This window comes from Hypanus sabinus, unplaced genomic scaffold (genome assembly GCF_030144855.1).
Source record: "Hypanus sabinus isolate sHypSab1 unplaced genomic scaffold, sHypSab1.hap1 scaffold_1702, whole genome shotgun sequence".
Taxonomy (NCBI): Eukaryota; Metazoa; Chordata; class Chondrichthyes; order Myliobatiformes; family Dasyatidae; genus Hypanus; species Hypanus sabinus.
In genome coordinates, this window is record NW_026779787.1 from 593 (window position 1) to 72,681 (window position 72,089).

Sequence of the window (72,089 nt, forward strand, 5' to 3'; positions counted from 1 at the left end):
AAGAACCCGGATAATCTGGGAAAACGTAAACCGGTAAGTCTCTCGTCCGTAGCACGGAGGATACTGAGGAGAATTCTGAGAGATAGGATTAATGATTATCTGAAAAACCATAGCCTAATTAGAGAGAGCCAGCATGGCCTTATGGGTAAATTGTGCCTTACTACATTGATTGATTTCGTGACGAGGATGATTGATGGAGACAGAGCTATGGTTGTCATTTCAACATGTTTCGGAAAGGCATTTCACAAGGTCCCCCATGTGAGTCTCATCCAGAAGATTAGGAGCAATGGTGAATTGGCCGCTTTGTATTCAGAACTGTCCCGCCCATTGCAGACAGAGGGTAGTGGGTGAAGGGACCAGTTGTAGCTGGAGCTCTGTGATTAGTGATGCTCCACCGGAATCAGTTCTGCGACCCCTGCCGTTTGTGATGTACATAACCGATCTGGCTGAAAATAAACATGGCTGTTAGCACCGGTGACTGGCGGAGAATACACAGGTCTCTGGAATATCGTTGTGGATCTTTTAAATTGTTTGGAGGAATATAAGTGCAGTGTATTTTATTGAAACACATGTCAGCTGTCACTGTGATTTCCATCACTCAAACCGCCCTCGCTAATATCCCGAAGAGACGCTCCCTTTTTGATCACAGGTCTCTGCAATATCGCTGTGGATCTTTCAAATTGTTTCTTGGAATATAAGCGCAGAGTTTTTTTTATTGTAACACATGTCAGATTTTCATCACTCACACCGCCCGGAATGACTGGAACGAACGGAAGAAAAGAATGAACAAATATCCCCCTTTAACAAAGAAGTGTTCTCCATTCCCCCTGCCAGAACAAACTCCTTCGCTCAATTTCAGAAGCGAATGTGCTCCGTCAAATGTTACAAAATAAATCGACTTCATTATGAACGCCTCCATAAACACTGATACAAAAATGTCCAGTTTAAATAGCTGAGGTCAGTTGCCATGGAACATAATTTGGCAAATTCACGTCATATTTTGTTTTAAAGTAAATAGATTACAATATCCCTTGAGGAGTCAAATTCAAGGCACGGTGACAGAGTGAGTAAAAATAGTTTAACGTAAGTGTTTGTGCAGTTAGTTGTCACTTATGTCCCTGACGTGACAGCCACCCTAATTGCCTCCGTGGAATTGCTCTCACCTCAATAAAAGACTGCATGGCCTTCTGTGGGGAAACTTGTATCTTACTACCTTGATTGATTTTATTGATAACGTGACGAGCATGATTAATGAAGGTTAGAGCTATGGTTCTCATTTCAACATGTTTCGGAAGGGGTTTTCACAAGGTCCCACATGGGATAGCACAGATAATGAGCAATCAATACAAAGAGACCTACTGTAAATCAAATGGGACAGACTTGGGTTGTTTACTCTGGAGAATGAGGGAAAAATATGATTGTTTTAAGATTAGGAGAGATATAGATAGAGTAGACAGACAGTATCTCTTCTGAGGAGTTAAAAGGTCTAAAACCAGATGGCATGCATTCAGTGTGAGAGGGGGTAAGTTCAAAGGAGAAAGGCGACCTCTGTGTGAAAGGCAAGTTCCTTTACGCAGATTTGCTGGTGCCTAGAATGAGCACCTGGGTTTTTGTAGAGACAGGTACATTACAGACTATTAAGAGACTTCCAAACAGGGACAGGAAAGTGAAGAAAATGGAAGGATATGGAAATTGTCGGTGAATAATGCATTAATATAGATGTCCATTGGATTACTAATTTTCTTGGCCATCTCCTTGGGGCTATGAAAATTGTGGGCCGTGGGGGCTGTTCCTGTGTTGTACTAATCTCACTTCTATATCAGCGTTACATTGAAACCTAGTGGATAAATCTCCTGGTCCTGACAGGATATTCCCTTGAGGGAAGTTAATACAGAAATAGCAGGGGCTCTGACGGAAATAATTCAAACGTCATTGGAGACGGGGGTGGTGCCGAAGGTTTGGCGTAGTGCTCATGGTGCTCCTTTGTTTAAAAAGCGTTCTAAGAATAGGGGAGATTCAAACAAGAGGACATGAGTTGAGAGTTAGGGGGCAAAAAGTTAGGGGTAACACGAGTGGGAACTTCTTTACTCAGAGAGTGGTAGCTCTGTGGAACGAGCTTCCAGTAGAAGTGGTAGAGGCAGGTTCAATTCTGTCATTTATAGAAAAATTGGATAGGTGTATAGACAGGAAAGGAATGGAGGGTTATGGGCTGAATGCAGCTAGGTGGGACTAGGTGAGAGCAAGCATTTGGCACGGACTATAAGGGCCAAGATGGCCTGCTTCCGTGCTGTAATTGTTATATGTTATATAGTGTTATGTACCCCTAGGGCTCATATTTTCTGTGGACAGTCACTTTAAAACGCCGGGATATTTGAGACAGCCTTTTGCACTATTGGACTTCTGCTGACTGCAGAATTGCTAAGCAGCGATTGTTTATACAAGTGGCAGCTTGTTTTGAGTAACCAAGGCCAGATGATTTTCTTACAGACACACAGTTAGAGTCAAGATGGATTCGGCCAATGAAAGACACCGGCGAGTCGGTATCTGATTTAAATATTTAGGAGCCCAGAAGGGGTGAGTTGAGATCGACCATGAGTATTGATAAATGACTCGCACAAGTTTTCTGCAACTAGAACAAGTGTGCAGGAAGGTAAGGGAGGAGAGGAAGGTTTGAAACAGAAGAAACCTAGTGACAAAGAGATCACTGTTTGTACTCTCTCTCTATGTAGCCCTTGAGGGTGAGTTTGTTTCCATTCGGCTACGGAAGTGTGATTAACACTTCGTTAATCTACAGGACTGGGTTCTCTGGTGAGGGGGAAAACCATTATGAATGCCACGTGTAGTTCACTGAAGAAAGGCACCCCTGTGGCAAATCACTGTTGGAGTTATTTCGTATGTCGTGTAACTGGATAAGTGGCTATCACGTTGTGTGATCGGGGTAACCTTGTGGAATCTACCGTGGTGTCGACCCTTACCTGGGTGGTGGTTCCGTTGAAGATGGTCCCCTTGTGATAAGCTACTGTTGGTGATAATCCCTACACGGATTCTGTTTGAGTATCCTGTGACCACCACTTTTGGATGTCCCGTAGCTGAATTCGGGTTGCTACCACTTGTGTTGAAAGGATATTCATTGAAGATCACTGTCGGTGATACTTCGTGTGTGGAGTGGAACAACTTTGGAGATTAAGCCTACTGCTATTGTTATTTTGTATTGCTGTCGTGGAAATTGTGGAATATCAGCGTAATTGCCTTGTCACAGCATACGCCTTTTGGATTACAAATCTCTCTCTCTTACCAACAGCAGCAACCTCGTTCATTGAACTGAAGTTTCTCACATGCCATCATAAGAGTGGATCATTTCACCTCCTAAGCTTGAAGAAGTTTGGGAATATTACTTACTCACCTATATATACGGATGTACTCCGCTAGCCTGTTTGATTTGTTTGGTTTTATATTACTTTATTTCGTAAATACGAATATAATAGTGTGTGTAACTGAAGATTCAGACTCCAGGTGTGTTCCATTTCTGCTGGTGCTTTTAACCCGTTACGGGGTACATAACACCTGGAAAAATAGAACGCCTAAAGCACAATACAGGCCCTTAAGCCCACAAAGCTGTACTGCACGTGTCCTTACTTTAGAATTTACCGAGGGTTACCCATAGCCCTGTATTCTTCAAAGTTCTATTTATCAATCCAGAAGTCCCATAAACGATTCTATCGTATCCGCCTCCACCACCGCGTTCAACGTACTCACCACTCTTTGCGTAAAAATACCCCTGACATCTCCTCCGTACCTACTTCCAAGCACCTTAAACCTGTGTTCTCTCGTGTTAGACATTTCAGCCCTGGGAAAGACTCTCTGACTACCCACAATATCAAAGCTTCTCATCATCAAATACACCTCTGTTATGTCACCTCTCATTCTTCGTCGCTCCAATGAGAAAAGGCCGAGTCCACTCAATCTATTCTCATAAGGCATGCCCACCCAAACCAGGTAACATCCTTGCAAATATTCTCGGCACCCTTTCTATAGCTTCCACACCCTTCCTGTAGTGAGGCAGCCAGAATTGAGCACAGTACTCCAAGTGGGGTCTGACCGGTGTCCTATATATCTGCAACGCTTTGAGCGTCCGATAGTCTCGGACCTCGAGAACCCTCTGATCCTCCACACAGCCAAGAGTCTTACCATTAATACTCTATTCTGCCATCATATTTGACTAACGAAAAATAAACCGCTTCACACGTATCTGAGTTGAACACCATCTGCCACTTCTCAGCCCTGTTTTGCATCCTATCAATATCCCGCTATAACCTCGGACAGCCCTCCACATTATCCGCAACACGTACAACATTTGTGTCATCAGAAAACTTACTTACCCATCCCTCCGCTTCCACTTTCTGGATCTTTGGGACCTCTCCTGGCGCAGGTGTGACATGTACCAAACGGACAGGTTGCACTTAAATCCGAAGGGAACCGATATCATGGCGGGAATGTTTGCTAAGGCTATTGGGGGGAGTTTAATCCAGAATTTCTGCGGCGTGGGAACCCAGCTGAAGTGACGGAGGAATGGGAGGTTGGCTGACAAATAGTGAAAGCTTGGAGACACTGCGAATGAGAGGATAGGCAGGTGATAGAGAAGGAACGCGCATATACCGATGGTTTGAGATGTGTCTATTTTAACGCGAGGAGTATTATGAATAAAGCGGATGAACTTAGAGCGTGGATCAGCACTTTGAGTTATTATGTTGCGGTCATTGCAGAGACTTGGGTGGTGCAGGTGCAGGGATGGCTACTTCAATTACCAGGTTTTAATTGTTTCAGAAAGAATAGGGAGGGAGGCATGAGGCGAGGGCGTAGCATTGCTGATCAGAGATAGTGTCATGGCTGCAGAAAGTGAGGAAGTCATGGAGTAGTTGTCTACGGCGTCTCTGTGAGTGGACGTTAGGAATAGAAAGAGGTCAATAACTCTATTGGATGTATTTATAGACCATCCAATAGTAATAGGGCCATCGAGGAGCAGTTAGGGAACAGATTCTGGAAAGGAGTAATAATAACAGGTTTGTTGTGGTGGGGGTTCTTAATTTCAAAAATATTGGTTGGCTTCCCCCTAGAGCGAGCGGTTTAGATGGGGTACAGTTTGTTAGGTGTGTTCTGAAAGTTTCATATCTCGATATGGACTTGATCTGATATTCGAAAACGAACCTGATCAGGTGTCAGGTCTCAGTGTGGGAGAGCATTGTGAAGATAGTGATCACAATTCTATCTCTTTTGCTATGGCATTGGAGAGGGTTAGGAACAAACAAGTTAGGGAAACTTTTAATTGAACGTAAGGGGATATATGAAGCTATCAGGCTGGAACTGGTAAGTATAAATTGCACACTGATGTTCTCAGGGAAACGTACGGAAGAAATGAAGCAAATGTTCAGGGGAAATTTGCGTGGGGTTCTGAGTAGGTACGTTCCAATGAGACATGGAAAGGATGGTAGTGTACAAGATCCGTGATGTACAAAAGCCGTTGTAAATCTAGTCAAGAAGAAAAGAAGAGCTTACGAAAGGTTCCAAAAACTGGATAATGATAGGAATCTAGAAAATTATAAGGAGAGCAGGAAGGAGCTTGAATGAAATTAGGAGAGCTAGAAGGAGCCACAAGAAGGCCTTGGCTGACACGATTAAGTAAAACCCCACGATGCTCTACAGGTATGTGAAGACACCGATGATAACACGTGAAAGAATAGGACCTACCAAGTGTGCAGTGGGAGAGTGTGTATGGAACTGGAGGAAATAGCGGAGGTATTTAATGAATTCTTTACTTCAGCATTCACTATGTAAAAGGATCCTGGCGACTGTAGGAACGACTTGCAGTGGACTGAAAAGGTTGAGCGTGTAGATATTAAGGAAAAGGAAGTGCTGGAGCTTTTCGACAGCATCAAGTTGTTGAAGTCACTGGGGCCGGACGGGATGTACCCAGCCTACTGTGGGAAGCTAGACAAGAGACTACTGAGCCTCTGGCAATGATCTTTGCATCATAAATGAGGATGGGAGAGGTTCTGGAGGCTTGGAAGTTTCCGGATGTTGTTCCCTTATTCAAGAAAGGGAGAGATAGTCCAGGAGACAATGGGCCAGTGAGTCTTACTTCAGTGCTTGGTGAGTTGGTGGAGATGATCCTGAGAGGCAGGTTTTATGAACATTTGGAGAGGCATAATATAATTGGGAATCGGCAGCATGGCTTTGTCAAAGACCATTTTTTGAGGATGTGACTAAACACATTGATGAAGGAAGGAAGAAGATGCAGTGAATATTGATTTTAGCAAGGCATTTGATCAGGTACCCCATGCAAGGCTTATTGAGAAAGTAAGGAGGCATGGGATCCAAGGGGACATTGCTTTGTTGATCCAGAACTGGTTTGCTCACCAAAGACAAAGAGTGGTTGTAGACGGATCGTATTCTACATAGAAGCCCAGTAGTGTTCGACTACTACCAGTGGTGTGCCTCAGGTATCTGTTCTAGGAACCCCTACGCTTTGTGATTTTTATAAATAACCTAGATGGGGAAGTGGAGGGATGGGTTAGCAAATCTGCTGATGACACAATGATTGGGTTGTTGTGGATAGTGTGAAGGACTATCAGAGGTTAAAACGGGACATCGATAGGATGCAAAACTGAGCTGAGAAGTGACACATGCAGTTCAACACAGATAAGTGTGAGGTGGCTCATTTTGGTTGATCAAATATGATGGCAGAAAATAGCATTAATGGTAAGACTCTTGGCAGTGTGGAGGATCAGAGGGATCTTGGGGTCTGAGTCCAAAGGACACTCAAAGCTGCTATGCAGGTTGTCTTTGTAGTTAAGAAGGCATACGGTGTATTGGACTTCGTCAGTCATGGGATTCAGTTTAAGAGCCGAGAGGTAATGTTGCAGCTATATAGGACCCTGGTCAGACGCCTCTTGGAGTACTGAGCTCAGTCCTGGTCGCCTCACTACAGGAAGGACTTGGAAACAATAGAAACGATGGAAAGGAGATTTGCAAGGATGTTGCCTGGATTGGGGAGCATGCCTTATGAGAATAGGTTGAATGAACTCAGCCTTTTCCCCCTGGAACGATAGAGGATGACAGGTGACCTGATAGAGGTGTACAAGATAATGAGACGAAATTAATCGTGTGGATAGTCAGGGGCTTTTTCCCAGGGCTGAAAAGGCTAAGGTGCTTGGAAGCAGGTACAGGGATAACTTTTTTACGCAGAGTGTGGTGAGTGAGTAGAATGGTCTGTCAGCGGCGGTGGTCTTTTAAGAGACTCCTGGATGTCTACATAGAGCTCAGAAAAATAGAGGCTATGGGTAAAGCCTTGGTAGTTTTCAGGTAGGGACATGTTCAGCATAGGTTTGTGGGCACACATTTTGCTGTAGGGTTTCTATATTCTAAGTTCTGTTATATGTTATTGCATCATGACCTTTCCCGGCAGTGTGTCAGGTCTTCGGAATGTATTGAAAATCAAGTTATCAATCTGCATTGCCACCTCCATTAATGTCTGATCTTCCATGTGTTTTCTACATTAGCACTCTCGAGATCCCTGTCACTCTTTATGAATATCCCAGCCCTGCTCATCCACGGAATGTAATCAGCAGGGAGTTTATTATTGACCCATGTCTGCCCTTCGCTGTCGATCTGTCAAACTGATCAATTTCATCCCATAACCAATAGCACATGTGCTTATTACTTCACCGAGTGTCTAGACACAGTGAAAACTCTTCTTGTGAGCTATTCAGTTCAGACCACACGTACATCGATGTAGCACGTCAGCGCAAAAAGTAAATAAAACAGATTATACAATGTTTTGATATATTTAAAGTGAAAATGAAGTTTAAAATGTCGAATATGTAAGTACAACGATCTATCTCTCTATTAACAACTCTACCAATTGTCTTTGCTGGTAAAAATGTGATGAATGCAGATGCCCTGTCGGTATGATTCGGGGGTCATGTGCACGTGATTGAATTACTTTGCTTCATACCGGTGCGCCACATGATGGGAGCCGGTTTACCATGTGATAGAGTGCGATCTGATGCACAGACAACATTCCGGAGGAACTCAGCAGGTCAGGCAGCATCTGTGGAAATGAATAAACAGTTAACGTTTCAGGCCGCACTGTAGAAAAGTGGGAGAGTCCCGATGGACGGGGGTTTGGGGAGACAAACTAGAAGGTTGTAGGTGAAGCTATATGATTGAGGTTGGGGCACGAAGTGTAGCTGGACGGTAATAGGTGGAAAAGACAAAGGCCTGGAGACGTAGGAACCTGATCGGAGTGGAGAGTGGATGGGCATCAGCGGGATGTGATCCGCCACAGAGGAGAAGGGTAAAAGGCCAGAGTGGAAAAATTAAGTGGACGGAAATACTGGAAGATGGAGATATCCAACTTCATGCTGTAAGATTGGACGTTACGCAAACGGAATATAAGGTGTCAGACCTCCAGCCTGAGAGGCCCTCATCGTGGCAGAAGAAGAAGAAGATGTGTTGTGACATGTCGCACCGGGAATGGGGATAAGTATTGAAATGGATGGCCACTGATACATTCGGCTTTCTGTTGACGGAGCTGCTGTACTCGACGGAGCGTTAATGAACTTGAAGGAGGGTCTCGGCCAGGACGTGAACTGTGATTTCATTTCCAGAGATGTTGCCTGATCTGTTGAGATCATCCAGCATTTTGTGTGTGTTGCAATTAATATGATTTAATGGTTTGCATGTGTTCATTATCTTTGTAGGCATCGATATTATATTAGTTTAAGAGTTTTCGCTATATTCCTGTATTGTACAATCAACATATACATATTATGCATTAAAACATATTCTTATTGGATGATCTATAAGAAAGACACTTCCCAGGGTCAAACAGAGCAGCCCAATGACAGTACGACATTGGTCTTTGATGGCAAAGTCTATAGAGGCTAGGAATGGACAAGATCAACAATACGAGCTTGAACCCCAGAGCTGAGCATGGGAGTGTTACACAATAACATGCACGGACTTCTCGCACCGTCAGTTCTTCATCTTTCAGATTTTGCAATTTCATGTCAAGTTATGCATTCCTCATCACGATTGGGATTTTACTTAAATTACATCATGTTTATTTTTACCCCAGCTGTTGGAAGACACGTCAGCCCTGTGTAGTATTGAACATTCAGTGTGCTGGAGCGAGTATAAATGAATGACCGTGGAGATTCATCACCTCAGAGTTTCTTCAGCGAGATCGCGGGCAGCTGGAAGAGAGGCTGAATCTCATAGAGCATGCTTGAAACATTTTACATCGTGCGAAAGATATGATACATGATCATTGCCGTTATCGGTGTTCCTGGTAAGAACAGAGGCGAACTAACATTTGCGGTTCTGTTTGCGTGGTCCTCGGACTCGTTCAGTTACCGATAGTGTTGTGATGCCGGTGTATCGGTGAATGTGGTGCAGACTTTGTGACAAAATTCTGTCCTCATTCAGAAGTTCCCTTGCAGTTTAATCCGCGGTCTCGTCCGAAACTAAATCGGCAGTTGAAACAGATGTAGAGTGAAAGACCAGGGAGATGGATTCATGTTGTAACGCTGCAATCAAAGTAAACTCCAGTCATTTACTGTGCTCGGCACATTTACGGGTTTGTTGGTGTTATTCGTTTCAATGAAGCAACATGTTTGAATTCAAATTTAAGGGTATCCCTCTCTGTGTTAGTGATTGTTGCAGGTTTGAAGGCGAACGCAGGAAGCGAAACCCTGATGAAATTTCGAGGAAAGCGCTAGATATAATTTCCGTTCTGACGAAGGGTCTCGGCCCGAAACGTCGACAGTGCTTTTGCTTATAGATTCTGCCTGGCCTACTGTGATCCACCATCATTTTGTGTTTGCTGTTTGAATTTCTAGCATCTACAGATTTCTTCTTGTCTGAGATATGATTTCTGATTTGAACTCCGAACTATCGTGAGTCTGGAAAGTTCAATTAAGGGTCTGTGTGGTTTGACAGTACCAGGGTTTGTTTCCACGCCCTATGAATCGTGTAGTGAAGAGGCAGTTAAGAGCTAACCCAGCAGTGCCCGTTACAGTTCAGACGGGGTAAGGTTCATGCGACACTCCGCCCAGGAAGAAAAAAAATACTTCGAAGTATTTAGAATAACGCTGCAGTAGTCTGGAGCAACCCCTGAAGGAGGCAGATGCTTTGAAGTATCCATATTGTTATTCGATTGGATGGTTTAAGCATTAACGTGCAAGCTATCTGAAAGTTCAGAAGTCAGGTAAAATCTTCCAAAGCGAAAATTTAAGCTTTCTGACATTGACAAAGTCTAAAGGAATTGCAGAATATTAAGCAAGCGAGACTGAGGTATGCAGACGGATGAAATAAAACTGCTTTCCGCATCGTGCCTTGGACATGGAGAGAGTCCGAGAGGCCGGGTGTCCACTGTATGGGGAGAGTGTCAGAACATGGGTGACGGGAACGGGACAGTCCTCCACAAGCACTGCTCCTCTTCCAGTACCGAGCACCGCACCCGTTCGCCCAGCACGCATCCGTGTGGGCATCTCCGGAAACCGCCTTACACCTTTTAAACCTCCAGAAATGAGTAGCACGAACAGTTTGATAGTTCTGTATTTCCGGATTGGCTGTGCCACGAGACCCACGGAATAGCGGGACACTAACTCACTCATTATTTTTGCTGCTTCCCCAGTGAATTTAGTGGCGATTGTGATCCTGTCCCGTGGCAAATGCGGCATTTCCACCTGCACAACTCGCTACCTGATGGCCATGGCAATGGCGGATCTACTAACCATCAGCTTTGAACTCATATTATGGCGGGTCAGTTATTACTACTTCCCCGGGACCTTACTGGATATCACCCCCGTGTGCAGTGTGATCTCTGCCTTGGGATTTGCAGCCATGGACTGTTCTGTCTGGTTCACCGTCATGTTTACATTTGATCGGTTTGTCGCCATCTGTTGTCAGAAACGGAAAGCAAAGTATTGCACGGGGAAAACTGCGGTTGTGGTTCTGACAACAACCGGCATTCTGTTCTGTTTTAAAAATTTGCCCGACTTCTTTAGATATCGTCCTATGAAAGTGGTTGGCAATATACCCTGGGATTGTATTCCAAAGCCAGGATACTATACGGATCCCGGGTGGGTGGGATATAACTGGTTTTCTACCGTTCTAACGCCATTACTTCCATTCATGTTGATACTACTGTTAAACGCTCTGACAGTCAGACACATTTTAGTGACCAGTCGCGTCCGTAAGGGGCTGAGGTGTCAGAGCAAGTCGGAGAACCGCAGTGACCCGGAGATGGAGAGCAGGAGGAGGTCTGTGATCTTACTTCTCTCCATCTCCGGAAGTTTCATCATCCTGTGGTTGGTGGATGTTACCGAATTCCTTTATTACATAATTGCTGGATTGGATCCAAATAATTACAACGATTCGCAAAACATATTTGAACAGTTCGGATACATGCTGATGATATTAAGTTGCTGCACAAACACATTTATTTATGGGGTAACTCAGTCCAAGTTCAAAGAGCAGTTCATCAGCGCAGCGAAATATCCACTCATGTCAGTTATTCAAATAATTAATAAACAAAATATCTAAGTGTTTCTCAGAAGCTGTGGCCATGTTTTCCATCTTAACACCACAGAAATGGCATGATCGGAGAACGTGGCAGCGGGGAGAATGAATCTGGTTTAGAGCCCGAGAGACACAGCATGGGATCAGACACCTAGGGCTCAGCAACCTGCGACCTCCAACTCGTACCAATGATTAAACTAATCCTTCCTTTTATTTTTATTTTTTTCAACTTATTCCCGGTATCCTCACCGCCACACCCCTTTCAATAATGATAGAGGGGGTTAGGATCTGAAGACATCGGCAGAAATGCATCTCACTCGATTGTCTGTCTTTTGCATAAGAAGGCAATGGGAAGAGAAGGTCAACAGTCCACACGAGCTTACAGAAAACCTTACACTTGTCCTTCGCATTAAATAAACCTGTCCCGGAGAAATCCTCTACACGACAGAACACATGAATTCTGTTCACAATGGAGGAAAATTCGGTACAAATTCTCAACGTCTACTCTGCTAAGTCATCTTACCGCCTGATGTCTGATAAATATCCACCCGAATAATCTGCATGCTGAATTCCCTCTGGATTCACTCCACTACAACCGCACGTCTATTAATATTTTTATTGTTTTCAGCTAAAACCAGTAAAACTTGAAATGCGGAGATGGGCAAGCACACTCGTTTCTCTATTGCTGAGAACTTTGCGACTATTCTCGTGGTGTTTAGTATTTGCATAAAGATAACCTTTTTGGCCGATCTGTTTAATATTGTTCTGTGCTGACTTTGGGATGAAACTAGTTATAGATATTACAATTGGGACAATGTATACATTGTTCTTGTGCCCGAGACTTTCTATTTCCTCTATGAAGTCAGTATATATTTGGTGTTTTTCACTAATTGATTTTTGTAAGTTAGAAACAGAGAATGCATGCAAAACCTATAGCAGAGCTGTAGGACAAAGCTGAGCCGAGCACGTCCTTACGTTAGAAATCACCTAGGGTTGCCTTAACCATCTATTATTCTCAGCTCCATGGACTGTTTAGGACTGTCTTAAAAGGCCCTATCATATTTGCTCCCACCATCGCAGTTGGCAGCCTATTCCACGCACTCACCACACTCTGCGTAAAATACTTACCCCGGACATCTCCTCTGTACCTTCTATCAAGCACATTAAAACTGTACTCTCGTGTTAGCCATTCCAGCCGATTCTCATAAGGCATGCTCCCCAATTCAGGCAACATCCTTGTAAATCTCCTGTGCACCCTTTCTATGGTTTCGACATCCTTCCTGCAGTGAGGCTATCAGAACTGAGTACAATACTCCAAGTGGGGTCTGGCCAGAGTCCAATATAGCTGAAACGTTACCTGTGGGCCCCTAAATTCAATTCCACGATTGATGGAGGCCAATTGCACCGCATGTTTTCTTAACCACAGAATCAACCTGCGCAGCAGCTTTGAGTGTCCTATTGAGTGACAAGTTTTTTTTTAATTGAATGTGTTGGGCGTTCATTCTGTACTTTTGATTTTTTTTGTTTGTGTAAGCCACCTGGTCCTGTGTCTCCAAAAGGAGCCAATCTATTTCTGAGAAGTGTTCTCCGACTTTAAGCCAGATGTTGGACACCAGGTCTGCTCCGATCGAGTGGATTCCTCATGTTCATCCACTGGTTAAAGTTTTCTTCAAAGATGATAACATCTTCGTATTCATGGGTTGAGCTTCCATTTCAGTTCAGTGGCGTGTACTTCCTACCGGAATATTCGCACGGAGTGTTGAATCCTGCTTTCCTTGATGAAAATATATCCTTAGAAGGTTTACTGCGAGTGGGAAAGAGGGAATTGAACACCCTGTCTGAGTGTGCGCAGCTCCCTCCAGATTTTGTACCCTGCCGCCCTCCCACAGTGAGCTCACCTTCTCCGTCTTCCCCTTTCTCCACACGCCTCGACATCCTCTCACTCCTCCCTCTGTTCGCTTCGTTTCTCCTCCCACCCTAATGCTCCCCCTCCTTCCTCATCTCCCTCTCTATCATCTCACCCCCGCATTCTCACACTCTATCACTTCCTTTCTCCCATTTCTGTCTACATGAACCACCACCACCCCGACCTTTACAGACTGACTCAGAAATTCTCCCCGCGTTCATTCCAGGATAGCATCTCGTCTATTTAAATGTGCGACGGTGAAAGAGGCACGATTGTCAATAAGATAAATAAATCAGAACTTGCAGGCTTTCAGAGCTAGATTGGGAAGACAGAGCGGCATTGAGAAAATCAGAGAGAAACGTGCTTACAGAGGACAGAGGGACCAGAGAGGCAGGCAGGGTGGTTGTTGGGTGGGTGGATGGGTGAGAGAGAAAAGGGTGAGAGACAGACAGAGAGACAGTGAGAGGTTGAGAGAGCCAGAGAGAGAGAGAGAGAGAGAGAGAGGAAGAGGGTGCATGTATAAGAGAGAGAGAGAGAGAGAGAGAGAGAGAGAGAGAGAGAGAGAGAGAGAGAGAGAGAGAGAGAGAGAGAGAGAGAGAGAGAGAGAGAGAGAGAGAGAGAGAGACAAGCGGAGATTGTGCAAAACATCGGGACCGAGAGACAGAATCGGAGGAAGAGAAGTTGGGGAGAGAAAGACGGATACCGGGGGAGAGGGATAAGGAAAGTAGGAGGGTTGAAGATATGGGAGCAAGAAACTGGGGTGGATAAAAGACTGAAGGAAAGAGAGAGACTGGAAAGAGAGCCGCAGAATGAACTGAGAGAGACTGGGAAGAAAGAGACCGTGGGAGAGAAAGATTGGGGAAGCCAGACTAAGGGGAAAAGTACTGGAGGAGAGAGACTGCGGGGAAAGAAAGCGCGGGGAGAGAGACGGCGGAGGTTGATACTGATGAGACAGAGTGGGCAACAGAGACAGGGGAGAGAGAAACTTGGGAAAGAGAGTCTCCTAGAGTGACTGGTAAAAGCGGGGCTGGGTTAATGACACTGGAGGAGAGTGACAGGTGGAGAGAGAGAGACTGTGGCGAGAGACTGGGGAGAAAGTGTGGAAGAGAGACTATGGGTACTATAGACTGACAGGAAAGAGACTGCGTGCAGAGAGACCAGATGGGAGAAGGAGGAGATAGGGACTGGAGGAGTGAGACTGGGAGGGAAATTGGGGAATGGGGGACATGGGGAATGAAAGATACAGAGTTGAGAGAGGAAGCGAGTGGTTGAGAGAGAGAGAGAGACAATTGAATGAGATAGAATGGCGTAACGAGGGACTGGGGCAGATAGAAACTTGAGAGCGAGGGAGAAAGACGAGGGTGAAAAAAGAAAGACAGGAAGGGACACCGGGGAGCATGAAAGGGGGAAGAAAAGATGGGGCGAGACAGATAAACTGCAGGGAGAGAACGAGAAGTAGGGTGAGAGAAAGTGACGGGTGTGTCTGATGTGTCTCATTTCTTACGACTAGGAACAAAAATTTCATCATAGGCGCATAAGTATGGGGGATGGTGTCACAGAGACGGGGAGGAAGGATCATAGTGAATTAAAGTGAAGGTGCTGTAATCGGTGAGAGAGGCTGAAAGAGTGTACGGGGCAGAGAGACATGGAGGGAATGAGAAAAGACAGAGAGAGCTGGAGGAAGAAGGGTGAAGGGTGGGAATCTGGGAGAGAGGGGGAAGGAGGAGGAGAGCGATGGGGACAGAGACCGATGTGGAATACAGAGGAGGAGACCAGGGGAAGGGAGTCGGGAAAATAGAGAAACCTGGTGTAAGGATAGAAATTTGGGATCAGGAGAGATATCGCAGAGAAGAAGGGATTGGTAGAGACCCGAAAGGAGAGAGACCGTGGTGTAGAGGGATAACAAGCTGGTAGCAATACGGGGAGAGGGAAGGATAACTGAGAAATACAGACTGTAGAGAGAGATACAGAGATCCTAGCGAGGGACTGGAGGGAGAGAAAGGACTGGGGGAGGGGGAGTCTCGAAGGAGAGTGTGACGGGGTTAAGGAGTGAGACTAATGGGAGGGTGACGAACCGGTGTTAGAAATTGAATGGGGGGGGGGGGGGCAGTAACTCGACGGAGAGATGTGGGATATAGAGAGCCGGGAGATTAAAAAAAAAGAACTAGGGGAGGGAAATAGACACTGGGGGTTGAGAGGGAGAGATTAGGGTGAGCTGGATAATTGTGAGTAAGAAAAAAAGACTGAGCACAAGTACAGTGAGGTGTTAGAGTTATTTCCTTTTCGCGGAGCTTTCTAGGAATGCTGCGCCTCCATCTGAAGTCCCTCTGAAACAACCAACCCTCCCCATCTCGCTGACCCCTCACAAACCCGACTGCTTGACGCCATCCTTCCCACAGCGTACACGCAATCTCCCTTTCCGCACCCGGTCTTCGCTACCTTCACCGTCACTTCAGCTCTCTATGATTCCTTCCTTCCTCCCCGTCTCTGTGACACCATCCCCCACCTCCTGTTACGTTTGCGCGTATAATGAAATTTCTGTACCTAGTCGTAAGAAATGAGACATATCAGGCAATTTACAGTGCGGGAGCTGCGGACTGAATCCACCCGCAAAACAGGGCCTTCGAGTACCCGCGCCGAGAGAGCGCCTCATGGCGCAAGATGTCCAATCGGTACTCCTCCCGCTATCAAAATGCTACATTGTCGCAATTGATCTGATGGAGACGTTCATATACTTCCCGTCCACTTCTTCCCAACTTCACGACTCCTTCCCGTTCTTCCCCCGAGCTGAAACACGCTCCGTCTCTCCACCGGAATCACCATCCTTGCAGCCGACCCTGCGCTTCTCGGACGGCATGGTCTCCTTGCCTGTCGGTGGGAGAGCGAATGGAAGGTTGGAGATTGATCTGAAAACTGTGTGACTGATCCATGGAGCCAGCCGCGGCCGGAAAACTGGAAGATGGGGAGGGTAGTCCCGGATTCCCTCCGTCGTGGAGTCGGCGGTGTTCCTGAGCTCACGCATTCCGTGGTCCTGATGTCCTGAGAGCGCGGTAATGCAGCGCTGGGTCACTAGGGGGAGCTCCACGACGGCGAGGAGTGAGTTCGCTGCATGGTCTTAAAATAGCTCGATCGATCACTTTAACTATTTATGGAATCACAAACAGAAGACTTGTGCAAAATATAATAATATTAATATTTTATTGTGATCCACTCTGTTCCAGCAGCCTCCTTTAATAAACAGGGAACGCATACTAATCCCGCTGCACTTTCTCAGTTCCCAACCTAATCCGACAGAACCGTATCATTTTGAAAATAATCTCACTGCACCATTGCCCCACAGACAGCTGTCAGTCTCCAAAGTAATACCACTGTCCTCTGATTGCCCACAGACCCGTTAGAGTCCTCAAATTAATCACACTATCCTGCTCCCACCATAACCTGTGTCAGTCCCCAAACATCACATATAACCATATAACAATTACAGCATGTGAACAGGCCATCTCGTCCCTTCTAGTCCGTATGGACGCTTACATTCACCTAGTCCCACCAACCCGCAGTCAACCCATAACCATCTATTCCATTCCTGTCCATATATCTATCCAATTTTACTTTAAATGACAATAACAAAATTGCCTCTACCACTTCTACTGGAAGCTCATTCCACTCAGCTACCACTCTATGAATAAAGAAATTCCCTCTCGTGTTACCCTTAAACTTTTGCCCCCTAACTCTCAAATCATGTCCTCTTGTTTGAATCACATTGTCCCACTCTCTCCCCACGGCCCGTGTCAGTTCACACAATAAATACAATGTCCGTTTCCGTCTCCACAGGCCGTGTCAATCTCCAAACTAAACACTCTGTCACACTCGCTCCTCAGAGTTCGCGTCAATCGCCGAACTAATCACACTGTCAGAGCCTTTCCCCACAGCCCGTGTCAGTTTCCGAACTAATCACGCTGTGCCACTCTCTTTCCACAGACCGTGTCAGTCCCTAAATTAAATATACCGTCCCACTCTCTCCCAACAGCCCGTGTAAATCCTTAAGTTAATCCCACGGCCCCGTTCTCTTCCCACAGGCCACTGTCAGTATCGAAACTGATTCCACTGCCCCTCTCTCGCCCCATAGTCCGCGTCAGTCTCCGAACTAATCACACTGTCCCCCTCTCTCCCCACTGCACGTGTCGGTCTCCGAACTAATCACGCTGTCCACTAACACACTACAGACTGTGTCATTTCTCGAATCATACGGTTGCACGATCTCCCCATTGCCCTGTTTCAGTTCAGAAAGTAATTCGTTGTAGGAATTGGAACTATGATGCGATGTGGCTGGAAATCTGGAACGGATGTGCTCTGGGAAATGCAGAACGGAAATGTGGAGGTATTTCCTACTGCACTTGCATGTGGTTCTGGATAGGTTTGTGGCTTTGAGGCAGGGAAAGGACAGAAGGGCGATGGAACAACGGTTGACAAGAGATGTGGATCATCTCGTCAAGAAGATGAAAGAGGCTAAACGTGTCGGAAGCAAGACTCCGATAGGACTGTAGAGAGTTGCGAGTTAGCCAGTGACGAACGAAGAATGGAATTATGAGAGCTAGAAAGGTCTTTAGAAGGATTTACAAAGGAGGAACAAGGAAAGCCCCAGGGCATTTTAGATCTATGCGAAGAGACGATGACTAGATTCAATGTAGGAACTGATCTGGGATAGAAGATGACACATGCGTTGGCATCGGGGAAGGTATGGCTGTTCCTGAAAGAACACTTTACTTCACTCTTCACTAATAAGGGGGATCTGGATGTTTCTGAGCGTGTTAAATGGGCTGATGTGCTGCAACATGTCGGGGTGAAGAGAAAGAATGTTCTGGAAATTTTGAAAAAAACATTAGGATAGATAAGTTATCTTGTGTGTTCAGGATATCACTCCTGTTTCTGTGCTGAGTGATCCACCACTCCGGACATGCAAGGCATTGACTTCAAAACTCCTCACCCCTCTGCATACGAAAATAAACCAGATGGTACCGTTTTGTTTCCACTGCAATTATCTGCTTTTATCAAGGTTACATACAGACTGGAGCAAGAAGGCTGCGAGTGAACGGCTGACGTTTCGGAGCGAAGGCACGCTTTACTAATCGGGGTAAAAAAGAGGCGAGGCTGCGGCGTGACGACAGGCAGTAGAGGGCGAAATGTTTAAAAAGAAGGCCACTATATCCAGCGGGCTGCGTTCGGAGCGGGCAGAAGAGTCATAGGGCTTTGGCTCAACGGGCTTAGGCGGGAATGGGACCAGGCGAGGTAGGTTTACCGGTGTAATCTGTGGAAAGGAGGAAGTATGTGCGTGAGGCTAGTTTTCTGTGCTCGCTGTCAGATGCAGGGCGTCCTGGCGTTTCCCAGCCTCACGGACACCATATCTGAACCAGGTGCGCCGAACTGCAGCTCCTAAGGGACCGCGTTAGGGAACTGGAGTTGCAGCTCGATGACCTTCGTCTGGTCAGGGAGAGCGAGGAGGTGACAGCGAGGAGTTACAGGCAGGTGGTCACACCGGGGCCACGGGTCACAGTCAAGAGGGGGAAAGAGAAGGGTAATATACTAGAGGATACTCCTGCGGCTGTACTTGACAATAACTACCCCCTGTTTGCGTACTGTTCGGGAGGAGTGGAAGCGACAGTGGCCGTGCCTCTGGCGCAGTGTCTAGCCCTGTGGCTCAGAAGGGTAGAGAAAGGAAGAGGAAGGCAGTAGTGATAGGATATTCTATAGTTAGGTGGTCACACGGGCGATTGTTTGGATGCAGGAAAGAAACACGGATGGTAGATTCCAACCCAGATGCCAGGGTTCGGGATGTTTCAGACCGCTTTCCAGATATCCTGCAGTGGAATGGAGAACCGCCAGAAGTCGTGGCACACATTGGTACCAATGACACAGGTCGCAAAAGGGAAGAAATCCAGAAGAAAAAAAACTACAGGGAGTAAGGAAGGAAGTTCAGAAGCAGGAACGCAAAGTTAGTAATCTCGGGATTACGGCCTGCGACAGTGAGAATAGGAATAGAATGAAGTGGAGGATAAATGCGCTGCTGAGGGATTGGAGCAGGGTGCAGGGATTCCTATTTCTGGATCATTGGGATCTCTTTTGGGGATGCAGTGACCTGTACAAATAAGACAGGATGTACTTGAATATCAGGGGGAAGAATATAATGTCGTGGAGTTTGCTAAGGCTACTGGGGAGAGATTAAACTCGATTTGTTAGGGGGTGGGAACTGGACTGAAGAGACTGGTGAAGAGAAGGTTGGCTCTCAAATACAGAAAGCTTGTAGACAGTGCGAGAGGGAGGATAGCCAGGTGATAGAGAAGGGACTTGCTCAGACCGAAGGCTTCAGATGCTTCTATTTTAACATAAGGAGTGTTGTGAACAAAGCGGATGAGCTTTAGAGCGTGGATCAGTATTTGGAGATATGATGTGGTAGCCATTCCAGAGAATTGGATGTCTCTAGCACAGGAATAGTTACTTCAAGTGTATGATTTTAGATGTTTCAGAAAGGAAAAGGAGGGAGCCAAAAGTGGTTGGGGCGTGGCACTGTTGATCAGAGATAGTGTCATGGCTGCAGAAAAGATGGACGCCATGGAGGGATTGTCTACCGAGTCTCTGTGGGTGGAGCTTAGTAACAGGAAAGCTATCAATAATTCTACTGGGTGTTTATTATAGGCCGCCCTCTAGTAACAGGGATATCGAGGGATCAGATAGGGAAACGGATCCTGGAAAGGTGTAATAATAGCAGAGTTGTCGTAATTGGAGATTTTAATTTCCCAACTATCGATTGGCATCTCCTCAGAGCAAGGGATTTAGATGGGGCGGAATTTGTGAGGTATGTTCAGGAAGGTTTATTGACACAATATGTAGATAGGCGTACAAGAAGAGAGACTTACTTGATTTGGTATTGGGAAGTGAACCTGGTCAGGTGTCAGATCTCTCAGTGGGAGAGCATTTTGGAGATAGTGTTCATAATCCTGTGTCCTTTACAATAGCATTGGAGAGAGATAGAATCGGACAAGTTAGAAAAGCGTTTAATTGGAGTGAGGGGAATAATGAGTTCATCAGGAACGAAGTTGGAAGCCTAAATTAGGAACAGATGTTCTCAGGGAAAAGAACGGAAGAAATGTGGCAAACGTTCAGGGGATATTTGTGTGGAGTTCTGCATAGAAACGTTCCAATTAGACAGGGAACTTATGGAAGTGTATAGCCGTGGTGTACAAAGGCTGTAATAAATCTAGTCAAGAAGAAAGGAAAAAGATTTCAAAAGTTTCAGAGACCTCGGTAATTTAGAGATCTAGAATATTAGAAGCGAACAGGAAGGAGGTTAAGAAGGAAGCCAAAAGGGGCCATCAGAAGGCCTTGGCGGGTAGGATTAAGGAGAACCCCTAGGCATTTTACAAGTATGTGACGAGCAAGAGGGTAAGATGTGAAAGTATAGAAACTATCAAGTATGACAGCGGGAGAGTGTGCATGGAACCGGAGGAAATAGCAGAGGCACTTAATGAATACGACTTCAGTATTCACTATCGAAAAGGACCTTGTTGATTTTAATGATGACCTGAAGAAGCTTAAAAAACTTGAACATGTGATACTAAGAAAGAAGATGTGCTGGAGCTTTTGGAAAGCATAAAGTTGGATAACTCACCGGGACCGGATGAGATGTACCCCAGACTGATGTGGGAGGCGAGGGAGGAGATTGCTGAGCCTTTGACAATGATCTTTGAATCATCAGTGGGGACAGAAGAGGTTCTGGAGGACTGCAGGGTTGCAGATGTTGTTACTTTATTCAAGAAAATGAGTAGAGATTGGCCAGGAAATTATAGACCAGCGAGTCTTAATTCAGTGATTGTTAAGTTGCTGGAGAAGATCCTGAGAGGCAGGATTTATGAACATTTAGGGAGATGTAATATGTTGGGTAATAGCCAGAATGGCTTTGTCAAGGGCAGGTCGTACCCTACGTGCCTGACTGGATTTTTTGAGGATGTGACTAAACAAATTGATGAAGAAGAGCAGTAGATATAGTGTCTATCTATTTCAGCAAGGCATTTGATGTGGCATCCCATCAAAGGCTTACTGAGAAAGTAAGGGACATGGAATTCAAGGGGACATTACCTTGTGGATCCAGAACTGACTTGCCCACAGAAGGCAAAGAGTAGTTGTACGCGGGTTATATTCTTCATGGAAGTTGGTGACCAGTGACATGCCTCAGGAATCTGTTCTGGGACACTTACTCTTCGTAATTTTTGTAAATTACCGGGATGAGGAAGTGGAGGGATGTGTTAGTAAGTTTGTTGATGACACAAAGGCTGGAGATGTTGTGGATAGTATGGAGGGGTGTCAGAGGTTACAACGAGACATTGATAGAATGCAAAACAGGGCTGAGAAGTGGCAGGTGGAGTTCTACGCAGGTAAGTGTGAAGTGGCTCATTTTGGTAGGTCAAATATGAAGGCAGAATATAGTATTAATGGTAAGACTCTTGGCAGCCTGGTGGATCAGAGGGATCTTTGGCGTCCGAGTTCATAGGACGTTCAAAGCAGCTGCGAATGTTGACTCTGTGGTTAAGAATACATATGGGGTATTGGCCTTCACTCATTGTGAAATAAATTTAGGAGTAGAAAGTTAACGTTGCAGCTATATTGAACCCTGGTCAGACCCCACTTGGAGTAGTGCACTCTGTTCTATTCACCGCACTACTGGAAGGATATGGAAGCCATAGAAAGGGTGCAAAGGAGATTTACAAGGATGTTGCCTGTTTTGGGGAGCATGCCGTATGAAAACAGGTTGAGTGAACACGACCTTTTTCTCCTTAGACAGAAGGAGGATGAGAGGTGACCTGATAGATGTGTAAAAGATGACGAGAGACATTGAACGTGTGGATAGTCAAAGGCTTTTTGCTGGCGCTGAAATGAGCAACAGAAGACGAGAGAGGATTATGGTGCTGGGCAGTATGTGCAGAGGAGATGTCAGGGGTAAGTATTTTTTAAGCAGAGAGTGAAGAGTACGTGGAATGGGTTGCCGGCAACGGTGGTGGAGGCATATACGATAGGGTCTTTCAAGAGACATTTGGGTCGGTACATGGGATTTAGAAAAATAAAGGGCTATGGTTAAGCCTGGTGATTTCAAAGGTAGGGACACGTTCAGCACAACTTCTGTGCCGAAAGGCCTGTATTGTACTGTAGGTTTAATAAAGAACCAAACAGTTCGCCTGCACCTCCACCCTCTTTCGTCAAACAGAACTGGGCTTCACAATCAATTTTTTTTTTCATTCCTCTCTTCCCACTTGCATCGGCCTCTGGGTCGCCACGGACGTCTGTATGGTTCCCAGCCCTGCTTGCCTCTTCGTTGGATAGGTCGAACAATCCATGTCCCATGCCTTCCCCGAAAATACTTCTCAACTCCTCCTCCGCCACTTTGACGACAGCACTGTTGGTTCATCATACACCCATGTAGAGCCCGTCAGTTTCAGTAATATTGCCTCTAACTTCAACCCTGTCTTTAAATTCACAGTCTATTTCTGACACCTCATCCCCTTTCTCGATCTCTTTGTCTCCATTTCCTGGACAGACTGTCGAACAACATCGTTGCCAAATCCATCCATTTTCATGCTATCATGGGGGTCCCAACGTGTCTCCTGTAAAAATGCTATTCCCTTTCCTCAGATCCAACGTCTCCTCTATATTTGTTCCCAAGATGTAGCCTTTCTGTCCAGTCATTCAGAGAATCCCTCCTTCATCAAAAAGCGGGTCTTCCCTTCCGCCACCATTGATGCTGCCCTATCACGTTTCTCCATCGTTTCCGAAACATCCCTGTTCACCATGTATTACCTCCTTATTAACAGTGATATAGTTCCTTTAGTCTTTACTTACCACCCAGTGCATCTCTGTATTAGTACGTCGTCTTCCACAACATCCAGCATCTCCAAATGGACCCTAAAACCAAAGATATACTTACTTCCTCTCTCCGCTTTCGGCATGGATCTCTCCCTCCGTGTTACCCTTGTCCATTTGTTCCTTCCCAGAAATCTCCATCCCGGAGCCTACTGCTGTAAGAGGACAAAATGTTACTCTGGCCATTCACCAGCTCCCTCAACTCCAGTCCGGGCCCTAAAGAGTCTATCTAGGTGATGTAAAGGTTCATCTGCGAATCTGCCGGTGTGTCTATTGTGTGCGCCATATGTACAAAGGGAATGCCAGGAGTAAGTTTATTACGCAGAGAACGGTGAGTGCTTCGAATGGATTGCCGGCGGCGGTGGTGGAGGCGGAAACGATAGGGTCTTTAAAGAGGTTTCTGGATGGCTACATGAAGCTTAGAAAAATAGAGAGCTATAGGTAAAGCGTGGGTAGCTCTAAGGTAGGGACATGTTCGGCACAGGGGCCTGTATTGTGGTATAGCTTTTCTATGTTTCTATGCTTCTATGACTCCGAAATCCCATTGCATCTCAGATTTTTGGGATTTCTCCCCGTTTAGAAAATAGTCTGCACATTTATGCCTACTAGCAAAGTGCATGACCATGCATTTCCCAACATTGTATTTTATTTTCCACTTGCTTGCCCATTCTGCTGATCTGTCTACGTCCTTCTGCATCCTACCTGTTTCCTGAACAATACCTGCCCCTCCACCTATCTTTGTATTATTTACAAACTTGTCAACAAAGCCATCAGTTTCGTCATCTGAATCATTTATATACAGTTTAAAAAGAACTGGTCCCAACAATGACCCCTGCGGAATACCACAAGGCACCGATAGCCAACCAGAAAAAGGATCCTGTTATGCACATAGGTGCCTCCTACCAATCACAAATGCTCTAACCATGTTAGTAATGTTCCTATAATATCATGGGCTTCTAATGTGATAAACAGTCTTCTGTGTGGCACCTTGGCAAAGGCCTTCTGAAAGCCTTAATATACAACAGCTACCACGCCCCCTTTATCTACCCTACTTGTAATCTCCACAAAGAATTTCAACAGGATCGTTAGGCAGGATTGTCCCTGAAGGAAACCATGCTACCTTTCTACTATCTTGTCCTGCGTCACAAAGTACTCCATCACCTCTAACTTAACAATTGAATTTAACATCTTCTATAATTTCTATAATCGTCTATAATTTCCTTTCTAAAGAGTAAACACGAGGAAATCTGCAGATGCTAGAAATTCAAACAACACACACAAAATGCTGGTGGAACACGGCAGGCCAGGCAGCATCTATAGGGAGAAGCGCTGTCGACGTTTCGGGCCGAGACCCTTCGTCAGGCCTGCCATGTTCCACCAGCATTTTGCATAATTACCTTTCTGCTGGTTTCCTCTTTTCTTAGAGTCGAGTGATATTTTACCAGGCACCATGCCAGAGTCCAATGATTTCTGAAAGATTATCTTTAATGCCACCACAATCTCTAGTACTACCTCTTTCAGAACTCTAGTGTGTAATTTATCTGCTCCTGGTGACTATTGCACCATTAGATCTTCTAGCCTTTTGAGCACCTTCTCTCCTGTAGTAGTAACTGCACCCACTTCTCTTCCTTCACACACTAGAATATCAGACCCACTGCTAGTGTCTCCCACGGTAAAGACTGATGCAACATACTCACTTAGTTCATCAGCTATCAGCTTGAGCCCGTTATTTTTCTCCTGCTTCATTTTCTAGCGCTGCCAAACCAACTCTTATTTATCTTTTATTTTAAACATCTTAGAAAAGAAGATTTACTATCCTCTTTGATATTATTTCCTAGCTTGCTTTCGTATTTCATCTTTTCCCTTCTAATGATTTTAGTTGTTCTCTGTAGGTTGAAAATAAACACTTCGCAATCCTTTACCTTCCCACTAATTTTTGCTTCGTTATATACCCTCTCTTTTGATTTTACAAAAGATTTGATTTCCCTTGTCAGCTGTGGTTATACTATTTTTCCATTTGAGGATTTCTTTTCCTTTGGAATACACGTGTCTTGCACCTCCTTCATTTTTCACAGAATCGCACGCCATTGCTGCTCTGGTGGCATCCCTGCCAGAAGCTCTTTCCAATTTATTTCCTCTCTCATACCACTGTAATTTCCCTCACTCCACTGAAATATTGCTACATCAGACTTTTCTTCCTCCCTATCAAATTTCTATCATGGTCCTGTCCGAAATCCGCATTCCTGTTCACGGTCCGGTCCGTTGACTCCAGACTCCAGGCCCTTCGACTGTCCCTCATTTCGGCTTTCACTCAAGCACCACCACCTGATGAGCATCTGGTTGACTGTGAATATAAATAGCTCGGGGATTGAGGGTAGCGGGGGATCAATGATGTCTTTACAAAGGTACCAATGAATATAGGTAGGTCTCTGTTTGTGGATGATGGGGCCTTGTGGAAAACAGGAAGGAACACGGAGCATATAATCAGGAAATTACAAGAGCAATTGATGAAGTGGTAGAGTGGGGTTATGATTGGGGATGTAGATCTTCAGTGGAAAAATCTCAAACTGTATTTTTCACTAGGAGAAGAATTGAAGTAGGGAAGAAGTTAAGGATGTATGGGATTGAATTAGAAAGGGTTAGATCATTTAAATTTCTGGGAGTTATATTTGAGTCACAATTAACGCGGGCAGACCATATCAGGAAAGTTGAGGAGAAAGGTAAAAAAGTAATAAACGTGATGAGATGTTTGACTGGTAGGGAATGGGGAGCAAGTTGTTCAGCATTAAAGAGAATATATGTGGCTTTAGTAAGATCTGTGATGGATTATGGAAGTGTAGCATATGGACCAGCAGCTCGGTCTCTTATAAGGAAATTGGATGTGATTCAGGCTCAGGTCTTGAGAGTGTGCAGTGGGACTTTTAAAACAGCACCAGTATCAGCCCTGCAGGTAGAAATGGGAATAATGCCTTTGGAATTAGCAAGGATGGAATTGATGGCAAACTACTCGGTTAATTTGCAGGGACAAAATGTTCCTCACCCTGCTAAAGGAGTGTTGCAGGAGTCCTGGGAAAATAGGAGGTTTCAGAGGGAAAAGTTTAGTCGGGTAGGGAGTAATATTGCTAGAACATGTGGAGTGTTTGATCTAAGGATAAGTCCTTCAGTAATGTATCAGGTTGTAGCTCCATGGAAGCTGGTATGGCCTGACGTAGACTGGCATGTGTTATAGTTAAAAAGGAAAGGAAAGTATAAAACTGATTTGGTAATTGCATTTAACTGCCATGTGATGAAAAAGTATAGTGATTATACTCAGGTCTATACAGATGGTGCCAAGGAACCTGAGACAGCAGTGACAGGGTGTGGGGTGGCTATACCAGCAAAAGCAATTGCAATCAGCAGAAGAACATCTGATAAGTTAGCGGTGTATACAGTGGAGATGTTGGCAGTGTTGGTTGTGTTGCGTTGGGTGGAGAAAACTAAACCAGTCAAAGCGTTGATATGCTCAGATTCATCTTCAGTACTAGCAAGTTTAAGGTCTTTTCACTCAAACAGCCAGCAAGATGTACTTCATGAAGTCCTTCAGTCAGTCACAAGAGTTGCAAATCAGGGAGGTCAGGTAAAATTTCTATGGGTTCCAGCTCATGTAGGGGTGAAGTGCAATGAAAGGGTGGATGAGTTGGCAAAGAGGGCAAGAAAGAAAGAAAATATAGAAATGCACATTATTATCAGTAAAGCAGAATTTAAGTGTATAATCTGTGAATAAATTAACCAAATGTGGCAAGAAAGATAGGACAGGGAGGGGAAAGGGAGGCATTTACATCAAATACAACAAAGTGTTGCAGGTACTAGGGTAGGAAGTAGATACAGAAGAGAGGAAATTGTGCGGAATTGTGCGGACCAGTTTAAGGTTGGGGCACTGTGCACTAAACCAAACATTGAAATTGATAGGGAAACACCAGACAGGACGGTGTGAGGAAAGTCAGGAAGTGGATTCAGTAGAGCATGTAGTTCTGAGTTGCAGGAAGTATGGGATACAGAGAGAGACGATGAGAATTAATCTGAATTTGGGGTGCAGGAATTCACAGGGTTTTGTTTTATAGGATATGATGGATAAACAGAAATAGGGTACTAGGATGGGGAGGATAAAGTGTAGGTTAGGGTATGTGTATGTGTGCGATTGGGTGAAGGGATTTAGAATGTGAGTCCATCGCATACTCTGGAGCAGAAGGAGGCGGGAATGCACCATTAAGCTGGGTGCCAACCGCCGTAATACGATAGAGAGAGAGAGAGAGAGAGAGAGAGAGAGAGAGAGAGAGAGAGAGAGAGAGAGAGAGAGAGAGAGAGAGAGAGAGAGAGAGAGAGAGAGAGAGAGAGAGAGAGAGAGAGAGAGAGAGAGAGAGAGAGAGAGAGAGAGCGAGCGCGTAGCGGGGGCTCGTCCCATCAGTCTCCGCTTGGAGTAACCCACCGGTGAAAGGCGAGTACACCCCGAGATTGTGTGATGGGATGGTGTGGAGGGAGGTTCAGTCTTTGTCTGATCCTGGGATTGTGTGATGAGACGGTGTGGAGGGAGCTGTACTCTGTTTGACTCCGGGAGGGTGTGATGGGACGGTCTGGATGGACCTTCAGTCTCTATATGAACCCGTGAGTATGCGGTCGGTCGCTGTTGAGCGATACTGACTCTGTGTCTGACCCTGAGATTGTATGACAGGCAGGTTTGGCGGGAGCCTCCCTTTGTGTCTGTCCCTGTGTGCGTGTGATGGGACGATGCGTGGGCAGCTTCAGTCTGTGTCAGATCCCAAGATTATCTGATGGGACTGTGTGTACGAAACGTCTTTCTGTGTCTGACCACGGGAGAGTGTCATGGGCGGTATGGAGAGAGCTTTACATTGTTTTGATCACGTGATTGTGCTGTGGCAAGAGGCAGAGAGAGTTTGACCCTGGGAGTGTGTGATGGGAAGGTGCGTTGGGAGCTTCACCGCTGCTCTATTGTCCATGCCTCTCCTGTTCGGGGCCTTTGTGGACGCAGGTCAGATTTAATACAATATATGGGCTTTTGTCGTTTTGTCTGCGAGAGCGAGAAGGGTGCGCGGATCTGGGCAGCGACCGAGTTCCTGGGCACCAGACTGTGAGACCGACCTACCTCAGCCTGCAGTTTGAGGCACTATGGACCACTGTTTCTTTGCACTGTTCCGCGGAGCAGCAGTAACCTCAGACCCGTTTCTCTCCTCGAATAAAACTCAAGACCGACACCAAGAAAGGAATTTACATCGGTTTAATGATTGCATCGTGGCAAATGTAAATTCAACAACGTCTGACCTCCATGAATATATGTTGCTCATTATTTTTTTAAACAAAACTATAAAAGTTTATTTGCGCAACGTATACAGAAGACAGGGAGTACACTCAGATTAAAATATGATTACTACCGTCCATTAAACAGTCAGATGCCTGCGGGCCACCGCTCCCGATGATCCCCCAATGTACCTATTGCGATCGGATACTCCCTGTCCAAAGACAGCCGGTCACGAACGTATCGTCGGAAGAGGGGCAAGCAGGCAGATCAGGTAGAATCCTCCATTTTCTGACTGCGAGATCGGTAAATGAGTATCACTGCCAGGCACAGGAGCAAGCGCACCAGGAGCTCCTCCTAGGGTCCCACCCCGTTGTGTACTGGGTGTCCGTATATGAGGAGCGCCGAGCTAAGATGCTGCCAGAACCTAAGCAGTAGTCCCATCAGATACTCAAAGAGGGGCTGCAACCTCCCTGTCAGTCACACATAATTGACTGACCGGCGACAACGAGTGACCGGTTGAATAATCAGTCCCGTTTCTCACCGTCATTCTGGTCGGGGGACCGATGAGTATAAAATCACACTTCACGGAGGTGTCCGAGATCGCTGCAGATCCAGGGTCACTGCCGAGGGATTTGTCAATTTAACATCATTATATCGGCTACACTGTGGAATGTACCGTTTTCAGCCCGAAGTGAGCATAAGGATTCTCTCCCTGGATAATCCATCCCAGGAACACTGAGGTCCCAGACTGTGTAAGTCCCTGGCGCTTCACTTGGAGGAGCTCCCGAAACCAGTCACCAGGAGATAGCAGCGCCGCTGGGCAGGACACGTAATTACGCCAGACCTCTTGTGACGTCACAGGACACTCGGCTGGAGCGTGGTCCGTTGGAAACATTGGTTATTAAATAGGGAAGGCAGCTCTTAAAAGGGAGTACGGGGAAATTCGGCAAAAAGTGTCCCAATTCCGTGGGCGCGAATGTTCACACGGATACTCTCAGACCGGGTCTGGTTTCATCCAAAGAACTCAGTTCCTTCCTCCCGGTCTCACTGAACTTATTCACAATCAGCCTGAAACAGATGGGTGGGAGAATAAAGATGAAATAAACAGATTACACAATAGTGTCAGTAACAGGGGACCGGGGTTAATGTTTCAACGACACGCACAGACAACTATCACCAGAATACCCGCGGATCCGCTAATATTTTATCAATTGAACATTCACACAAACACTCACTCGATCCGCTGCAGATTCGGGAGGGTCTGTATGAGGCGGCGAAGAGCAGTCACAGATTGGTCTGTGAGAAAATTGTAACTTAAGTACAGCCCCGTCAGTGATGGGTTTGTACTGAACGCGAAGACAAGGTGGTCGACACCAGCGCTTGTGAGACAGACACGGCACAAACTGGAGATGAGAGAAAGTGAGAGTGAAGGACACAGAGAGACAGGAGACGGTACAAATCCCCAGTGTTTATCTGTAACACAATTACTGATCACATTAATGTTCAGTGTCAGATAGCCAGTGACTGTAAACACAATCTCCCACAGTCTGGTACTTACCACAGTTTCTGTATTTTACACTCTGACTTCCTCAGAGCCGCAGACACCAGTTTCACCCCTGAATCTCCCAGTATATTATCACTCAGATTCAGTACCGTCAGTGATGAGTTTGTACTGAGAGCGGAGGCGAGGTCCTCGGCACCAGAATCTGTGAGACCGACGTCAATCAACCTGCAAATACAAGACAGGGGGTAACGCGCAAGTACACAGGAGACGGTACAAATCCCCAGTGTTTATCAGTAACACAGTTTCTGATCACATTAATGTTCAGTGTCAGACATCTAGTGACTGTAAACACAATCTCCCACAATATGGTACTTACTCCAGTTTCTGTATTTTACCCTTCCACTTCTTCAGAGCCACAGACACCAGTTTCACTCCTGAATCTCCCAATATATTATCACTCAGGTTCAGCTCTGCCAGTGATCGGTTTGTACTGAGAGCGGAGGCGAGATACACGGCACCCGAATCTGTGAGACCGACACGGGTCAACTTGGAGATGAGAGAGAGTGAGGGTGGGCGCAGAGAAACAGGAGACGGTACAAATCCCCAATGTTTATCAGTGACACAATTACTGATCACATTAATGTTCAGTGTCAGACACCCAGTGACTGTAAACACTATCTCCCACAGTCCAGTACTTACCGTAGTTTCTGTATTTCACACCCCGGGTTCTTCAGAGCCGCAGACACCAGTTTCACTCCTGAATCTCCCAGCTTATTGTGACCAAGGCTAAGCACAAACAGAAAAAATGATGAACAAAGTGATTCAAACCGTGGGTCTGAGGGAATTTCTCTCACTCGGATATTTCAGGAAACATTAAACCCTCCAGAAAATCACTGATCAGAGTTCCCATCACTGTCAATGTCCGTCACTGCCCAGCTCAAGGGGATTCACCGAATGTCAGTAATTTAGTCAGTCAATGTGACCCTGCAAACTCCACATATTCTGTCTCATACTCTGAATGATAGAAAAGTGTTCCAGACGTGAAAAGGTGTGGAAGGAGCCCGGGTCAAAAGTGGGAGAGAGTGCCACAGTGAGGAAGATTTGTGAATGGGAAAGTGTCAGTGAGACCCACCTGAGAAAAAGGGATAGGCAGAAAGAATCTGCAGGAGGAAGTGGAATGGGGTGTAGAAGGAAGAAGGAGAGATGGCACAGAATGTATGGGAAATGGGGAGCAGAGAGATCCCCATGAGAAAATGGGATGGGGATGAGCGGTCCCACAGGAGGATATCAATGGGAAAAAAAGAATCTGGCAGACGAGGGGATGGCCTAAAGACATGGCACAGGCGGTGTGGGTTTTCAATGAAGCCCACAATCGGGACAGGTGATACGCCTATGGTTGTGGGCAGGGGTGGAAAATCTCACAATGTTATTTCTTTCTTTCTCACTGGGACAGTGTGATGACGGTCTCTTGTCTCTCACCTGGAAGGTGGTGTGAATCTCTGACCCACCTGCTGCAGTCAGTATCGGTCTGGGTGTCAGTAACAGTGAGAAGGAACATTGTCAATGGACGTGTCACAGGCAGCGAGAAACACGGACATTCCTGTGATTTACTCCCATTAAACCAATGGCCGTTGTTCACTGATCTGATGAAGTCTCCAACATCCCTTCACAAGGAACCACAGAACCCTCCCGTCCTTGGGGAATTACTGACCGATACCCTGGGCATTTGTCACAATTCTTCTCAATCTGATTTACTACAGTTTTACCCAAATCCCTATGGAACAGTTTCACAGATCAGAGTAAAAGATAAATCAAGTTACCTCAAATCCTGGCACTTGTGCAGCCCGGGTCCCAGCCGCTGTATTCCTTCACACTGAATGTGGCAGTTCCCCAGGTCGAGGTGTTTTATTGTATCACAGAGTCCGATGACCTGAGACAGGACCGCGCAGTCAATCGGGGTCAGTGTCATTCCACTGAATGAAAGTGTTTCCACAGATCCCAGTGCGGCCTGAGCCAGTCCACGATTCTGAGACTCAAACAGGTAGTGCAATGTGTTCAGGAAACTCCTTTTACCAGCTTCACTCCATGTGTTTCCACTCTGGCGTTTAACCTCCTCCTTCACCCAGTCAATAACCCGGCAGGTTGTTTGATGAGGAAATGGACCCAGAAACTCCTCCAGGCCCGCAACGGTCATTGGGGAGGAGAGACCAGCAACAAAACGGAGAAATAACTCAAACCGCCCATCTGTCGTGTTGTGGGCTTCAGTGAGGAATTTCAAGATATCCCCGGGATGTGGATTCAGGAATTGTGCGACTGCAGCTACAAACTCTTGGATGGTGAGGTGTGGGAATGTGTACACCACGCTCCGGTCATAATCCTCTCTTTCCAAAAGCTCTATGAGGAACCCGGACAGGAACTGGGAAGGCTGCAGTTTGTAGTTGATCAAATCCCCATCTGTAAACACAATTTTCCTCTCGAACACTCCTCTGAAGGCCATCTGACCAACCCTGAGTAACACATCACGGGGGTTCTCAATCTCACGGCCGTGATTTCTCAGGATGTTGTAAATATAGTAAGAGTACAGTTGGGTGATGGTCTTGGGAACTTGTTGCGGGTCCCTGACTGTTTGTGTGAAGAAGGGGCCCAGTGCCAGAGCGAGGATCCAGCAGTAGGAGGGGTTGTAGCTCATGGTGTACAGGATCTCGTTCTGCTTCACGTGTTTGAAGACAGCTTCTGCCACCGTCTGATCTTCAAAATGCCTGTGGAAATATTTCTCCTGTTCCTCACCAACAAATCCCAGGATTTCAGCACAGAGATTTATCTCCGACTTTTTCAATAATTGTAACGTAGTGGGGCGTGTTGTCACCAGCACCGAACACCCTGGGAGCAGCCTGTGCTGGATTAAACCGACCACAATATCAGACACCTTACACCAGGATTCAGGATCTATGCATGTGTGCTGAGGATCTGTATCTCTCTGACAGTCAGCAAAACCAATTATGTCATTGAATTCATCCAAACCATCGAATATAAACAGCAATCCCTCTGGGTTCTTCAAGACCTCCCTCAGGATATTCCGGAAGTAAGGATACTGATCAAGAATCAATTCCCTCAGGTTTATTCGACAGTTGATAGAGTTTAAATACCGGAATTTAAAACTGAAGACGAACTTGAATTGTTTGTATATTTTCCCTGTGGCCCAGTCATAAACAATCTTTTGTACCATTGTTGTTTTCCCGATCCCAGCGACTCCGGCTACTGCTGCCGAAATCCCAGATTTTGATTTACTCCTGGAAAAGCTGCTCTGGAACAACTGATCGAACCGGAATTTTTCTGTGCAGTCCTCATGGTCTCTGCCTCTTGCCAGCAGCTCATGTTCCACCAGTCTCCGATTTCCAACAGTAGAAATGACCGTGAGCTCAGCGTATCGATCAACCAGCTGGAAAACCTTCACCTTCTCCCTCATCAGGATCGTGTTCACTCTCAGTGTTTCAGTTTGTGCCCGCAGAGTCTCCTTGTGTTTCTGTTGAACATCTTCCATGGGAACAGACAGTGGACAAACTGTTAGATGCCTCAACTCAGAACTCAGTATTTAAGCACATAAGTGTTAGCTCAAAGCTATTGCATTAATTGGATTCATCAATGGATGTTCGTGCAGTAAAGTAAATTCAATTAACAGACTGCCGACTGGACAGAGTGACTTAGTCCAGATAAAAACCAGATCATCACATTTTCATATTAACTGTGCTGTGAAGGTGAGTATTTCCCTGGTAGTTTACTGACCCCCAACTGTCCGGTACTGGACATCCTCCCATTAATGCCAGAGATGTCATTGTTCCTGTGGAAGAACTTTGAAAGTCCAGTATTGACGTGGCGTATGGAGATAGAGAAGAGTGTAGTGGGTATTCAAACAAAGGAGCAGATCGGGAATCACAGCTATCCCTCCCCTCTCCCCGTCATTGATTCAAGAAGTACTGTCTTTGATCAGTATGTCCACTGTGTGGGATGTGATGGGGGGGGAGAAAATGTCATTGTCTTTTCAGGAGATTGAGACAGTCAGCATTTTGACATTAAAAAGCAAACAATCCCCCCCCCCATCATCACAGATGCTGATCAGCTCACTGAGTTCTTCCAGAAAATAGTTGAGCCGACTACACAATTTGGATAGCGGAGGATGAGAGGTGACCTGATAGAGGTGTGTAAGATGATGAGAGGCATTGATCGTGTGGATAGTCAGAGGCTTTTTCCCCAGGGCAGAAATGGTTGCCACAAAAGGACACAGGTTGAAGGTGCTGGGGAGTCGGTACAGAGGAGATGTCAGGGTTAAGTTTTTATTTTACTCAGAGAGTGGTGAGTGCAAGGAATGAGCTGCCGGCAACGGTGGTGGAGGCTGATACGATAGGGTCCTTTAAAATACTTTCAGATAGTACATGGAGCTTAGAAAGATGGAGAGCTATGGGTAAGCCGAGTAATTTCTAAGGTGCGGGCATGTTCCGCGCAAATGTGTGGGTCGAAGTGCTTGTATTGTGCTCTGGCTTTACTATGTTACTATTTTTTCTGTGTTTCTATGGTCTATGACTTTAAATACAAGTTTGGAGACCACGGCGATTTCAAATCGGGTGCTGCAGAAAGCAACTGAGACCGGGAAGTTTCGTTAGCAGGTGGTTCAGGTTTTCAGCTGCTCCAGGACCTGCATGGAACATAGAACAGCACGGGAATGCGAACCTCTGCCAATAACGTTTTAGTGCCAGACTGATGGCACATTAAACTCTGCCTTCCTCAATTTAGCTGCAGACCTGTCCGTATTCACAGCCATATTACAACAGAATTTGTGTTCACTGCTCCCAACGGCTCTCCCAGGCAATATGGGGAGTGCTCAAGGTTAAGACAGATGCGATCATCCCCAGTAGAGATAGAGGATTTGATATGCAGGTAAATTCTGGAAAGATGCAATAGCAGCTAGTTTACTGCAGAAGGTAATTTTAACATTCCATGTGTTGCTGATGACCCAGCATATTCTGTCCCGTCTTTCCTTACTGCAAGTGTATTTCAGGAATCATCTCCGATGGTGGGATGTGTTCTGGGAATAATGTGTGTAATATCTGAACTAATGAAGAGGCCATATTGCAGCTGGTATCTCTACTGGGGATGATCGCATCTGCCTTAACCTTGAGCACTCCCCATATTGCCTTAGTGCTTGAACTCGCCAGAATTTCCTCTCAGTGCAGCTGCCAAATTTCCAAGATCAGTAAATAATGCTCCCCAATCACTTTAACCTCGCCCTCAAATCTGAAATATCAGAACTCTAGAAAATTGGGCTGCCAATTCCGTCTCTCTCAATCAAATAAGATCAACAAATTTTACTACCAAAACTGCACACAATACTGCAGATTCGGCCTCACCGATGCCTTATACAACCTCACCATAACATTCCAACTCTTATACTTAATACGTTGATTTATAAAGGCCAATGTGCCTAAAGCTCTTTTTACGAACCTATCTACCTGTTGAAATTGCTGGGGCCATGGCAGATATATTTAAAAACGTCAGTATCTATGGGTGATGTGCCGGTGGATTGGAGGATAGCTCATGTTGTTCCGTTGTTTAAAAAAGGTTCTAAAATTAAACCGGGAAATTATAAACCGGTAAATTTGCGGTCGGTAGTAGGTAAATTATTGGAAGGAGAATTTGCATAGGCAGGAGCTTATAAGGGAGATTCAACATGTTAGGTCATGCCTACCAAATCTATTCGAGTTTTTCGAGGAGTTCACAAGGAATGTGGATGAAGGGAAGGCAGTGGATGTTGTCTACATGGGCTTCAGTAAAGCCTTTGACAAGGTCCCGCATGGGAGGTTAGTTAGGAAGATTCAGTCGGTAGGAGTACATGGAGAGGTAGTAAATTGGATTACACCTTGGCTTAATGCGAGATGCCAGAATGTGGTAGAGGAGGATTGCTTCTCTGCGTGGAGGCCTGTGACTAGTGGTATGCCACAGGGATCAGTACTGGGTCCATTGTGACTTATCATCTATATCAATGATCTATATGATAATGTAAATTGGATCAGCAATTTTGCTGATGATACAAAGATTGGAGGTGTAGTGGACAGTGAGGAAGGTTTTCGAAGCCTACAGTGGGATTTCGACCAGCTAGAAAGATGGGCTGAGAAACGGCAATTGGAGTTTAATACAGACGAGTGTCAGGCAAGGCACTTTGGAGGGACAAATCATAGTGGAACATACAAGGTAAATGGTCGGGCACTGAGTAGTGCAGTAGAACAGAGAGATGTGGGAATACAGATACAAAGTTCACTAAAAGTGTCGTCTCAGGTAGATTGGGTCATAAAGAGAGCTTTTGGAACGTTGGACTTTATAAATCAAAGTATTGAGTATAAGAGTTGCAATGTTATGGTGAAGTTGTGTAAGGCATTAGTGAGGCCGAACTTGGAGCACTGTGTGCGGTTACGATCAGCAAAATACAGGAAGGATATTACTAAGGTTGAAGGAATACAGAGAAGGTTTACAAGGATGTTGCTGGGACGTGTGAAACTGAGTTAAAGAGAAAGGATCAATAGGTTAGGACTTTATTTCCTGGAGCGTAGACGAATGAAGGGAGATTTGACAGAGGTGTATGAAATTATGATGGGTACAGATAGAGTGAATGCAAGCGGGCTTTTTCCACTGAAAGCTAGGGAATAAAACCAGAGGACATGGGTTAAGAGTGAAGGGGGAAAAGTTTAAAGGGAACATGGGGAGGGGGCTTCTTCACACAGAGAGTGTTAGGAGTGTGGAATGAGCTACCAGTTAAAGTGGTAAATTTGGGCTCACTTTTAACATTTAAGAAAAGCTTGGACAGGTACATGGATGAGAGGGGTATGAAGCGAGATGGTCTAGGTGCAGGTCAGTGGGACTAGGCAGAGAAATGGTTCGGTACAACCAAGAAGGGCCAATGTGCTGTAATGTTCTATGTTTCTATGGTTCTAACATCACACTTCCATGTGCTGATAAACACTCAAAATCCCACTACCTAACCCACAGCTCTTTCCGCTGAACTAACTAGTTCAGACCAAACAATTCCATCATGTTAGTTTTCCTGCCATTGCCGGCCTTACAATAAGTTTTATTAGAATAACCTGTATCTACTAGGCAGGAGATAATGTATCTGGACAAGTGCTTGGAGTGGCGGTGGAGAGCATTGTGTCTCTGTTATGGAAAGGAATGGCGATGCCCTGAATTGAGGACCTGAATTAGGAGAAGGCAGATGTCAATGTAATACATGGTCTGGATGAGGTGTAGGGACAGTTAGTTGCAGCTAAACTACAGATGAGAACAGATTTATATAAGGATGTCGGAAACATGCCAAGTGTGTACAGGAATTCACTGAGATTGCAGAGCCTTTCAGGAGTGTGCAGGATCACAATATGTCAGGACCCTGCCAGGGGTGTGTGGTGTCTCATAGTGTGTCAGGACGCTGTCGGTTGTATGTGGGATCTCACACTGACTCAGTACCCTACTAGGGATGTGTGTGATCTCAGGAACCTGCCGGGGGTTTGTGTGGTCGCAAGAGTGTTCGGAACCAGCCAGGTATGTGTGGTCTAATAGTGTCTTAGGACCCTGTCAGGATGTGTGGGGTCTCACAGTGTCTCAGGACCGTACTAGGGGTGTGGGGGTCTCATGGTGTGTCCGGATCAATTCAGGGGTGTGTTGGGTCACGAAGACAGTCAAGACCCTGCCAGAGGTGTGTGGGGGTCTCACAGTGTTTAGGGTGCTGAAAAAATACACGGAGTTACAAAGGAAGGAAGCTGATAGGTAGGACTGCAAGTGTAGTAATCTCCTAATTCCTACCTGTGCCACCCGACAGTAAGGACAGGTAAACAGTGAGGTATGCATGTCTGAAGAATTGGAGCTGGAAGGAGGGAATCAGATTTCTGAATAATCGGGACAAAAGGGACGTGTTGCACTTAAATTCCGGGAGTGTCAATATTCTTGAAGGCAGATTTACTGAAGCTATTGAAGCAGTATAAACTGATATGGCAGGGGGATTGGAACCAGAATGATAGAGCTGGGGATCAGCCATCAGCTTTACAAGTAGCTGATAGGTGTAACATGAATGGAAGGAAGGACAATCGCATGACTGGCTACAAATGCAGTCAGAGCAAAGAATGAAATTGTATCAACGTTGCAAATTTCAAAAGGACAAAGGATGCAGAATGGAAGGTGCAGTATATAAATGTACGTAGCATTCAGTATAAGGTGGATGAACTTGTTGCACAATTAGAAATCGGTCGGTATGAGATGAAAGGCATTACTGAGTCGTAGGTGAAAGAAGACGACAGTTGGGAGCTTAACGTCAAAAGCTATACTTTCGATCGAAAGGGCCGGCAGGAAGGCTTATAAGGGCTCTGTTGGTAAGTGATAGAATTAAGTCTTTAGAAAGAAGTATTATAGGGTCGGAGAATGTTGATTTTATAGTTGTTGTTAAGAAGTTGCAATAGTTAAGAAAATATTAATGGAGACTTAAATCGGCCTTCAAATATTATCCACACTGGAAAGGCATGCTATAGGGTAATGACAAAATTGCAATGGGGTCTTAAATATGCAAGAGGATTGTGAAACTCAGGTTGGTATTGGATGACAAGAGAGGTAATTTGTTGCACGCCTACGAGATGGCTTTAGAGCAGCTAGTGATTGACACTGCTCTGGAAAGTCTGTCTTCGAGTTGGTACTGTGTAATTAGCCAGATGCTATTAGGAAGCTTAACGTGAAGGAACCCTGAGGAAGCAGTGATCATAATATGATTGAATTCATAGTGCAATTTGAGACCGAGAAGCATAGCTGACTTGTATCTGTATAGCAATGGAATTACAGAGACATGAGAGAGGAGCTTGCAGCGGAGGATTGAAGAAGGATACTTGCGCGGAGCAGAGACGGCGGGAGTTTCTGGGAATAGTTCACAGGGCGCAGGATATGTATGTCCCACAGAGGAATAAGTTCTCAAATGGCAAGGGTAGACAACCGTGGCTAACAAAGGATGTTAAGGACTGCTAAAAGGCTGGGGAAGGGCATATGCTAGCAAAAGTGAGTAAAAGTCGGGTGATTGGCAAGCTTTTAAAATTTAACAAGGCAACTTAAAAACAGCTGTAATAAGTGATCAAGGCTATAGAAAGGAAATTATATTCTGGTTAGATTAACCTCAGTGATTGGCCAAGTGTTGGAGGCTCTTATTAAGGATGAGGTACTTGGAGCCTAATGATAAAATAAGTCAAAGTCAATGTGAAACCTTGCCAAGGGAAATCTTGCCTGAAAAATCTGTTAAGAGTTAAGAGTTGTTATAGGAATTAGCAAGAAAGGTGGGAAAAAAAGAGGCCATGGATTTCATTTACTTGGATTTTGAAAAGACGTTTGATAAAGTGCCATACAAGAGGCTGCCTACCAAGATAAAATTGGAAGAAAGGGAAAAAATTGGCAGATAGAATACAGTGCTGTAAAATATATGATAATGCATTTTTGGTAAAAAAAGAACAACAGAGCCGACATTTATCAAAATGTGGAGAAGGTTCAAACACAAGAGGTGCAGCCTCGTGTAGGACTCTCGGAAGATTAATTTACAGGTTGAGTCTGTGGTAAGGAAGGCAAGTGCAAACGCAATGTGTCAGAATCCTGGAGGGAGTGTGTGCTGTCTCACAGTGTGTCAGCAATCTGACAGCGGGGTCTCAGAGAGTGTCAGGACCCTGTCAGCAGTGTGTGGGGTTTGAAAGTGTGTCAAAACCCTGTTACGGTGTGGGTGTCTGACAGTGTGTCAGGATCCTGTCAGGGGTGTGTGGGATCTCCCTGTGTGTCAGGACCCTGCTGAGAATGTGTGGGTTCTCCATTCAACAGATTTCGGCGAGATGGGGAGCGTGGGAAAACGATGTTTGTTGAAATACAACACGAGTGAATCTGCAGATGCTGGAAATAAATAAAAACACAACATGCTGACAGAACTCAGCGGGCCAGACAGCATCCATGGGAGAAGGTAGTGACGACGTTTCGGGCTGAAGCCCTTCATCAGGAGTCAAAGAACCCTCTCTTCTGTTAAATGTAGCGTTCTGTGATCCAACTCCTTCTGTGATTATGAAGCCTCACAATCTCTTGATCCAATCCTCGGGCTCCACTTTCACCGACACATTGTATTTACGGATGCAGTGAGCTTCTTATCCAGACGTTCAGAATTTACATAATCTCAATATTAATTATGATTGTTTTCAGTCCTCTGCACCTTCCTTGCCACAATCCACAACCCTCGGTTTCCCTGTCCTAATTCCCATCTCTCATCCTTCCACAGTGTCCATCACACAACACCGGCAGACAGGAATTTCAGCTTCTGTGTACTGAGCTGTGGAATCTGTCCCCCAGTCTCACCCTCTCTAACACTGTAGCAGTGTTTGCACTAGGGAGTGTAGATGTAAACACAGCGGGTTCATCTGCTGCTCTGTGGTTGAACAGACCAGTTGGGATGTTCCCTGCTTTTCTAATTAAAGTGATGCTATTATTACTATTCTGTGACTGGAACTTCAGTGGACGCCCAACTCTGAGAAAATATAATTTGCGGGAACTGGGGGAGTTTGGAAAATGGTTCAGGGTGAGGCTGTTCAGGAGGGGCAGTGCCTGGCAAGGGAAGGTTTTCACTATTTGCTGTGAAGAAATATAAGTTTATTTTCCATTCTCCAGATCGCCCCTTCTCCACTCACTCCGGTGGGGATCTGCAGTTGCAGGCCCCAGAGCGGTGTGACCACTTTCCTCAAACTCGCCAGCTCTCTGCCTCTTTCCACAAAATGTCCTTTGAAAACTCTCCCTCTAGCAAACACGTTTCCCTGTGTCTCACTGTGTTCTCTGTCTCAGTTCCAATATTTACCTGGTCAGATCCTTGGGGCTCAAAAACTGAACCGCCCGACGCAAATTACAACTGTTGGTGGAAACAGAGGCCAAGTTTCAACTTGATGAACTCCGCCTCAGCCTCATCTGGGCCACTGCGTACCGTTCTGATCACCCCACTACCGGAGGGATGTTGAGGCTTTAGAGAGGGAGCAGAAGAAGTTCACCGGGATTCTGCCTGGTTTAGAGGGCATGTGCTATCATGAGAGGCTGGATAAAATTAGCTTGTTTTCTCTGGATCATCGGAGGACGAGGGGGGCTCTGACACAGGTTTACAAGATTATGAGAGGAATAGATCGAGTGGATAGAGAAAATCGGTTTGTCACGGTTGAAATGTCTATTACCAGAGGGAATTCATTGAACGTGAGAGAGTATATAAATGAAGGGGGATGTGAGGGATAGTTTTTTTTTAATCAGTGTCATAGATGCCTGGAAAGCACTGCCTGCTAATTCTTTGAAGTTTTCAAGAGACGTTTGGACAGGCCTATGGATGGAAGGAAGATGGAGGCACATGGACATGGTGCAGGAAGGAAAGACTAGAGTTTGAGTGCATTTGATTTACATCTTAGCTGATTCGGTACAATATTATTTGCCTAATGGCCTATTCCAGTGTATAACCCTTCAATGTTCGATGCATGTTCACTTACCTTTCAGCTCACTGAGAACCTTAAGTAAATCTTGAGCGGGGTTTGATCGATGGGAGGGATCACAGCCTGTATGAATTTGAAGAAATTGAGGGAATAATGTGTAAAATTGTTAAGTGTTCTGTGTTTCAATCCAAATTTAAATTAATCTCTGATATCATCTCACCATATCCCTGTATTTCCTTCAGTATTTTGTCGAACTTTGGGACTGCATTCCGCATTTTGACAAAGGTTTCCCACATCACCCTCCGGGCGCGGGAGCCTTTCTCCATCACCAGGCTCAGGAGGAGTTTAGAACTGTCCGCCCGCTCTCCCTTATCAGCGAGATCAGTGATTTTCTGTGAAGAGTAACGGTGAACATATTGGGGACTGACATCACACAGAGAATAAGAAGTAAATGATGTGCTCTGTAACGGGATCACACTGGGCCGTCACCCTTTTCACCCTTTTCTATCACTGGTTCAGATTCACATGTTTGAGGTTGTATGAACAGTATTTATGTCCTCGCTGTTCTTTTATCTAATTTCATATGCGATGAGACAGATTTCCGACACGTGATGCGCGAGAAGTCAAACCCATTCTCCCTTCCACTCACCCGATGTTCCTCTCCGCTGAACTGATTCTCGACCGTTAACGCCTGGCTCACTTCGTGCACCCCTCCTTCCATCGCCTGCTCCAGCCTGTCCCCGTAGAAGTTCGTCAGCTGCAGCAGCTGGAAATCGTTCCAGCTTGCCAAGAGCTCGGTGATCACTGAACTCGGACCTGTGAAGGAAAATGGGGAGGATTAAGGAAATTACTGAGGCCTGACACCATATCGGGCAGTAACTTTCTCTCTGGTAGCTGAAGATGGTGCGCAGCAGGTCACAAAACATATTCTGAAGTATCTGGGGCAATGGGCGCGGTCCCGGAATGTGTGGTTGGTGGGGTGTGGATTGTGGGGTGTTGGGATGTATAGTTACATCTGCTGAAAGAAGATCTTTCTTGTCCCCGAGAATAAACGTCGACTCTGGAAAGGACACTGCTTATTCCTAAGAATACAGAGACCATTGGACATAACTATCTTCGTACTGCCCATTAGAACTGCTTTGCTCTGGTCAGATTCTGGTGCTCTGCCTGCCTATTCAATCCCTTCCTTGGCAAATCTCTGGGATATTTCACAAAATGTTGGAGGAACTCAGCGGGTCAGGCAGCATCCATGGAGGAGAATAAGCAATTGATATTTCGGGCCAAGGTCATTCATTGGGACTGGAAATGAGGGGACAGAAATTCTAGATTTTGCCACATTACATTCTATTCCTTGTGGTCATGATCTGAAACGTCAACTGTTTATTCCTCACCATGGATGCTTCCTGACCTGTTAAGTTCTGTCAGTATTCAGTGTGTCTTTGTGTTACTTGAAACTTCTAGCATCTGCAGAATGACTTGTGTTCTGGAATACCTCACTGTGTTAATGTGCATCACAGACTGCTAATAAGAACAGCATGTAGACAGTAATTGTACTCCTAAGTTCGCGCAGAGATGTTTCTCTCTCTCTCATCTCTCAGATCAGTCCCTTCACAAATAGTTTGTAAATTGCCGATATTAAATTAAACCCAGACACAGAGTCAAGGCAATATTTATAAATTAAAATAATTCGCCAGCATACCCGTGACCTTTCCCGATATCGTTCTGTTACTCTTGAAAGGGAGCAGTGGAAGACCAGGAAATTATAGACCAGTGAGTCTTACCTCAGTGGTTCATAATTTATAAATATATAACCATATAACAATTACAGCACGGAAACAGGCCATCCCGGCCTTTCTAGTCCGTGCCGAACGCTTAATCTCACCTAAACGGCGCTCAGCCCGTAACCCTCCAATCCTTTCCTGTCCATATACCTATCTAATTTTACTTTAAATGACAATACCGAACCAGCATCTACCACTTCGACTGGAAGCTCGTTCCAGTCAGCTACCACTCTCTGAGTAAAGAAATTCCTCCTCCTGTTACCCTCAAGCTTTTGCCCCCTAAATCTTAACTCATGTTCTCTTGTTCGAATCCCCCTAATCTCGACGGAAAAAAAAGCTTATCCACGTCAACTCTATCTATCTCACTCTTAATTTTAAATGCCTCTATCAAGTTCTCCCTCAACCTTCTACGCTCCAAAGAATAAAGACCTAACTTGTTCAACCTTTCCCTGTAACTTAGGTGCTGAATCCTAGGTAACATTCTAGTAAATGTTCTCTGCACTCTCTCTACTTTGTTGATATAATTCCTATAATTCGGTGACCGCAACTGTACACAATACTCCAAATTCGGCCTTACCAATGACTTGTACAATTTTAACATTACATCCAAACTCCTATATTCAATGCTCTGATTTATAAAGGCCAGCATACAAAAAGCTTTCTTCAACACCCTATCCACATGAGATTCCACCTTAAGGGAACAATTCATTATTATTCCTAGATCACTCTGTTCTGCTGAATTCTTCAATGCTCTACCATTTAATATGTATGTCCTATTTGGATTATTCCTACCAAAATGTAGCACCTCACACTTATCAGCATTAAACTCCATCTGCCATCGTTCAGCCTACGCTTCTAACTGGCCTAAATCTCTCTGAAAGCTTTGAAAACCTACTTCATTATCCACAACGCCACCGACCTTTGTATCATCTGCATACTTACTGGTACAATTTATCACCCCATCATCCAGATCATTAATGTATATGACAAACAACTTTGGACCCAATACAGACCACTGTGGCACACCAGTATTCACCTGCCTCCAACCTGACAAACCATTATCCACAGCTACTCTCTGATATCTCCCATCCAGCCACGGTTGAATCCATTTTACTACTTCAATATTAATACCTAACGATTGAACCTTCCTAACTACCCTTCCGTTCGGAACCATGTTACAAGTCTCACTGGTCCATATAGTCAACATCCGCTGTTTTACCCTGGTCAACTTTCCTCGTAACCTCTTCAAAAATTCAGGTAGTTTGTCAAACTTGACCATCCACGCACAAATCCATGTTGACTGTTCCTAATCAGCACTGTCTATCCAAATAATTATATATAGCATCTCTAATAATATTTTCCTTTAATTTACCCAACACTGACGTCAAACTGACAGGACTGTAATTGCAAGGTTTACTCTTAAAACCCTTCTTAAACAATGGAACCACATGAGCAATACGCCAATCCTCTGGCACCGTCTCCGTTTCTAATGACATTTGAAATATTTCTGTCAGAGCCCCTGCTATTTCTACACTAACTTCCCTCAAGGTGCTAGGGATTATCCTGTCAGGATCTGGAGATTTATCCACTTTTATATTCCTTAAAAGCACCAGTACTTCCTCCTCTTTAATAATTATAGTTTCCATAACTTTCCTACTTGTTTCCTTTATACAATTCAATATCCTGCTCCTCAGTGAATACGAAGAAAATATTTTTTTCAAAATATATCCCATCTCTTTCGGCTCCTCACATAGCTGCCCACTCTGATTCTCTAAGGGACCAATGTTATACCTCACTATCCTGTTGTTATTAATATAACTGTAGAAACCCTTTGGATTTATTTTCACCTTATTTGCCAAAGCAACCTCGTATCTTCTTTTAGCTTTTCTAATCTCTTTCATAGGATTCTTCTTACATTCTTTATAATCCTCGAACACCTCACTTACTCCATGCTGCTGATGTTAATTGTAGATATCTCTCTTTTTACTAAACAAACTTCTAATATGCCTTGAAACCATGTCTCTCTCAAATTTTAACCTTTCCTTTTAACCAAACAGGAACATAAGGATTCTGTACCCTCAAAATTTCAACTTTAAAAGACCTCCAGTTTTCTTTTACATCCTTCCCACAAAACAAATTGTCCCAGTCCACTCCTTTTAAATCCTTTCTCGTCTCCTCAAAGTTGGCCTTTCTCCAATCAAGGATCTCAACCCTGGGTCTATTCCTATCCTTCTCCATTATTATATTGAAACTAATGGTATTGTGATCACTGGACACGAAGTTCTCCCCAATACATACCTCCGTCACCGGACCTATTTCATTCCCTCACAGGAGATCCAACACTGCCCCTTCACTAGTCGGTATCTCTATGTATTGCTGCAAAAAAAAAAACTATCCTGCGTACTTTTTAGAAACTCCAACCCGGTCTATGTGTGGAAAATTAAGATCTCCGACAATCACCGCCCTGTGCCTACTACAAATATCTGCTACCTCTTGCAAATTTGCTCCTCCGATTCTCGCTCCCCATTAGGTGGTCTATAATGCACCCCTATAAGTGTTACTAGACCTTTCCCATTCCTCAATTCCATCTAAATAGCCTCCCTAGACGACCCTCTCATCTATCCCATCGGAGCACTGCTGTAATATTTTCTCTGACAAGCAACGCAACACCTCCCCCACCGCCTTGTCCCTCCGATTCTATCACACCTGAAGCAACGAAATCCAGGAATATTTAGTTCCCAATCAAACCCCTCCTGCAACCATGTTTCACTAATAGCTACAACATCATATTTCCAGGTATAATTCCATGCTCTCTCATCCACCTTTCTTACAATGCTCCTAGCATTAATATAAATGCATTTAAGAAATTCCCCACTTCTTCCGCTCTGTTTATCTCTAACAGTACAAAGAACGTTACTGTCTTCTTATTTTCGCTTCTCCCGTACATCTTTTCCCAAACGCCGGTTCCCCTCCCCCCATCTGATCTAGCTTAAATCCACTGGAGCCTCCCTAGAAAACCTACCTGCAAGAATATTTGTTCCTCTCCAGTTCAGATGTAAATCGTCCCGGCGGAACAGGTTCCACCTTCCCTGGAAAATTGCCCAATTATCTATAAATCTTATAAATATTATCTATAAATCTGAAGCCCTCCCTCCTTCAACATGTCTTCAGCCACGAGTTGATCTGCACTATCTTACTATTTCTAAACCCACCTGCACGTGACACTGGTAGCAATCCTGAGATTGCTATCCTGAAATCGATAGAGAAGATCCTCAGAGGAAGATTTATGGAAATTTGGAAATTAGTCAGCATGGCTTTGTCAAGGGCACGTTGTGCCTTATGAGTCTGATTGTACTTTTTGAGTATGTGTCTGAATACATTGATGAAGGAAGAGCTGTACATGTAGTGTTTATGCATTTCAGCAAGGCATTTGATAAGGTAACCCATGCAAGTCTTATTGAGAAACTAAGGCGGCATGGGATCCAAGGGGACATTGCCTTGTGGATCCAGAACTGGCTTGCCCACAGAAGGCAAAGTGTGGCTGCAGAGGGGTCATACACTGCATGGAGTTTGGTGAATACTGGAGTGCCGTAGGGATCTGTTCTGGGAAACTTACTCTACGTGATTTTTATAAATGACCTGGATGAGGAAATGGAGAGATGACTTAGTAAGTTTGCTGATGACACTAAGGTTGGAAGTGCTCTGGATAGTGTGGAGGGCTGACAGAGGTTAGAGAGGAGCATTGATAGGATGCAAAACTGGGCTCAGAAGTGGCAGATGGAGTTCAACCCAGATAAGTGTTCAGTGGTTCATTTTGGTAAGTCGAATATGATGGCAAAATATAGTATTAATGATAAAACTCTTGGCAGTCTGGAGGATCGGAGGGATCTTGGGGTCCGAGTCCATAGGACGCTCAAAGCAGCTGCGAAGGTTGACTCTGTGGTTAAGAAGGCATATGGTGCATTGGCCTTCATCAATCGTGGAACTGAGTTTAGGCGCAGAGAGGTAATGTGGCAGCTATGTAGGACCCTGGTCAGACCCCACTTGGTGTACTGTGTTCAGCTCTGGTCGACTCACTACAGGAAGGATGTGGAAGCCATAGGAATGATGCAGAGGAGATTTACAAAGATGTTGCCTGGATTGTGGAGCATGCCTTATGAGAATAGTTTGAGTGAACTCGGCCTTTTCACCTTGGCGCGACGGAGGATGAGAGGTGAGTTGACCTGATAGAGGTGTATAAGATGATGAGAGGCATTGATCGTGTGGGTAGTCAGAGGCCTTTTCCCAGGGCAGAAATGGTTGCCACAAGAGGGCACAGGTGTAAGGTGCTTGGGAGTAGGTGCAGAGGAGATATCAGGGCCATTATTTGTACGCAGAGTGTGGTGAGTACATGGAATGGGCTGCCGGCAATAGTGGTGGAGGAGAATACGAAAGGGCCTTTTAAGAGAATTTTGGATAGGTACATGGAGCTTCAAAATAGAGGGCTACGGTAGTCCTAGTAATAGCTAGTGTAGGGTCAGTTTCACCACAACTATAGGTTTTCTAAGTTTCTATGTATTTCGGAGTGGTCTCAGCGAGTTGGCTCAGAGATGACCATGACAAACTGGATTCATTCATCTCCCCAGCTACCAGGGTGGACAATCGTCCAATAGAACGCCATAGTCTTTCTCCTCCTGCCATTCCCACCGCCCCGGCAGAGGAACTCATGCTGCTGGGACGGAACCGCCTTTCTCCCGCTGAGCGGCTCCGGAGACTGAGAGCAGGTGAGTGTCTACATTGCAGCCAGTCCGGCCATTTCCGTGCTACCTATCCCCTTCGGCCCATGAAACTCGCCCCTCTCTTCCTAGGACCTTTCGCGATTGAGCGTATTATAAACCCCATGTCAGTTCGACTCAAACTGCCCAGACCTATGCACATCCATCCTACATTCCATGTTTACCAATTGAAACCGGTCTCTGTCTGCCCTTTGTACCCTCCTGCCCAACACCCTCCATCCGGGCGGATCATTGACGACCACCCACCATACACCGTCTGGCGAATACTGCATGTGGGCCGCCGAGGAAGGGGCATCCGGTACCTGTTCGATTGGGAGGGATACAGCTGGAGCAACGTTTCTGGATTGCCTTCTCCTTCATCTTGTTTGTAGTGAGCTGCTGAAGATGTTCTATCGGTCAGTTGTGGAGAGCGCCCTCTTCTTTGTGGTGGCGTGCTGGGGAGGCAGCATTAAGCAGAGGGACGCCTCACGTCTTAATCAGCTGGTAAGGAAGGCGGGCTCTGTCGTGGGCACAGAACTGGAGAGTATGACATCGGTGGCAGAGAAGAGGGCGCTGAGTAGGCGACGGTCAATCATGGAAAACCCTGAACATCCTCTGCACAGCACCATCCAGAGACAGAGAAGCAGCTTCAGCAGCAGGTTGCTGTCAATGCAATGCTCCTCAGACAGGATGAAGAGATCATTACTCCCCAACGCCATTCGGCTCGACAATTCAACCACCAGGGGCAAGACATGTTAAAGTGCCGGGGTTAGGACTGAGATTAAGTTACCACTCAATGCACTTTAGTAAACTATTTAAGAACTTTTTAAAAGCTATTTATTAATGATTTTTGGGAGGGTGATTTTAGATGCATATATTTATACTGAGTTAAATACTGTATATAATTAGTTTTGCTACAATATGTGTATGGGACACTGGAAAAATGTTGAATTGCCCCTTGGGGATGAATAAAGTAGCTATCTATCTATCTATCTATCTATCTATCTATCTATCTATCTATCTATCTTGGACCCTTCCCTCATTCGTGATTTCCATCCGGCCCATCTGAACAAGCCTGCTGGTTCGCATGGAGGATCCCGTTGAGGGCGGAGGCATTGTCCTGGTCCCGATCGTTAATCCCCTATTCTGCTCCTAATCCCCTTTGATTATGCCTTAATTCCGATTGTTAATTTCCCATTTACTGCTAATTCGTTTTGATGACAGAACACCTGGTCTCCACCAAGAACTGCAGTACAAGAACCTCGGCGTCACAACCACTAGTCTCCAGTCCGTTGGTCTTTTTTCCTATGATGTAACTACGTTCCCTGACCGCTTAGAACCGTTTGTTCTGTCTAGCTCCTTTTTCCGGGTTTACCTCTCAGACTCCACTTCTCTGAGTCAAGGCTCCGCGTCAGGATTTCGTGTCAAGGCTCTAAATCAAGGCTCCATGTCAAGGCTCCATATCAGAGCTCTATTTGCTGTTCGGCGTTTACACCCGTGTAAGAATTTAGACTCAATCTCCGGCCCGTGTCCTGTCCTTGGGTTCGCTCCCTACACTCTTGTAACACTTGGTTTAGTTAAAATTCACCGCTATATTCTCAACAGAAGTTTCTGAATCTGCCGATTATTTCAAATATTCTGAGTTACTTAATGAATACTTTGCTTCAGTATTCACCACGAAATGTGGGGATGACTTACAGTGGACTGAAATCTTGAGTGTATAGCCATTAGGAAAGAGGATGCACTAGAACTTTGGAAAGGTATTAAATTAGATAACCGCCGGGACGAGATATAGCCCAAGCTATTGAGAGAAGCGAGTAGGGAGATTGCTGAGCCTCTGGCGATGATCATTGCATCATCAATAAGGACGGGAGAGGTTCCATCGGATTGGAAGGTTGCAAACATTGTTCCCCTGTTCAAGAAATGGAGTAGAGATAACACAGTAAACTAAAGATCAATGAGACTTACTTCAGTGATAAGCAAAATATTGGAGAAGATACCGAGAGAGCATTTGGAGAGACATAATCTGTTTCGGGTTAGCCAGCATGGCTTTGTGAAGGGCCAGTCATGCCTGATGAACCTGACCGAATTTTTGAGGATGTAACAAAACACGTTGATGAAGAGCGTTGATGTAGAGTATATGGATCTCAGCAAGGCATTTGATAAAGTACCCCATGTAAGGATTATTGAGAAAGTAAGGAGGCATGGGATCCAAGGTGGAAGTTCTAAGCCGTTTCTAGAGTAGGTTACATGGTCATCATAACATTGTGGAACTCTAATATGCTGGAGATTTAATGTGGCTTTTTAACACTGATCAACATAAAAATAATTTTGTGTTCAAAGTAAAAACAGCTCTCTTGAAATGTCATCGGAATTAATAACATATATAAAACACAAAATATTTGATTGCATCGGCATTCATCCTATTTTAACATGAGACACAAAATCAGCACTGGGGCAGCCAATTGGCTTTAGATCTCACATAATTAGTTTAATGGATATCTGTTTTTGGAGTCCTATATATAGTCTAGGTGTTGTAATTGATTGTAGTAAAAATTCAGCTGTATCTGGAAGGCCCAGCTTTCGGTGAGTCAGTATCCTGGCAGAAAATACACCCTAAAGACAAAGGAACACTCAAAGCAACTCCATGAAAAGGTTAGAAGATCGATAAAAGAACATTAACAAGTCAGTAAGTCTCCCTTGGAGTACAGTTAAGTTAATCATGGAGAAATGGAAAGAAAATGACACAGCTGTAAATCTGCCCAGAGCAGATGTTCTCAAAACCTGAGTGCCCGTGCAAGGGCACCAGTGAGGCAGGCCACCAACAGACCTATGACAATGGAGGACTAACAAGCGTCAGTCCCTGAAATGGTGGAGACTGCACAGGCAAGAACTGTTCCTGGGTGCTTCACAAGTCGCAGCTTTATGGGAGAGTGTCAAAGAGAAAGGCACTGTTAAAAACAAAAAAAAAAAAACTCACATTAAATCTCAGCTAGAGTTTGCCAGAAGGCATATGGGAGTCTCTGAAGTCAAGGAGGAGTAGGTTTTAAGGTCTGATAAAAGCAAAATTGAGATTTCTTGACATCAGACTAAATGCTATATTTGAGGGAGGTTAACGGGGTCAGGTCGTGTTCCTTGAGTGGGTTATATGTACAAATTTGGTGCTGAAAATTATGGACGTTGGCTGTTCACCACTGATTTATGCTATCATATCACTATTCCAGACACTGTAGTGAGTTCTGAACCTGTATCCTGCCCAACGTTGATAGAACTGCAGAGTTACGGCAATGCTACCATATCGGCTATTTAAAACTCCACACAGTTCTCTCCTCCTTTCAGCTGCCAGTTTAATTCTTTGACGTGCGATTCTCCCTGGTTCTGCTGTGCAAGGGATTGTATGGGATATCAGGAAGGGGTAGCGCCTCTGGTGGGGAACATGTCGCGTCCTTTTCAGAGAGGTTTGTCCACCTTTGATCCCCACTCTCATTTGTGGTTACCCGCAGCTGTTTGCTTGCGACAGCGGCCACACCCCGGACAACGGGTTCGACAAGCCGGCTAAACCAGGTGAGGGTAGCCGACGGGTATCAAACCCTCGGTGAGATAGGGAGTTGTCTATCCCAGCATGTGAAGGCAGACTCCGGCGGACAGAGCGGACGAGACCAATGGCAGGTCCAACGGTCAAGAAGGCGATCTCTTCAAGCGTCGTGGAGCAAGACACAGAAGTTGTCCTGGTCATGCACTGCGCCCAGTCCCATCTCCAGCCGTCTCGACTCTTGTGCTGCCACCGGAACCAGATGGGAATTGGGAAGAGAGTTTGAGGCTGACGTTGTGCAACTCTCCCTCACTTAAATCCAAATTAGGCCCTAGTCTCGACACCATCATCAAATAGTGTCGAGGTCTTCATCGACGACGATGGAAGAGCAGAAGTGTACCCAGGTATCAAAATGGTTGCCAGTCTTCGGATGAAATTTGCCTGATGTTTCTCAACATAAGTAGAACTGTATCAACAGTAAAGGCAAAATTGCGTATTTTAAATCTAACCTGTCAGAAAACGTGTCCACCACTTCCTCAGCCCCTTTCAAGCCCCTTTAAGACCATCCAGCACTGTCTGTTGCAGACTCGGATTCTGCCCTCCGGATAGTGGACCATTGGTCCCCATAAAGGATTTGCTTAAGAAGTTCGGCGGGTAGAGGCAAAGAATATCGTTTGACTTAAGGGTAAGTTTCCTCCTTTTTATTGCACAATCAGAGAGTGAGGATGCCAACACAGTGGAATACACTTCTTGTGGGATGTGAGAATGAAAGACCTCCAGTGTCTTTGCCGACTACATCTGCAAGAAGTTCATCCAGCTGTAGCTTCTGCCAGAGAACATTGCGAAACTGGAGCAGGAGCTGGATGGACTCTGGAATATTTGGGATGCTGAGGATTTGATTGACAGGTAATAAGGACGGGTAGTTATACCTAAGGTGCAGAACACAGTTAATTGTGTAATAGTCAGTAGGGACTAAGCAGATAGTAGACAGTGCAGGGTATCCCTGTCCCCGTTCCTCTCAATAGCATGTATACTGATTCGGATACGGTCGGGAGGATGGCTCAGCAGAGGTGATCTGCAGCGTCAGGTGTCTGCCACTGCCTGGCTCTGTGAGGCAGAAGAGACGATGGCAAAGCAGGCAGGCAGTAGTGATAGGGTAGAACAGCATCCCCGATTGTCAGGTTTCCTCCAAGATGCCAGAGACAAGGCCATCTCATATCGAGTCTGTAACATTTTTAACTGGGAGGGTGAGCAGCCTCAGGTATCCGTACACTTCAGTACCGATGAAATAGGTAGGAAGGTAACAAGGTCCTGCAAAGAGTGTTTGGGGACTTGGGTGCTAATTAAATGGCAGGATGACATGACTACCAGGTTTGTTATCTCAGGGAGGTTACCTGTCCCTAGTGCTACCGAGACCAGAAAAAAGGAAGATAACACAGTTTAAAATGTAGCTACCGAGTTGTTTGAGGAGGTATGACCAGATTTGTCGATCATTGGCTCTCTTCCAGGGAAGCTGAGATCTGTATAGACATAGCAGTCTGCACTTTAATTTCACGATGGACGGACTAATATCATTGCGGGGAGGTTTACTATCAGCACTCAGAGGCTTTTTAACTAGAGTTGCAGGGAATGGGAACCACTGGACAGATGGTACGATTACTGGATAATGGGCAGATAGTGGAGGAGCTGCACGGAAAATATGCCAGGCCTGTACATAAATTCATGAATGGAAATTGATTGCAATTGCGTCTATATTAGTGCAGGGAATATTGTTCATAAGGCCTATAAGCTTAGCATATGGATCATAATGTAGCGATTGGTGAGATTTGGTTGAGGGAGAGGCAGGACTGGCAGCTTAATAACCCAGATTTCGGTTCTGGTTGCCTGCTATAGGGAATATATCAATAAGATTGATATAGCGCAGAGAAAAATATACAGCAATGTGCCTGAGTTACAGGACTTCGGTTAGAGGGAATGTTTGAACAGTTTAGGATTTTAGGTTAGGGCGGCATTGTAGCATAGCGGTTAGCAAAGTGTCTTTATGCAGTAGCGACCTGCGTTTAAATCCCGCAGCTGGTTAAGTAGCCTATACGTTCTCCCTGTGTTTCCGGTATCCTACCGAATTCCAAACATGTTTGGGCTAGTAGCTTAATTGATTACTTGCATATATTAGGTGGCGCGAACATATCCTGACGTGTTGTATGAAGGATGGGATGGGGTGTGGTGTACACTGTATGTCAAGTCCACTGGCTCCTGCTCATCGATTTGTCCGGCTACTTTTGATGTGAAGCTTCTAATTAAACATGTCTGCCCTTTGATAAACCTGCTCAAACTGTATGCTATCGTTTCATGAATGTCAGAATCAGTTCTTATGAAGTATTTGACAAGGTACTCAATGGTTTATTTGAAACTATTTTGCAATCTACCAACATGCTTCAGGTTCAAAGCTTCCAGACACTTCCGGAACATCTATGTCAAAGGGAAACCCATTATGAGAATTGGCTCCACTTGTGCATAGCTTTTGAATCTTTGTGTTCATTTTCACTCCATTTTGTGGCATGATCACACTCCTCATGCGGTAGGTTTTCTGATAGAATTTTACTGTGTGCTCCTCCCATTTCGTTTGCTTTGCTATCTGTAAACTTCAAATCCATGTTGAAGCGGAATGAAACACGGAGCTGATGCTGGTTAAGAACTATTAGAAACTGACGCTAGGGAAGATTTATTTGACTACAGTTTCCTGGTCCAATTAAGTGGCAAAATGTCCCAAATAAATGAAATAAATCGCAGATATTTTCTCGATCTGAGTTGTTTTCTTAGGGAGGTGTCTTAAATAAGCGTCCGGCCTATTAATTGATGGCCCAATTAAAGGATTCGACTGCCTTATTAAAGTAATCAATCCCACCCTAGAGTCACATAAATGTTTATTACAACCAGAGATGTTGATCGATTTAAATGATACTTCTTTATTTGTGGATCACGTGCTCCTTTACACAATGGAAACAAAAAAAATGGTAAAGTATGAAAAAGTTAAAATTTAATAAGTGAAATGTTGAACAGTATTCATCCCGCTTTGCCCAGTACTTAGCTGACACTTCTCATGCTGTAATTACAGCCAACATCCGTTTCGGATAAATCCCTTTTAGCTTTGCAAAATATGACTGAGCAGGGTATGCTCATATTTCCTTGCAAGGTTGTTCAACTTGTGCCAGGTTTGTTGTGAAGAGGCTCTGCCTATGGGGTCGATATTTCTCTGCGTGAACGCATGGGCTTCCGGTTTTCTTCCACACTCCAAAGACGTTTGGGCTGATAGGTTAGTTCGACGTATGCGTATAATTGGCGGCATGGATTTTTACCCCGTGCTCGATGTAGGAACGGATGGAGAAATACGTTGTATGACATGCCCACTGACTCACGCTCATCTACCTCAACAGCTACATTTTATAAAAATGTCCAGCAGAGTAATCAAACGTGTCTGTCCTTTTATAATCTGCTGACATAGTAAGCTGTCTTCTCACCAATTTCAGAATTAGGCAGTGTTCTTATGTAATATTTTACATGATACTCAATGGTTAATTTGAAACTGCTTGAAATTTACTAACCTGCTCTATTTCCAAAGCTTTCAGACGATTCCAAAACATCTGTGCTGAAAGCAGCCTCTTCATGTAAAATGGGTTCTGCCTCTGGATCTCCATTATATTGAGTACGTTCGATACAATCTCTTCGTTCACTGTCACTCGATTCTGTGGCACGATCAGCTACTCTGTCCTTGCAGCAGCGTTCCAGCAGAGCTCCGCAGCATGAAAGTATGCCACCCATGTCAGTTGCGTTGCTCCCTGCAAAATGCAAACCCAGGTTAAAGATAATGAAGCAGCAGTCTCCTGTCCCAATTAAGTGGTACAGTGTCCCAAATAAATGATAGAAATTCCGACTTTCAAACAATGTCCCAAATAAGCGGCTTCCTCAATTGACCAGATTCGACTTTGAAACGGTATTCAGCCCCCGATCCTTGGGTCACATAAATTAATATTACAACCATGGATTTTGATCCATGGATTGTATTTGTGAATCACATGCTCCCTTTTTGTTCAACAGCTGAGCCCAAAATCAGGAGAGTATGCCTTACGAGAACAGGTTGAGTGAACTTAGTATTTTCTCCTTGGACAGATGGAGGACGAGAGATGACCTGATAGAGGTCTATAAGATGCTGAGACGCATTGATCATGTGGGTAGACAGAGGCTTTTTCGCAGGGCTGAAATGGTTGCGACAAGAGGACACGGGTTTTAGGTGCTGGTGAGTAGGCACAGAGGAGATGTCAGGAGTAAGCTTTTTACACAGAGAGTGGTGAGTGGTGTAATGGGCTGCCGGAAACAGGGGTGGAGGCGGATACGATAGGGTCTTTTAAGAGACTTTTGGATAGGTACATGAACCTTAGAAAAATAGAGAGCTGTCGGCAAGCCTAGAAATTTCTAATGTAGGGACATGCTCGGCACAAATTTGTGGGCCGAAGGGCCTGTATTGTGCTGCAGATTTTCTATGTTTCTATGTTTCTAAATGATCAAAAAACAAAAAAAAATCAAAAACTGCAAGATAAGCAGTTTAAAACTATAGACCTGTCTTTGCTCCGTAATTATTTGAATCACCTCTAGCAGCTGTTAACGGAACAAAGACAGGTCTATAGTTTTAAACTGCTTACCTTGCAGTTTTTGATTTTTTTTTTGTTTTTTTACAGTGGCCTGGGCCACTCCAAGACATCAGTTTTCTCTATTTGAAGCAACTCCATTTTTGTCCTGGCGATATCCTTTGGGTCGTTGTACAGCTGAAAGACGATCTTCCTCTCCAGCTTAAGCTGACTGTCAGAGACCAACAAGTTTTAGCCACGATTTATTTATATTTAGCAGCATTCTTCCTTCCCCCAATCCTGAACAGATTTCCAGATCCCTGCTGCTGAAAAGCATCCCGATAATATGCTGAAACTTCCACACGGTTTCACAGAAGGGATGATATTACCTGGCAGATGCGTAATTAGTCTCACTTTAGTCTCATCCAAACACAAGATTTTCTTAAACATCGTTGCAATATCTTCTAAGTGAGGCTGTGTAAAGTCATTGCGTGCCAGAATATGCACTTTTGTTATCGGTACATGTGGTGTACAGTATATCCAATACTGCGCATCTCTAAACATTTCAACAAAAAACAAACTCCTAGAAGTAAGACAAGAATGATGGGAGACATAACCGTCTGATATTGTTCAATTCATAAACTTTGGATGAATGATTAAGATGATTTTAATTTGGAGTGGCGATAAACACAGATTTGGAAGAGTATGAATCCTGACATTGCCAGACAGTAAATAGGAGATGTGTACTTCTCCTAGCATTTGCGTAAAAGCAACTACCGTTTAGTGATATCCGCATTGAAGGTTTAAAAGAGCAGAATTTCTAGCCAATTTTCTGTATCTCTTAATCAGACTAACTCACTTTTCTCTTAGTCGGAATGACGATCGATTTTTGAGGCATCACTTCGCGGCAGTTTGTCTGATTCGAAGAGCGAACAATCAGCAACAGGCAGAGTATCGTAAGAGCTATATTTCATTCAAAACTGCGTCGAATATTTAATAAGGAAAGTTTTGCGGCAGTTTTATCTGAGTTGTGCAATCGACGTCAGGGAGTGCTTTTAAATATTTAGCTTTCAATCGAGTTTTTAACGGAAGAGCTTCTCGGCAGTTTCTCTTTGTTGAGGAGAGACGAATCAGCAAAAAATATTCATTAGAAAGAGTCAATAAAATAAGACAGATACAAGCGGGACGTCCATTCTTCGAGCGGCCGTTCTTCAGAGCGTGACAGACTTGAGAGTGGCTTTGTTGAGATAAGGTATGCGTGAGGTAAATTGTCTTGTAAGTTACTTCCTCGGCTTTTATTTGTTCATTCCTCGTCTATGACTTCATAGTATCGTGAGAATGGCTACGTGGGAATTGTTCCGCAATGTTCGCGGGATGTGGGAATTCTGGGAGACATCTAGTCTCCCAGATAAACACATGTATCCCGTGAACTGAGCTGCAGCTCCCGAGAGAAAGCTGCATGATGAATCTCGACATACTGGAGAGGATGATAGATAGGAGCATCCGGTAGGTAGATACACCTAAGTTCCAGCCGACGGATAATTGGGTGACTTTTGGGAGACAGAGTGAACGCTCAGCTAGTGCTGAGAACACACACGTGGCCGTTCCCCTCAATAATAAGTATAGAACTTTAGTTACCATTGAGGGGGACCACCTATCAGTGGGAACTACAGTGACCGGGTGTATGGTACTGCGTCCGGTGCTGTGACTCAGAAAAGTAGGGAGATGAGAAGTAGACCAGTGATGATAGGAGATTCCTTAGTTAGAAGAACAGAGACGTTGTTCGTTAGACGCGCTGGAGACATCCGGATGTTATGATGCATCCCTGGTGCCAGGATCGTGTCCATGGCACTCCGAAGGGTGACGGTGAAGTGCCAGAGGCCTTGGTATACTTTGACGCCAGTGACATCGGTAGACAATGTGAGTAAGGGTTTCAGGGAGCGATGTGGAATGCTGAGAAACAGGTCTCCCTGGATCTGCACCTGTGTCACGTACGGGTGCTGGTAAGAAAGGGATAATTTGGCACGTGAATGCGTGATGGAAGAACTGATGCAGGGGCTGGTGGTTCTCATTTATGGATGACTAGGAGCTCTCCTGGGGAAGGTAAGACATTTTAAAAAATGGGCTTCACTTGAACCCCTTGGGGTCTAACTGTTTGCCGACGTGTCGTTTATAGTTGTTCCAGTGGGTTTAAACTAATTTGGCAGAGAAATGGGAACCAGCACGATAGTGCTGAATACGAGTTAGATGGACAACGTATAGTGAGACTCATAGCAAGGAGAGGCTGATGACAGAGTAAAACGGCAGTCAACGTGATGTGTTGTAAACAAAACGCGGAAACAACCGAAAAATGTGAACTGCCGTAGAAAAGGTGTCATACTTTAATGCGTGCAGCATACAAAATGGAGATTGATACATTTATAGATCAGTTACAGACTGGTAGATACGATGTTTCTGTCATAGGGGGAAATGGAATAGACCCAAATGCAGGACGCAGGCACTGAAGTACTGGGGCAGGAAAGGAACAACTAAAGGATAGAATAAGATGGGTAAATCGTGACGTGCATGAGGGACGTGGCATTCAAAGGTGATCCTGGGATACAGAGCTTTTTCAGAGAAGGCAGGAGGGTCCCAGAGTTCAGACAAGGTAGGAGGAAGTCGGTTCCCGGAGTTCAGGCAAGACAAGGCGGATCCCGGAGTTCATGCTGACGCAGGATCCTGGAGTTCATGGCCAGACAGGGTCTTGGAGTTCATGGCCAGGCAGAGTCTTGGAGTTCATGGCCAGGCAGAGTCTTGGAGTTCATGGCCAGACAGGGTATTAGAGTTCATGACCAGGCAGGATCCTGGAGATCATGGGCAGGCAGGATCCTGGAGTTCATGGCCAGGCAGGGTCTTGCAGTTCAAGGCCATGCAGGGTCCTGGAGTTCATGGCCAGGCAGGGTCTTGGAGTTCATGGCCAGACAGGGTCTTGGAGTTCATGGCCAGGCAGGGTCCTGGAGTTCATGGCCAGGCAGGGTCTTGCAGTTCAAGGCCATGCAGGGTCCTGGAGTTCATGGCCAGGCAGGGTCTTGGAGTTCATGGCCAGACAGGGTCTTGGAGTTCATGGCCAGGCAGGGTCCTGGAGTTCATGGCCAGGCAGGGTCTTGGAGTTCATGGCCAGACAGGGTCTTGGAGTTCATGGCCAGGCAGGATTCTGGAGTTCATTGCCAGGCAGGGTATTGGAGTTCATGGCCAGGCAGAGTCTTGGAGTTTATTTCCAGACAGAGTCTTGGAGTTCATGAACAGACAGGGTCGTGGAGTTCATGGCCAGGCAGGACCCTGTAGTTCATGGCAAGGCAGGGTCTTGGAGTTCATTTCCAGACAGAGTCTTAGAGTTCATGAACAGACAGGGTCTTGGAGTTCATGGCCAGGCAGGACCCTGGAGTTCATGGCAAGGCAGGGTCTTGGCTAGGCTAGAGGATGGATCTTTCGGACAAGGAATGCAGTGAACAGAGCCTCTGGCGGGCTGCATAACTCCTGGGCAGAGCTGCCTCCCAGGCAGGAACACGGGACTGGGCAAGACGCGGGAAACCTGAGCAGGTGCGGGGCACATCTCGTCGGAAGCGAGGGGTAGGAATGAGGCAAAGTCCTCCGCCAGGCAACGGTAACCTGGCCTGTCTTAAGTAGGGGACTCGGCCCAGGGTAACTCTGGAACTGACTCACAGAGCTAGTTGATTAGCGGTGAGTGCACCAAGCCGGGGCGAACAGGATGAACAGAACGAATCCAGGCGAAAAGCGCAAGCAGGGCAGCCATGATGAACGGGTAGAACGGGATAGACAGGCAAACAGCGCGATAGCGCCAGCAAGGAAAACCGGACGGAACAGCTGGACCAGAGCGTACAAGAGAAGCAGGACAAGACAAACAGAACGACCCCCCAACTGGACTTTGTTCCGGAGCCCCTTATCTACACCTGCCAGCCGATGGGCATCAGGTGCGCCTCCTTGAGTCCAAAAAGGCACGACGATCCACAGGTGTGACTTATTGGATCAAGATTCAAAGGAGGGACGGCCACAAGACTCGGAGTCCGGAGTCGGCGGACCAGATCAAGTCCTGGACTGCGGGCTCCGGACCGGACCAGAACAGTTTCAGGGTTCACTGAATCGTGGTTGAAAGGAGATGATGCTGGGAGCTCAATGTCCAGGGATACACATTGTATCGAAAGGATAGCCAGGAAGGCAAAGGGGACGGTGTGGTTCTGTTGGTAGCAAAACAAATGGAGTCATTATGAAGAGGTGACCTCGGGTCGGAAGGTGTTGAGTCTTTGTGGATAGAACTAAGGAACTGCAAGCGTAACAAAATCCCCTTATTGGAGTAATATACTATTTAAGATGTGGTCTTTGCAAGTTTCAACGGGAGATAGAAAACTTCTGCCAAAATATCAGTGTTACAATAGCCATGGGCTATATCAATATGCAGGTAGATTGGAAAAATCAGGTTGGTGTGAGATTCCAAAATGGATAATTCCGATAAAGCCTACGAGATGGCTTTTTTGAGCAGCTGACGGCTGAGCCCACTAAGGAATGAATTAATCTGTATTGGACGTTGTGCAATGAACCAGAGTTGTTTATAAAGCTTAAGGTAAAATAACCCTTAGGGGAAAGTGTTTATTCTATGATTGAATTCACCCTAAAATTAGAAGAAAAAAAGTGAAAGTCAGATGTATCAGTTTTACAATGGAGTAACGGAAATTACAGAGGCATAGAAGAGGAGTTGGCCAGAATTGATTGGAAAATAACAACAGCATGCATGCAGTCAGTTCAGCAATGGTTGGAATTTATGTAGGCAATTCGGAAACGTCCTGATACATACGTCCAAAGAAGAAGAATTAGTCTTAGTGACAAGATAGCACAACCATGGCTTACAATGGCTAATCAAAACCGCCATAAATGCCATATAGGACAGTTAATGCTGCAAAAATTACTAGCAAGCCGAAGCAAAGGAAACTTTTTAAACCAATAGAAGATAACTAAAATGTCATAAAGAAAGTAAAGATGAAGTACAAAAGTAAGTTAGCCAATAATACTAGAGGATACCAAAAGTTTCTTCAGATACATAAAGTGTAAAATCCAGGCGAAAGTGGATATCGGACCACTGGAAAACGATGCTGGAGATGTAGTAATGGGGACAAGGGAATGGCCGACGAGCTCAATGTTTTTGCAACACCGTAGAAGACACTAGCCGTATGGTCGTTGCTCCAGCTGTTAAGGGACATGAAATGTGTGACGTTACCATTACTAGAGAGAAGGTTCTTGGGAAAACTAGAAGGCAGACAAGTTACATAACCAGATAATGTACACACCAGGTTTATGAAGGAGATGGCTGAAGTGATTGTGTGCGCATTATCAATAATCTTGCAAGAATTACATGTTTTCTGAATGGTTCCTGAAGATCGGAAAATTGCAAAAACCTCTCCGATCTCAAGGAGGAAGTGATGCAGAACAAAGGAAATTAGAGACTCGTTAGTCTCATCTCGCTGGTTCGGAAGATGTTGGAATTGATTGTTAAGGATATGATTTCGGGGTACGTGGATGCAGTTAATAAAATTGGCCATAGCAACCAGGGCTTTTCAAGGGGAATCAATCGATATTATGTTCTTGGATTTTCAGAAGAACTTTGATAAGGTGCCACACCTGACGGTGTTTAACAAGCTATGGTATTGTATGAAATATTCGAGCATGGGTAAAAGAGTATCTACTTGGCAAGAGACAAAGAGTGGAAGTATAATGGGGCTTTTCTTCCTGTCTGACGGTGACTTGAGGTTATCGACAGGGGTGCCTCTTGGGACCGCTTATTTTTAATTTAAATGGCAATGATTTGGATGATGGAATTGAGGGCCTTATTTAACTCTTTGCAGAAGACATGAAGATAGGAGGAGGGACAGGTCGTTTTGAGGAATTTGAGGAGCTACAGTAGACCTTAGACATTAGGAATGTGCAAAGAAGGGGTAAATGTAATACAGTATCGAGAAGTAAGCAGCTTGGTAGAAGAAATGAAAATGTTGCCTATTTTCTAAATGAGGAGAAAATACAATACACCGAGGCGCAAAGGGCCTTGGGACTTCGTCTGTAAGACTCCCTACAGGTTAACTTGCATTTTCTGTCTGTGGTAGACCGAGCACGGAAAAGTTACAGCGGAAGTGTGGAAAAGATGCGCGCTATGGTGACTGGGCATTCGGTAGATAGAGCATAGAAATATAGACAACCTGCAGTACAATACAGGCCCTTCGACCCGCAAAGTTGTCCAAAAGCTTAAAAATTAACAGGCTTACCCATAGCCCTCTATTTTTCTAGATATGGGAACGGAAATTAGGATCTATAGATGAGAACAAGATTCCGGGATGTTATGTTGCTTCTCGCGAGCCAGGGTCCGGGAAATCCCGGATACAGTCTCAGCATTCTAAACTGCGAGGGCAAACAGCCAGAACTCGTGGTCCATTTCGGTACCAGTGATGGCGTAGGAGGAGTGACAAGGTTCGGCAAAGAGAGTTCAGGGCGTTAGGTGATGAGTTAAAGGGAGGAACTCCAGCGTTGTAATCTCAGGATTGCTATCAGTGCAACGTGGTATTCAGGCCGGAAGAAAGCTTGTGACTTATGGTTTGGCGAAGGAGGGAGGGCATAAAATTTTGGATCTTTGTGTTTTCTTACAGGGACGTTGGAACCCGAGCAGAAGAGATTGGTTACACATTAACTGGAGTGGAAGTCATATTTTCATCTTCAACAGTGCGGTTTAAACCAGACTTGCAGGGAGATGGGAACCAGAGTGTCAGAGCAGTTCGGGAAGACGTTGTGGAGGAAGATGTTGTGAACAACTCAAGCAAAGTCAGAAACAACAGAAAGTTGAGCATCGTGCGACTCATTTCCAGAGTTGCGTATATTTCAACGCAAGAAGTATCGTACAACAAGCGGATGAGCTCAGGGCATGGATTAACACCCGGAATTATGATCTTCCTGCCATTGTTGCAGGAGTGGTTGGACTGGCAGCTCAATAGTCGGGGGTTCTGTTGTTGTAGACACGAGACAGTGGAGGGGATGAAAGATGGATCCGTCATAGAAACATAGAAAACCTACAGCATAATACAGGCCCTTCGTTTTTGTGCCAAACATGTCCCTATCTTAGAAATTACTAGTGTTACCCACAGCCCTCCATTTGTCTAAGCTGCATGTAGTATCCAAGAGCCTCTTAAAAGATCCTATTGCATCCGCCTCCACCACCGTTGCTGGCAGCCCATTCCACGCACTCACCACTCTCTGAATAAAACACTTACCCTTGACATCTCCTTTGTACCTACTTCCCAGCACTTTGAACCTGTGTCCTCTTGTGGCAACCATTTCAACCTTGGGAAAAATCCAATGACTATCCACACGATCAATGCTTCTCTTCATCTTGTACACCTCTATCAGGTCGTTTCTCATCCTCCGTCGCTCCAAGGAGAAAAGGCCGAGTTTACTCAACCTTCTCACAAGGCATGCTCCCCAATCCAATAATAATGAGATTATTATGACGTGACACGGCCAAGCAAGGAAATATCTAAACTGACCAAAAGTTACTTCGGAAGATAAAAGATATTAAAGTGAACAAACGTTGTGTGGGAATGTGAGCGACTTTACAGAGCTGGGCGGCTAACAGCACAATACCAGTAATGGAGTGATTGCAACTGGATCTCACAGGTGCATAACTGTTACTTTTATGCACATTCTGTCTCACTCCAATTAGTGCCTACCTTCCTTTGTACAGGTATGTAATGTCTAAAGCACCAGTGTTTGAGTGAATGAGACTCAACAAGTTTTCTCCTGACTGAATCAATGGAATCTCCGAGTCAGAAGGGTTTTCTCCAATTTATGTTCTCAGTCCTCCAGCTGTTTAACTTCTTGTTGTTCCCTCGTCTACATTTGTGGTTTTGGGGTTTTCTTCCAATAAAGCTCTCACCACAGGTCTCACTTTAATCAGAGAGATAATAAAGCACCTTAACAATACAAAGGACGAACAAAATATTTCTGTTCTATGTTCCTAAAGACGAAACTGATAGAAATTTAAATGTGGAAGACAAATATTATAATCCCAGTGAACAAATCTATTAATATCCATTTCATTTCACAAACCTCCACCACCCCCCCCCCCAGCACCATCCTTCCCAACTCTACTGAGCACATGTTAACAGCAATGAAATGCTCTTCGTCCATGAAGCCCAAGTCCTGACATTATTATTGTGAACCTCGTTAGCAAAAGCTGTACAGAACATATTTCCAGGAATGACAGGTAAATTGGTACCTGCATAATTTACTGATAAAAGCTGAGGTTTCATTTCTGCTCTTCTAACTATCACAAAATGACGGCCTATCCACAGACCTATCTCCAAGAGATTTAAATGTTTCCAGAGTGAAAGTAATAAATTGAAACAGAAATTACTAAAAAAGCTCAGCAGGTAAGGAACAGCTGTGGGAAGAGGAACAGATCTAACCATTCGGCAATCAGAGATTCCCCACAAGCACTGTTTATCTGCCCGAAACTTCTCCCTCATTGCGGGAGGAGTTCCATCCAGATCCACCTGTAGAAGCGCAATCTATCCGAAAGACAAACTCTGCAAGTTCCATATTCCTGGAGTCCCTATACCAGCATTATAACCCATGGTCCTAAACTCCCAGGACTCTGTGCTGACGGTAATATGCTATAATGTCTCAACTATTTCCAGTTCAAGCCCAAGACTCCTCCATTAACCCGTGACGAAACTGAAAACTGATGACACTTTTCTGGACAGGAATCGGGCTTGAATCCCGGGTACGGGAACAAAGTGTGTACAGATACATTTCAACTTGTTTACACAGTTATATTGAGCACATTTGTTCATTATTTTATTGTGGAGTGGGATTCTTCCCAGGTAAATTAGCCGGCATATTTCCGGTAGTGTAACAGGAGGAAAATGTCTTTAATGTAAAATAGTAAACTTGGAACTCAGTTGAGATCTTTCATTTCTTCTGATGCACAACTATTCACTGAGTGCAAGTTGTCTGTGACATCCTGAGCAGATTTGCAGAGATTCAATCCCAACATTCATTAGTTTTCTATTCATTCCAACACAGGCATCATATATTCCATACAGTAAATGATCAAGGCATTTACTGAGGGGCAGTGACCAGAGAGAGATGAAAATCTTCAACACCCCTTGAACCTGTTACACCTGCGACTGATGAAGTGGATCACCAGAACGAACCAGAAAAGTAAACAGCAGACCAAACCTCAAATCATCTGAGTTTCATTATGAACACAATGAACACTGGGAACTCAACTCTTTGGTAATGGGGCAGCTAAAATTCCAGTTGTGGTTTCAACCATGTCTCGAGGTACATTCAGTAAATCCGCTGAATGCTTCAGTTCTACGGAACTTTCAGCAAGTGTAGAGCTGGCTGAAAATCAAAATTTTAATTGCAGGATACGCCCTGTCTGCCCTAATTATCGGTAATGGGTTATTATACAATACATTGCAATACAATATTATAAAATACAATGATATCCATGAATTTTCTTTCTTTCCTGAATTAAATGTCAATAATTCTATCAAATTAATGTACTTTCGAGAAGCGGAAAACTTTTGTTGACAATACAGGCGAAATTCCAAACAGATTGTTGGATGGAGGAGAAGGGTCCTATTTACAACTGAATGGACTGTGAGGCTGTGCCCTCAGATCCTGGACTCCCCTGATGATGAAAACATCTTCTTCCCGTCCGCGTATCCAGGCATACAAGGTTTTCCTATAGCGCCAACTCACCTCCTTAGAGAACAGGCCCAGATCCAGCAAATGTTCCTCATGCATAAAGCTTTTCGTTCCAGAAAACCTTCTTGAGAACTTTGTAAACAAAAACTACAATGAGCACATTTCCAGGACTAACAGACCTTTTGCTAGCAAGAAAATTTATTTATCATACCCGATGGTTCCTTACTGCCCCATTCACTGTCACAAAAGAACTCCTGAACATCTAGGTATGGAGCCGAATGGGATGGGGGAGATCGACAATGACTTTCCTTTACATCTATTTACATGGGAGACAGATACACAGATTATTGAAATGAAGAAAGGTTAGTCAAGTCCTAGAAGGTGTACAGATTGCAGAACAGCAGCTTGCTGTCTAGAGGTAAATTTAAATGGATAAATCACAAAGGCCGGACAACGTGTTCGCTCTTAGCCTCTGAGGCGCTAGTGCTGAAACTGTTCGAGCGCTTGCACTGACATTCAAAATGACCAAGAATGTGAGGACAGCTAGTTTTGCTTATATATGTTAGAAAGGCTCGAAATATTAGAACGGATATTATAGGGACGTGAGCCTGCCATCCGTCTTGTGTTTGTCGTTGTAAGGTATTTAAGAAACGGAATGTATAGGATTTCGGACGACTGGCCGAGGATTAGACAAACTGGCAGGTCATATCTAATCAAGTTATTGAGATTTTGAGGAACTTATAATAAGATTGATGATGGGAAAGTGGGTGTCATTGCCTACATTGACATTTACAGGGCGATTGACAAAGTTCTGCATGGGAGGCTAGTCCGAAAGGGAAAGATCATTGGAACTCAGGATGAAGCAAGTGGAGAAAACAGAGACTGCTTGCAGATCGTTGACTGTCCAAATGGAGGCATGAGTTTCGCGAGGTACTGCAGGGAAATCGACTGGAAGTTTGGCATTGATATTAATGATTTAGATGACAGTTGAAAATGTGGCAAACTGGAGCAGCAAATATGTGGATTATACCGAGATAGGATGTAGCAGGCAGTGAGCAAGGCTGCCAAAGGTGCATTGTGCTCTGGACCAGCTGGGAAGTCAGGTTACAAAATAGTAGAGGGAATTTAATACCGACAACAGCGAATTGTTGGAATTTAGCAAGATAAACCAGGGTATGACTGACACTGTGAATGGGAAATATTTTCCGTGTATGACAAAATAAACTGACATTGCTATACAGATTCACAGTCTTTGAAAATGGTCCCACAGTTAGCTGTATTAACAAGCTACAAATGAAAGGCACACTCAAACGATAAGGAACCGAAAATAAACGAAAGGGGAAATGCCTGATTTCACATCATCTGCTGTGAGTTTCATTATGACAATGATTAATACTGCAATAAATTTGTAACTGTGAAACTAATATTGTAATGGCTGATTTCCATTAAATCGCTAGTAGTTCTTGCTACAACATCTGAGTCCTGAATGACTCATTGCGACAAGAGGTGCAAATGATACATATCATTGAGGTGGCGGGATATAGGCTGGACTGAGGTTCAACACGATGGTAGGTATATATCGTTCAGGTGGCGGGATACAGGCTGGACAGCGGTTGAGCAAAATGCCCGATATATATTATTGAGCTGGTGCGATGCAGGCTGGACTGAGGTTGAACGGGATGTTTGATATATGTCATTGACATGACAAAAAAAAAGGATAGAGCCTGAACAAAATAAGCTGAATTGCCAAGGTGATAGAAGGGATCAAGGACACTCACAGATGGTCCTCCAGCAATACAACAGATACTAAATTTATAATACCTTTTATTACATACAAATATTCTCAAATGAGAGAGATGGAACAAACAATAGGGACTTTGTCATGTGACCTTTGACCCTCAGCAAATTTCATCAACCTGCCGTAGACAGTATCCCCAACAGGATACCTTAAGTGTTCGGACGGCTCCTGCTTTACTCGTGACTTCAAGGAGCTGCCGAGACCTGTGGACGGCTGAGGGCATCAGGAAAACCAGACTACCTGCCGGTGACTGTGTCTGAACTTTCAGTTGTATCAGCAAAGCAGGCAGCATAGCCTTACAATCCTGGATATTCTCGCTTTCCATCTGGGGTGAAGAATAAACACTGAAAAACACAAACCACCAGATTCAAGGACGCCATCCATTCTGCTGTTATAAGCAAATTGAATGGTCCCCAACTAGATAAGATGCATTTTAACCTCACAATGTAACTTGCTATGATCTTGCACCATATGCCTACTTGCTCTTCAGTTTCTCTGAAACAATAATACTTTGTTACACACTGTTATTGTTTTACCTTATATCACCTTAATTTACTGTTGTGTTCTTTTGATCTGTATGATGGTATGCAAAACAAGATTTTCATTGCACATCGGTACATGCGAATAACAAACAGATTTCCAATTTTAATTGTGTGGAGATAATGGACAAGCTGGGCTCAAAATTAAAAAAAAATGTCAACAGGCACAAAGAGTCTTGGCAGTGCTTGTGCAAGTTCCTTACAAGTTAATATATAGGTTTATTTGTAGTAAAGAGGGCAAATGCGATCTCTGCATTCGTTTCAAGAGAACTGTAATATAAAAGAAGTCATGTACAGTTGAGAGTTTATAAATTCCTGATGATGCAACGCTTGGAGTATCCTTAGCAGGTTTCGGCCCCTAACATGAGAAAGGATGTGTTAAAAATTGAGTGATTTAGAAGAAGTTTCAGGAAACTGATTCCGAGTCTAATTCAAAAAGAATGTGTTCCTGTGATGTACTATTCTACGTTCTCTGATATGTTCTATCTCCATTCGACCATACGATATAGGAGCCGAATTAGGCCATTTGGCCCATCGTGTCCACTGTACAGTTTCATCATGACTGATCCAAGTTTCTTCTCATTCCCAATCTCCTGCCTTTTCACCATACCCTTTCATGCTCTGACCAACCAGGCATCAATCAACCTCTGTCTTAAATATACACAAAGATTTGGCCACCACAGCTGTCTGTGGCAAAATAAAACTTCCACGGATTCAACATACCATGGTAAAATAAATTCCAGCACACTCCGTTCTAATAGGGCGCCTCTCTTTTCTGAGGTACTGTCACCTGCTTGTAGATTATCCCACCAGAGGAAACACAGAATAGAGGGAGTACAGAAAAGATTTACTGGAATGTTACCTGGGTTTCAGCACCGAAGTTACAGGGAAAGTTTGAACAAGTTAGTTCTTTTTTCTTTGGATCGTAGAAGATTGAGGGAGGACTTGATAGAGGTATTTATAATAATGAGGGGGATAGATTCAGTTGACCCGGATAGGCTTTTTCGATTGAGAGTAGGGGAGATTCAAACAAGCGAACATGATTTGAGAGTTAGGGGCAAACGTTTAAGGATAACACGACGGGGAATTTCTTTACTCAGAGAGTGGTAGCTGTGTGGAATTAGTTTCCAGTAGAAGTGGTAGAGGCACGATCGGTATAGTCATTTGAAGTAAATCTAGCTAAGTATATGGACAGGAAAGGAATGGAGGGTTATGGGCTCAGTGCGGGCCAGTGGGACTAGGTGAGAGTAAGAGTCGGCACGGACTAGAAAGGCCGAGTTGGCCTGCTTCCGTGCTGTAGTTGTTATATGGTTATATATGGTTATCATCTCCACAGCAAGTCTATCAAGGCTTTTCACCACTCGACGGGTTTTAAAAAGGTCACCCTTCATTCTTCTGAATTCCGGTGAATACTGGCTCGGAACTATCAAACGTGCTTCATATGACAAGACATTCAATCGTGGAATCATTTTTGTGAATAACCTTTGAATCTTATATATTTTCAGCACATTCATTTCGAAGATAAGAGGCCCAAACATGCTCACAATACTCCAAGTGCGGCACAAAGACCCCCAAGTACCTTTGCATCTCAGTTTATTTTTGTATGTAGAAAATAGCTATCCCTTTCATTTCGTCTACCAAGATGAATGACCATATACTTCTCGTATATTGTATTCTACTTCTTTGCCGAGTGTCCTAATCTGTCTATGTACTTCTGTACCTTTTCTAATTCATCAAAACAAAGGCCCCTCCGCCTATTTTCATACGGTCTGCAATCTTTACAACAAAGACATCAATTCCATCGCCCAAATCTTTAACATATGACGTAGATATAATCAGTCCCAACACACACTCCTGAGGAACACCACTAGTCACTGGAAGCCATTCAGAAAAGGTTCATGCTGTTCCTACGCTTAGCTCCCTCCCAATTAACCACTGTTTTATCCATGTCAGATTTTTTTCTCGCAATACTGTGATCTCGTAGCTCGTTAAACAGCTTTATGTCTGACAACATAACAAAGATCTTCTGAAAAGCCAAATACACAGCATCAACCTATTCTCCTTTCTATATTATGGTTGTTATTTCTGCAAAGAACTCCATCAGATTTGTCAGGCAAGATTTTCCCTTGAGGGAATCATGCCGACTACGGCCTATTTTATGTCTGGTCTCCAAGTACCCTTAATAACAGACTCCGATATCTTTTCAAATACTGAGATCAGACAAACTGGCACCATTCCTTTCTCCAAGAGTGAAGTGACATTTGCAATTTTCCAGTCTTCTGGAACCATTAGAGAAGCTAGTAATTCTTGAAAGGAGGTTATTAACGTCTCACGATCTCTTCAGCGACCGCTTTTAGAATTCTGGGGACACGCCATCTAGTCCAGGTGACATATCTAAGTTCAGACCTTTCAGTTTCCCAAGAAATCTCTCTCCAGTTATGGTAACTTCACACACCTGATGCCCCCTGACAGCTGGAACTACCAATATACTACCACTGTCTTCCTCCATGAAGACGGGTGCAAAATACTTATTCAGTTCGGCCCCCATTCCTTGTCCCATTTACTATATCCCCAGTTTGCAGCGTTCCGATATCCAGTCGTGTCTCTCTTTTACACTTTATGCATCTGAAGAAACGTTTAGGAACCTCTTTAGTATTATTGGCTCGATTACTTTGGTATTCAAACTTTACATTTTTAATAACTTTTCTTGTCTTCTGTTTGTGTTTGCAACCTTGCCAACCCTCCAGCTTCCCACAAATTGCTGCTCTGTAATTTCCCATCATTTCCAATCAATTCTGGCCAATTTCCCTTCTCATACCTCTGTAATTCCCTATATACCACTGTAATGCTGGTACTTCTGTAATACCGAGACGTCTGTCTTTACCTTCTCCTTCTGCAGTTTCTGTTTGGTTTCCACTATCTGACCGAAGGGAACAGTGAGAGGGACTTTCCAAACACTGATTGAACACTAACCCCCGGTCCATGTTTACTGCTGCAAACACGGAACAGCCCACTAACTCACAGCCACTCACTGTGAGGGAAGGAAGGGCAACTTATTCCCTTCTTTGTTTCCAAAGGGACTCCAGAACCAAACATGTGAGCACAGAGCATTAACACTAACGCATTACCTCATACGCCTGAGCAGCGTGTACGAGGGGTCTTTTATACGTGTCAAAACCTTTGTGATATACCAGAGGTTCGCACATTTTTTCCCTTGCCTCACACAGCAGAGTGTAATCAGAATTCCCGCAACCCGTGCTTATCTGTCCGAGACGTCTGCTTCATCGCAGAGGGAGGAATGCCCAGTGCCGTCTGTAGAAGCAACAAGATGGTCCAACACCCCCAGGACTCCTTTCTGCCGCTAATGTGCTGCAGCGTCTCAGCTATACACAGTTCGAAAAAATAACACTCCTCCACCTACACATTCTACATGACAGAATTGTAACCTGAGGAACCGTTGTCTGGACGGGGATCGGGTTGACCTCTGCGCCATGGTTCACAAAATGGCCCCGGATACATTATACCTTGTCTCCACAGATAAATTCGGCATATTGTTGATCATTTTATTGTTGAGTGGGATCTACACCAAATCAGTTAGCCGCCACGTTTCCCGTAGTGGA

At 44.8% G+C, this 72,089-nt stretch overlaps 1 protein-coding gene across 3 annotated transcripts; it reads right to left on the minus strand.

Annotated features, from left to right (window-relative positions):
* Window positions 1-28,652: 28,652 nt before the first annotated feature.
* LOC132387296 (NACHT, LRR and PYD domains-containing protein 3-like) lies at window positions 28,653-56,049 on the minus strand. 3 transcript variants are annotated; one of them, XM_059959652.1, is made up of 9 exons: window positions 55,363-56,046; window positions 42,343-42,509; window positions 41,914-42,085; window positions 41,751-41,816; window positions 32,013-33,726; window positions 30,892-30,978; window positions 30,247-30,417; window positions 29,924-30,091; window positions 28,653-29,756 (listed from the first exon to the last, which is right to left on the minus strand). In XM_059959652.1, exons 1-9 carry the CDS (start codon window positions 55,577-55,579, stop codon window positions 29,669-29,671), a joined length of 2,850 nt encoding a protein of 949 aa, XP_059815635.1. In that variant the 5' UTR covers window positions 55,580-56,046; the 3' UTR covers window positions 28,653-29,668. The 3 variants fall into 3 exon arrangements, with proteins under 3 accessions (XP_059815635.1, XP_059815636.1, XP_059815637.1); XM_059959653.1 differs by lacking the exon at window positions 55,363-56,046 and adding an exon at window positions 48,552-48,751; XM_059959654.1 differs by lacking the exons at window positions 28,653-29,756; window positions 29,924-30,091; window positions 30,247-30,417 and adding an exon at window positions 30,425-30,716 and having other exon boundaries at window positions 55,363-56,049.
* Window positions 56,050-72,089: the final 16,040 nt, after the last annotated feature.

Bases quoted from the DNA above. Each gene is read 5' to 3' on its own strand.
- LOC132387296 (XM_059959652.1), bottom strand. From the start codon at position 55,579: ATGGGTGGCATACTTTCATGCTGCGGAGCTCTGCTGGAACGCTGCTGC. The intron at 41,817-41,913 runs GTGAGATGATAT...AAATTCATACAG, and splicing joins GAAGGAAATACAGGGATATG to GCTGTGATCCCTCCCATCGA. The intron at 33,727-41,750 runs GTAAGTGAACAT...TTCCCATGGAAG, and splicing joins GGTTCTCAGTGAGCTGAAAG to ATGTTCAACAGAAACACAAG.